Here is a 72,089-nt window from a genome sequence, read left to right as displayed (position 1 = left end):
GAAGCTGGAGACGATATTCAGATGCCAATCAACTAATCAAATAGCTTACATTTAATTACATATGACACGTCTTGACCCTACATGTAACGAGGTACGACCTTAGCCTGTATTCAATTAGCAAGCGTGGCTTTTCTATGAACATAACAATACATAGTTTTGTTTTAATAAAAACAAGTATGTCTTCCCAAAATAGAGAGATTTAAAAGAAAGGTAGGTAAGCGAAATATTATCTAGTAATAAAATACATTAACAGGAGAACTTTTAGTTGTTTCTTATCTATTCTAGTCTATTTTAGTACCTTTTAGTTTTATTTCTTAGCGGACCGAAAACAATTGAATCGAACGTTTGGGGAACATCAATCATTCCGTAATAAATAGCGCCTATTGAGAAAAATGTAAAGGTATTGATAAATACAAAACACTTGAAGAAAAGTGGTTTTATTTAATCAAACATTGCAAATACTAACTGTGAAATTACCATAATGAATACTATCTAAGGGCTGATTTTTCAATCCTTGGTTAAAACTTATTCATCGAGTAACGTATTACACTACCATTTCAAAAATGTATTGTAATTGTCCGTATTTGACAGTTTAAAGGTGACATTTTAATATATTCGTGTAATACTTTCTTGGACGGATAAATTTTAACCAAGGATTGAAAAATCGGCTCTTAAATTACTATTAATTAGAGAAATTCTTTACGTCAAGTAAAGCGAAGTTTTCAACATTTTTTGTGCCGAATATTAGCACTCGGGTGCGCTGGCGTTAATCCAGACTTGAAGTGCTATTCGAAGTCTTAACGTTATCACTAACTTTAGTTTTCAATGAAACTTTCAGTGTTCTTGAAGAATTTTCTACTCGGCTCTTTTCTTGCTGTCCATATTTTCGTGTGAGCGATCAAGAGCTATTATCGAGTTAGTTACATAACACGTTGCAACTTAACGTTTTAGTTTTATAAAAGGAACATTCGAGAATGACGTAAATCAGCTACGGGCTTTTAATTCTTGCATATAATATAATAAATGTTTATAATTAATGTAGATGTAGTAGTTCTATGATTTCTTTTAATATTATTATGGATCGTTGGCCTATTTGATCTGTAGTAAATCATATATACAGTTACATTATTATGGATACGTTCATTTATATTATAACTACCTGTGCCCCGCGTCTTAACCCCCATTGCTCCGCTCCTGTTGGCCTTAGCGTGATGATAATATTATATAGAGCCTATAAGCCTTCCTCGATGAATGGGCTATCTAACACCGAAAGTATTTTTCAAATCGGACCATTAGCTCCTGAGATAAGCGCGTTCAAACAAACAAACAAACTTTTCAGCTCTAAAATATTAGTATAGATAGAGAGGAAGAGTCTGTTGCTCGTTTGAATAACTACAAAGTAAAGATATCCGAAAACCGTAGCAATAAGAATTAAATTTATCATCATTTAACAGCTCTTATTTCGAAGTACTTAATTTTAATCCACGTCAGTACTATATAATCTGTAATTACAGACATTACAAGTAGATTCAAAGCTATTTATTAATCCTACGAATTCTTAACAACATGGTCATGGGTTGGCATTTAAATTATTGTAATAAAACCATAATTATAAGCAACAAAACTTATAAAACGTTCCCGCTGCAATTTTCATTAATCCTGGTATTTAACTGAGGTATTTCATTCGCGTAAAGGAGTAAGTTTGTTATTTGGTGCCGGCTATCAAAGTTAGCTCTGAAAGGACGGGGCGCGCATACACAATTTGATAACGAAATACTGACGGCCATTGTTATTGTAATAAACCTGCAATAAATATATTAAAAATACATGTGAATTGTTTTATTTTTCATTGTTTAGTAGGATGGTATAAGGCTAGTAAGAATCAGTAAAAAAAATTACAACGTTACTTGAACGTTACGGATTAGTTAAAAATTGAAGATTGTAGAGCGAGGTTTTACTGTATTACTCTTCGTGTTGTTTACAAAAGTATAGTACTTTATATTACCAAAAAAAGTCCCATTAACAACCTGGTTTTATATTGCATTCTAATTCTTTTCTATAAATGAAAGTTAAATACAAACAATTAGCTCACAAATTCAACAACAGAAACCAGACGCTACACGGCTACGACAATCAATTTCAGCATGGGTCATATTTATTTACCATTTCCATCGGGTAAGCGATAGGAATTCAAATTTGGGAACAACAGAATTAGCTCCGGCTACCTGGAGATCAAACTGAAGGGTTGATATATCGTTAATCCCCTCATCAGGGAGGACACCCATTTGTAAACTTGACGTTGTAATGTATTTTAAGTGAATACTATTCGTTTGTTCACACTACACATTAGGGGTGCTATTTGTCTATTTTGTAGATGAATGACCTAGTATATCAGATTGTATTAATACTATTTTCTAGTGTTTGATTTTACGCGAAAAGTAAGTGTAAAGTGTTTGAAACGTCGGGAAAATAATCAAATGAATAAATAGCGTTTAAAATCCGTTAAATTTCTAGATTGTAATAAGTTTAGAAAAATGCCTGCCCGTACCGTATTTGGAAGGTTGGTTTCCCAAATAGGAAGATTAAATGGAAAGAATATGAGGAATAGATCACATTATTAAATCATTATAGTGTATTTATTAGGTAATTCAAATATTGTGACGTTCACAATATTTGAAACTATAAATTACTTTGTTGCCGTTGTCGACTTTGTAGTTTCATTGTTACGATTGCGCTTAAATTTATGTAATAAAGGCATTACTTAAATGTTTGAATTACAAAAAAATATCATTTGATCTGAACATAATCAGGTTATTTCATAACACTTATAACTGAAGGACTGGGCAGATGTTCATGGCATTTGGTTGATTACATTTGACTGACTCCAAATAACAGCATAATTAAATCATCGGAAAATTATCGAAAAGAAAATTTTTGTAAAATTTCCTCAGGCGGTGGGAAGTTTGCCGGGTCAATTGAATACAAAATTCTGTTATTAATAGATTCCTTCTTTATTAAAATGTAAAACTGAATATTTCATTTAATCGTAACAAAAACAAGTTGAAAATTGCTGTATATTGATCAATATTTTCTATGAGAAATGTTGAATACTCTATAAACAAAAAATAATCATTTTTAAATACTTGATAAACTGTTCATTTAAAAATTTAACAGAAAGAAGAATCGATGACTTAATCACCACTTTTTATTTAATTCCTTTTAATCCGTACGTGCTTTCAGTGGATTTTTCAGTCCATAGCTTGCAATTAACGATGAAAATCCCCAGCATAATAACGGGGATATTAAGTAAAAATCATGTTTTTCACGTTGTAAATGAGAATCTTGATTGGAGTTATATTTAAAAGCTCTTTAAAGATATCGATATAGGTCATCAGCAAAATAGTGTATGTATTGAACTATAATAATATATTGCTTACCAATTAATAAATCTATACTAATATTATAAAGCTGAGGAGTTTGTTTGTTTGTATGTTTGTTTATTTGAACGCGCTAATCTCAGAAACTACTGGTTCGATTTGAAAAATTCTTTCGGTGTTAGATTTATTTATCGAGGAATGATATGCTATATATCATCACGCTAAAGGTAGCATTCGGATCTGGGCGGTCGCGACCCGGCAGCCGCTGCCCCGCAGCGCAGCCACGACCGTGGTCGCGCCGCACCGCTTCGTAGGGAATTGTATGCGATAGTTTCCGACGCAAGCGACCGAGCCGCGCGGCCGAGGGGCGTGGCCTGCTCGCGACTTTGGCAGCGCCGCCGGGCCGCTCCGGAAGCAGTACGGTCGCGCTGCTCGTACGCGAAGAGTCACAATATGGCAACGTTTACCGATGAAAACGACGAGTTTTTAGTTGAATGAATTGCTAAAAATCTACCACTTTACGATCCTCGACTCAAAACCTATAAGGATAATGTTATGATATAATGAATCGATTTTATTCCTCTTTGATGATAGTAAGACCAACATTATTAAATAATTTTTGATCATCCTCTTCTTCGTCCTCTATCAGTCTCTTCACGAGTTCTCGCTTTCGTATATTTGACTATTATTTTGACTGAGTGCTGTTTGACTACTGCGCGTGGCAGTCGCTGCCCGGGTCGCGGACGCTGTTATCCGTAAGCTTCTGGCAGCGCCGCACAGCAGCGACAATGTTCCCGGCTGCAGGGCCGCGGCTGCCAGGTCGCGACCGCCCAGATCCGAATGCTACCTTAAGACCAATAGGAGCGGATCAATGCGGGTGAAACCGCGGGGAACAGCTAGTACCTTATAATTATACAGAATGCTGTTTATTAGGTCAACTTTTTAACGAAAATTTTTGTCTTACCTACGAATTACAAATTAAAAAAAAATTATTAATTATCTATGCACATTATAAAGGTAGCCAAACCACTAAATAAAATTCATTATACAGGACATTAAACTTTAGTAGAAAATTTCAACTCCCAATATCCCTTCGACTGAGCTGGGCTTCGCTCGGCCTAATTTAATTATACCCTCTGATGACCTCATCATCGCCCTCTCTGACCTTTGTTTTATTTAAAGCCCTAAGTTATCAAACGAATCGTGACGTTGAAAAATTGGCTGACATTATCCGAATTCTCGCTTCCAATAGGCTATTTGACAAGGTTTTGATAACTGTCTCAAATTATTAAGATACGTTTATAGAACACACAAAACACATGTTTCTTAATTTTTTGTAGTTATTCATTGAGAAAATGGAAAATAAAAACATGATATTCAAATATGCCGCCAAAACACAATTTTGAAGAATATGGCGGCTCGCGACCATGGTGACGTCACAGCGGCGTAAACATTAACTTGCTCCTAGTACTTATTGTTCGTATTTGTTTTAATTATAGTATAATTAAGTTAATCTGTTTAAATACCAGAAAATGAGTTCTTATTGGTGTGTAGTTCCTGGATGCAGAATTACAACTATTAAAACCCCTGACAAACTAGGTATTTATATGTGCTCCAAAAGATATAAAAATGCGTAGAAAGTGGTTGCAGTTAGCTCGCAGAAATCCAAGTGATATTAGATATATCAATTAAAACAGTTATATTTTTTTGTGAAGGCCACTTCGATGTAAGTATGGTGTTGAATACCTAGTAGGCAGTTTATTTTATTTGCAATACATAGTATAAATCGTCTTATTACTTAGGTACCTGCTTGAGGTAAGATAATGATAATATATAGTTTATAAATTGATGATGACGTGTTTGTATTGATATTGAAAATAATCAATACAAACACGTCAATCCTATAAACTGGATGGCTGAAATGAAAAACAAAGGACCCTAAAAAATGTATACTTCATAATTATTGTGCTATTGTGATTCATGTTTGTAGGTACATTTAACTAAAAAGGTAATGAATGACGATTGAAATATTAACTTACGTAGCTGTTTTCACATTTTTCAATTATTGAGGAGCGTAAAATTCTGGGTTGTTTTTAAAGAACATGCCAACCATTATAGCGTCCACTTTAGGTAGATTCGACTGCCTGCTTTTTCGAAATTAGGTTCCATGACAAACAAAATTAACACATAAAGAACAAAACTGATTACAGACACCTTGAATCACAAGAAATAAGTTATACAAGAAACAAAACCAAAAGCGAAATTCAGCAACTACGTGAATAAACGTTGGGATCATTTATTATTTACGCCGCTGTGACGTCATAGCAGATGCAGCCAATCATGGATGTTTTCGGTCACGTGGTAATTTTAAAAAATATGATGTTTTTTCTCGACGATTTATAAATAAATAAATTATTATTTATATCATTTATTAATTTAAATCGCTTCAAAAACCTTATATATATATGGATTACACAAAAAAGTAATTTATTTTTTATACTGTCAAATAGCCTATTGTTATGTCGGATTGGATATACTGTAATCTGGCTTTTGAGCATTTTTTCAATTTTTTTCACACATATTTGTGTTTTTTGTTTATATACTATTTGTAGAAATAGTAGAATAGAATTCATATTACGTATAAGTAATTTATTATTGTTTTTGTGAAAATGTACACTTAGAGTATTCGCCTTTTTTGTTACAATCTTAATTGTACTGTATATAAATATCGTGTCACAATGTTTGTCCTCAATGGACTCCTAAACCACTTAAAAGATTATAATAAAATTCGCACACCATGTGCAGTTCGATCCAACTTGAGAGATAGGATAGGTTTTATCCCGGAAATCCCTCGGGAACGGGATCTATGCGGGTTTTTCTTTGAAAACGCGGGCGAAGCCGCGGGCGGAAAGCTAGTATTATAATATAGGTTATTATATGAACAGTATGTTTTATACAGTCTGAAGTATGCTTGCTAGCGATATGACGACAAGTACGTAGTCAACTCTACATGTCCAAAAAGTAAAGAAATGCATCCAGATTGTTCTATTTTTATTCGCAGATATTATATCACTTTAATCTACATACTGTGTCTCATTAATTGATGACTTTTTTCAAACTAATCACAAATTTGAAGGGAGATTAACAATACCTTTATTGCTCTGAATCTTCATTTTAAGTAAAGTTTTAGTACAAAGACTATCTGTATCAAAATGAGTAGCTACTCAGTAAATTTATAATAACTAGTAAGTAAATAAGTTACATATTTATGCACTTTTTCAGGTAAGTATAATATTATCTTCCCATAAAGTAAACAGAATAATAATATAATACCATGTATAATCATGACACGTCGCACACAAACACCGCTAAAGCAGAAACCCCAAATTAAATTTACGTACGTCATTCAGTTTTATTGCCATGAAGTTAAATGTAAGTCATAGTACGACCATTATACTATCACGTAATTGTTACGTGGTTTGACACCGTTTACTGCATTTAATTAATTCATTATTATAGACAAATGACAGAATATTAAATATTAACTATCAATTATAAAATTTGACACGAATGAGCTTTCGCTATAAGCGCGTTGACAGTCAAATTTAAAGATCGCGTCATGTCAAAACCGTCACGTCATGAAGAACGGCGACGATTTTGGTATCTTTGAATCATGCCAAAGAAGTTTCACTTCTGACACGTGTGCTCATCACACACGCTTTCTTATTCCCTTTTCGTACTACTTATCCAATTACAAAACATTTTAAACTGTTTAAAGATAACGGTGCACGGTGTAGTCTCTATTCAATTTGGATCTTCAAAGTTCGATCAGATGGAAATCAGACACGATCGGAAAGAGATCAGCCTTAATGCCCACAGCTTTCCGGATCCTTGGAGGTGAGGTTTTGGAATTGACAACTGGCAGGTAACTCGAAATTTCGCTGTAAATAAATGGAGAAGATGTCTCCTTATTGCAATAAGCGAGGACTTTTAGTGTGTTATTTTCTTAATTGATATTTATTAATGTGTGTGGATAGAACAACATTGCATTTAAGGAACTGACTCTACATTAAAGAGTTAAAAAAAATTGATTAACCTACGTAAAAGTAATTCATGTAAAATAAAATTGAACTTCGTACCAATAAATTCCGTTATTACGAAAAAAACATTTTTCTCTATCTAAATATTTTGTAACATGCTTATCTGCGTAAATATACATCTAAAAACGCAAAAAATACAACACATTCTATCTAACCTACACGTACAAAATTATTCCCACCTCAATAAGCTTCCATCAATCGAGCAACGTGACTGGCGAAAATTTCCATATCAGGTATCCCTTCCTGAATTCACCTCGTGTTATGGTAATGCTTGCATATGACGTAGTTTCTTTAAAAGCGTTCGATCCAGGAAATTAAACGTCGTCTATGAACACAATGAGTGGCAGAAGATCGAAGTGCCTTATAATGGCGTGTGCTTCCTGATGCTATCGTTTACATTCGGATAGCGGTAATTTGTGGTTGAGAATTTTGATTTTTTTTTAATTTTCCTGGAGCTTGTACTGGCTTAATTGAATTCAGGAATTCATTTTGGGAAACAATTATTCGTGGAAAGATTTAATGTGATAAACTGAAATGAAGCCTCTATTTAATCTAACGGTTCGCATACTTTTTACAGCTAGCCATAAGTACGTTAATGGAAAAATAGAATTTTAGATGTATCTATGTAAATCGTGTAGATTAAAATGATATGTAAAGAATCCTTTATTAAATAATAGATACAAAAAGGAATCTTAGAAATACAGAAAATAATAAAATATATAACTTATAGTATATTTTATTTTATTTATTTATTTTATTTATGGATGGATATATGGATTTATATATGGATGATAATGAATTGCAAGTTCAAAATATTGCCTCATTTATGGTTTGGGCATATCAATTAGCAATTTGCAACATCTGCTCACTTGATTACAGAAGCTCATCTTCAGTATGTGCACTATTCACATAATATTATGTAAGTAATATATTGAGTTGTTTTAGATACATTGCAATAAGAGCAGTAGCGTCTAATATTTTTTATTCATTTAGTTAGGTATAGGCTCTGAAAAAAGTCTCGGTTGCAAAAAATGGTCCAAAGTTAAAATGTTGCAAGAATAACAATGAACGTCAGCATAACAATAACAATTTTATTAGCTCAAATTCTACGTAAGAGGAAATAAACAACACCTTCTTATTTTGTATCAAAATCATATTTTGTACCTATGTACCGTTTATGCCCCATAAAATTACTAAGTATTTATTTTTCTACCCAGCGGGAATATTTGAGCGCCAACAATTGTTCTAAAAGTAATCATTTCGTTGAAACAGTATGTAAGAGGCTTTTTGAATGATAATAAAGCGAATAGGCCAACGGGGAAAACTTGTTTTATTACCCAAATTGTCCTAAGTTGAAATCTCGGTCATCTTTTTTAAGTACTGAACGAGAATACGTAAAAGGGAAGTTTGTGAACGTATAATCCTACAAAAATTAATTGCTTTTGCGATTATGATGTTATTTTAAACTGGATTAAAGCGGGTTAATTCCAAATTAGGGACTTTTGACTTGCAGATACGAATATTATTAAATAAATTATGTATGGTAGTTTGCCTTTTGTGAAATGATGAAACGAAAGGATTAAGAAATGAATGAATGAATAGATAAAAATTCAAGATAAAAATAAACATTAGTTGTTCTGCATTAAAAAACAGAACCATTATTATTAAAAGACTGAAGTATGGTGTGATGGGTGTGTCCCACAAAATATTTAACGTTCAGGATTTAATTAAATTGTTACTGTTCTTATTATTGCTTTCTCTGTATGATAAGATTGTTAGATATACCTTATCTTTTATAATTAATATAACATAATGCTATATTACCGCGACTGGGTATTTAATATTGAGATAACACCCAGAATTTTAGTCATATTTCTTTAACATTGGCGCTGATTAAAAATTCCGGAGTAAAGACGACATTATTTGAATAGTTTTTGACGACGCGACAACATTGTTGTCGAACTAATTCTGACGCCGAAATGTGCTCGTTAATTTTTTTTTTTACACTTTATACAGCTGAATATAACTAATATGAAAGCTTTAGACAAAGGTTAAGATTAATGAATTTATAATCTTTGATGTTATTTTAACTTGAACTTTTTACTTTTTTAAACCATAAAAAAGAATATAAAACATTCCTATTTATTTTCGCTTTTCATGGATATAAAAATAATTATCGTCACCATTAGCCATGCCATAGAACAATGAAGATAATATAAATTTCAAATTTAATTATACCCAAAAATACCGGAATAAATCAAATAAAATTTCCGTTTTAGTATGTAGAGACGAAACCGAAATAGCTCTCCTAAAAATAATAAACGGCCGCAATTAGGAGCGACAACGGCAGAGCGCGGGCGTAAAACCGGATGTAATGGTTATACTATTTCTGTTAACTTTGTTACTTACATGATAGATATTATCATAAATGTATTAACTAATAGTTATCTAATTTTGTTAGAACGAAACCTTAAGATTAATTTAAATAAGGAAAAAGATAATATTATACTTACCGGCTACAAGACGAACAGAATGTCGGTGTCGGGGACAGCAAAATTCCTAATTTTTAATTGTTTACTACGTTGTAAAAATAAAATATGTGCACATTTTGGAAAACAATTAGTAGAACCAAAAAAAATATAACTTTAAGTGTGCTGTAATAAGTTGAACCTTTAACGTTGGTTAGCAAAAAAAAGTTAAGTATGTATGATTGCAGGCTCCTGTTACTTCTCTCCTTGCATTGCATCGCATCGTATCACTACAGTCCTAAATATAGATACTCTGAATTACAGTCTTATTCAGATAGTTGACGTACGTTGTTTAATTATAAATATCACAAATAGAATCTAATTCAACACCATGTCAGGGCCTCCGAAATCTAAGTCTAGATTGTGACCTATATCGGTTTTCGGATAATCCGGTTGGGCTGAGCCGGTATCGATTAGAGCGAGTGCAACCAACGCGGATCAAACTTTTTTAAAGATTGCTGCCGAAATTTGCACAAAAAATGTCACATCGCTAACGTTTTTATTGGATTTTCTACTCCGAATTTTAGCCAGCGTTAAGGACTATTCGTTTTGAATTTTTATTATGATTAGGTTTGATCGATATATTGTACTTGTATTATAAGTTTTCTTTGTAACGGTACTTTTGATATAAGAGGTATTGTTAATTACCATTGACATACCTGTCTAATATAGAGCAGGTAAACAGCATAAAATTAAAATAACATTGATATTCTATTCATTAAACAAGCCCTTGGCTATCATTTAGCAGCAAAGTTATCCATACAAGCATTTCATAAACAATTTCATTTTATTTATTACGGGCACTTCATTGCGAATAATATTTACCTTTTATACAGGGTGTTGTAAAAATGTTTTTATTTATTTGTTTCGGTGGAACGGTTTAATTTCGCAAATTGATTAACAAGGCGTAACAGGTCCTAACAGGTCGTGTTATAATATAAATTGCTTGAGCCCAGTGACCTGTTGAACCGTGGGTTCGGCTGGCGATCGGCCAAACGGCGTTCGTGCTTTACATAATTCTCGGAATGCATGTAGAACCACGTTCGAGTCATTATCGAACCTCTTTTGTTCTTTGCGTTGACACCGTGTGAATGATAGCGGCAATTTAATCACCCTGTAGAGCGTAATTACGATTGTATCGAGTGTTAATGATTATGCGATGGTTAGTAGCATTAGCCTGATGATACTGTGGTGAATATTTTATCATTAGAGTTATAAATATAAAACCATGGATATTGAACGAAGTTTGTTTTTAAGAACATACTTTTACTTGGCTGATAGAAAGGTTATCTAATTATTGTTAATCAGTATTTAACTTAATTATGTTGTTTTTAAAACAAGATAGCAGTTATTATTTTTGCTTATAATTTCAGCCCATAACATTAACAATAATCTATATATATAAAACTCAAAGGTGACTGATATAGTGATCTATCAACGCACAGCCCAAACCCCTGGTCGTATCGGGCTGAAATTTGGCATGCAGGTAGATGTCATAACGTAGGCGTCCCCTAAGAAAGGATTTTAGAAAATTCATTCCCTAAAGGGGTAAAATAAGGGATGAAAACTTATACCATGAAAATTTATCTTTTCCACGCAAGCGAAGCTGCGGGCAACAGCTCGTTGTTTAATAAACATTATTACATACAGGATCGTTCCAATATTACGAGAAGGTGTCCGTTTATTTATTTAAACAATACCGTGATTGATGGATTCAATTAAAACAACATAAAGTATGCAAAAATAATGTAAAATTTGAACGGAATATAAATATTTAGCCCGTATTTTCATTCCGCTAGTATTCGGTTCCCGCGGGCGACAGATATTAAATTTTCTTGTTAAGCTCCAAGTACTACCTATTGGATTGAACTCTCTCGCTTTGGAAAATCGTTTGCGTGTATTTATTTTATTAAAATAAGCTTCAACTTCGAACATTTGTCATTTTATATTATTGTTAAAACGTTATAAACATACTTTTTATTCACAAATAGTTCTTTTTCTTGGTCGACAATCAGTCTAGTCAATTTGAAAGAGAAACATTAAGTTACAGTATGATAAAAAAATAGAGTTTTACCACAGCCACAAGGGAATTATAATTCAAGCAAATACCATCAACCCATATTACGTCACAATATCATAGTTTTATAACTTCCTTAAGTTATAACGTTAGAATAAATGTGCATGTAACAGATGGAGTGCCTGCAGCTTCAAGTCTAGAAACGTGACGAGCTGGATAAATTACGCTATAAATCTGAATTTTGAATAATATATAAAATCACAGGAGATTCTTAGACGCTAGAAAAGATTTATGGTTTATTTAAAACATACTTTGGTAAATAAACTTGTTAGGTTTCCGTACCCAAAGGGTAAAACGGGTGCTCTATTACTAAGCCTCCGCTGTCTGTCTGCCTCCAGACTGTATCTCATAAACCGTGATAGCTTGAAAGCTGAAAATTTCACAAAATATGATGTATTTCTGTTATCGCTCTAACAACAAATACAGAAAATTAGGGGGGTCTCCATAGTACGGAACCCTTCTTGCGCGATTGCGACTCGCACTTGGCCGGTTTTTATTTTAATGTAGATCATTTAATGGCTAATGCAGCAGTTTTAGACATATAATAATTAATTTATCTGCGTATTGTTGATGCCGTATCAAACCATCATATCAAATTACATTAAAAGCCACATAACATGAATATATCGTAGTATTATCTTTGTTCAAAATATAAACGAAATATCCATTCTATTGAATACGATAAATACTCTATTTTCCGAATACTTGAAAGGAACTGGTTTTGTTGTGGAAAAATAAGGGTAATAAATTGTTACAGACAGTTTTTTGTACATATATAGAAATTCCTAATCCCAAATCTAGTAATGTATTGTGATATTTCTTACAATTTACTATTGGAATAATTATTATATTATGTTACAATAGTAAATAGTTGTATTTATAGTTGGAAGCTAAATATTAACAAAGACTTTTTAATCTATTAGACTGCAATATTATAATGAATTGATTACAACAGAAAGCTTGAGAAGATAGTTTTGAAATGTATTTTTATAGAGTCAAGCTCTGTCGAGTGTTTATTAATTTGGCACTAGATTCGACATTTTTACCATAATAATTATTTATTTATTTATTTATACTCTTTATTGTGCTGCCAAAATACATACAATACAAACAAAACTTATTCTAAAAGAAAAACAGCACAGAAGGCGGCCTTATCACTCAAGAGTGATCTCTTCCAGGCAACCAACTGATAGAAGGATAAATAATAAACTAGAAATAGGAGGTAGGTAGGTAGAAAGTATACGCAAAGATAAATAAATAATAATGTTATACAAAGATAATAAAAATATTATTTAATAAAGATTATAAACTAAACACTATAAAATAAAAACATACATAAAAAATAAACATATCATATGTAAAATATATATATTTACATACATATTATAAATACATATACAATAATACGTATAAAATAATAAAAGACAAAGAACAAGGAGTCATTAGAGAAATAATATACATATTATATTAGATTACATGTATCGAGCGTAGTTTCATATGAACCACAGTATCTACTATAGCAGTAAATGAATAACACTACCTAATTAGTTCCTTCCACAACTCACCAATCCACCAAAAAAACATGCCAACTGTCAACGTAACTTGAAAAAACAAAGCTTTTAAAAACACAAGTATATTTGTACTGCAGTAAATCAGTGCCGTCATAACTCTTACGGCACTCCTCTAATTCCCGATAGCACCTGAGCCCATTTCACTTGCGTACAAGCTTTACTGAATAATATTTATCAATATTACAAAATGTAAATGTGTTGTGAAGGTAAATGACAAAGTTAAGTTATAGGGAATTTCGATTTTTTTGTATACTAAAGCTACCGAAACTAAAAGATTTTCATTTTGCGCTATCCCACGACCTTCAAACATTTCCTTTTCTACTAGGTTACCTGGTAGAGATTGCTGTTCAGCAATAAGGCCGCCTCTTGTACAAATGATGCCTTTCTATTGTTTTTTTTTCACTTTGTCCATTCATTTTTGTACAATCAAGCGCTGTAAATAAATAAATAAATAGTGCAGGCTATGTTTACTATAAGTAGGTACTAACTATTTATGAATGTGTGGTTTTTGTTTCAAAATATTATGTAGCACTTACAATTAATAATTTAAAAATGTTTGTAAAATGAATTGAAGTTATTCTTTATTGCTTCGATTAGTATGATTAATTAATATCATTGCTATAACTGCTATAATATAATTATATAAGTAGTCTTACAAACTGATATCAAATAAAACTTAGTCGAAGATGTGGCCATTCATCAAAGCCTACAAGAAATGACTAACGTTACACCCAGATCAAGTTTTTGCTAACTGCTGCAAAAGAGGGGTCAGAGGGCGGCTGACAATATAATATTCTACTATGTCAATCCCGTTTTTTTCCAAGTAAGCATAATGTAACATGTTGAATTAATAGATCAAACTAATAACTATTGTGCAAGTGTTAAAAATGAAAGAAATGAAAATGATGAAAGAAAATGCCGTAAATATTTCAAGAAAATTTTCTTCACAACGTTCCATTTTTTTCCCTCGATTCGAAGAATGAAAGCAAAAGCTAATTAATAAAATAAAGTTATTTATAACTGATATATATAATATATCAAACATTGAGTATTTGAATAAAAAAAAATATTGATTTTTTTTAATGTATTTTAAAACCTTATTATTAATAATATTGATATTTAATGCAAAAAAACTCCAAAAAAAATGTTTCTATTAATTATAAGCAATTAAAAATTGATGAAATTTAAATTAAAATCACGTGACTATAAACGCGCCATGACTGGTCACCATAGATGTGACGTCAAAATGTTTTAGTTGTATACGTTTTTGTATCAACTGCAATGTGTGAAAACTTACATTATGACGTCACACGCGTCCGGGTGACGCTTCGGGAGTTGTCGGTGTGTTTTCGGTACTGGATTCAAAGACTAATTTTTATTTTGAAATACCTTTTGAATTATTGCAAAAAAAAAATTAAAAATATAGTTTTGGTATAAAACTAATATAATATAATCTTTCCATTTAGCACAAAAAAAAATTTTATTCAAATACTCAATTCATATAACAAGGCTTCCGTGTCAGCACATATTCTAACAAAGGTCGTACAAAGCTATGAATATAGTTCCACTTAAAACAACAAAGGTATGTATTAAAATATAAACTTTATAGGATGTTAAAACGGTACCTAGAGAATAAATGTCAGTAGGCATAAGCGTTCGGGCGTGTTATAATCACAGTGCCGGTAGCGTTTAGCTACTATTATGTATTCTGTGGTGCTGGTAAAGGCTAACCTGATTAAATCTGTTATAAGTTTTATAAAGTTCTTATTTTACTACGAGACCTTTTGTTCAAGAACTATAGAGTTTTACTTTAATTAATTCGTTGATGAACTGTTTCAATTCGAGCGGAGATTTCGCTTTTTTTCAAATGCACTGAATTATGTTTCTCGAGCATCTTTGTTCTAGGAAATGCCCCCTTTTGATTACAGTCATAGTTTATTATATCAAGCTCTAGCAGATTATCTCCTATAACTGTATTTTACTATAATATTAACCACCCAATTTTAATTCCATATGAAATCAATATCATATTACTTATACTCATTTAATCGATACGTCGTGATTATTTTTACAGGATTGTCAGCAGCATATTAATGCAGTTTCGTTCTTCAGTTTGCGAAATTAAATGGATCATAAATCAAGTTTTATTACGGGGGCGGACTATTGCTTAGTCTAAAATGCCGCTAAATGGAATCAAGGGTTTTTGTGTCTATCATAAATCATTTTAATTGATTAGTAAAGGTCCGGTCTATGGAAAGGGTTAAAATATTGAAGTTTTAACCAAAAATGTACAAGGCGTTACGTTAATTATTACTGTCTATGTCATCAGTTATTTTTAATCATCTTTTACTAATAAACTACTTATGTACTGCCAGATAAACTGTTATTGTAGACACTATAAAGATACTTATTTGAATGTGAATTTCAACATTTAAGAAAATATTCTATTTTTCCGACGTTTTTTTAAACATTTTCTCTATGAAGCGAATAAGTATGGCCCTTACTATGGTCAATGTTTTAAACGAATTTGTTAAAGTAATCTGATATCGTAATTAGTAACCAGGGTCATAAAAATATGCTTTAACTTATTGTGTATCAATAAGCGTCACATAGTAGTATAAACAATTAGATAGCTACATCACCATTCCGTATCTCCGAAATCCACAAACACGGGGCACAAGCTCGTTATGTATCGAAACTCGATTTGGAAACTCGATCGAACAGAACGCTTCAAGGAACAGAAGCTATCTGATACTGATACAGAAGGTTGAACGTATTTACCGACTAACTAGAAGTTCTGCGAAGACTATTGAATACTTGCTTGCATACATGTTGGATGAACAAATTAGAATATAAATTAGTTGTGTAACTAGCGACAAGGTTGGATGTACGTGCATAATGTTTATAGTTGCTCTAATGACAGAGATAGCGTTAACTTTTCGGAATTTTTGAATACAAAAATAAATATTAGGTTATTTTGAGGGAATTTAATGATTAATTTTAGATAATAAATAATAATAATAAATAATAAATATTATAGGACATTATTACACAAATCGACCTAGTCCCACAGTAAGCTCAATTAAGGCTTGTGTTGTGGGTACTAGGCGACGATAAATATAATATTTAATAAATACATATATAGATAATAACACCCAGACCCAAGAACAAATAATTGAGTTTATCACACAAATATTTGCCCTGACCGGGGATCGAACCCGGGACCGTCGGCTCAGTAGGCAGTTACTTTACCACTGCGCCAACCGCGTCGTCAGATAGGTTCTTGCTTAGTTTACTTATTCAAAAGATGTTCTCAAATAAATAAAATTTGATTCTGTTGCATTATAATAATTATTGTAATGACTATATTTGCTATTTTATTATTTTGAGATTTTATTTTTCCATTCACACTATTCGGGCAAAAGTCAGAGTTCTAGACACCACATTCCAAACGAACACCAAAAATTACCTATATATTAAGTAGATATGTATCGTATCCGTTACTATAACCATCTTTATATAAAAAATGTGTGCGTGTACACACGTAAGAAGTGAAACTTCTCAATTACCTTATTTTTAAAAAAAATAATTATGTTTTTAATTATTATATGCAACTTTACAGAAATACGTGGAATCACGCGTGGTAGGGATAAGAAAAACTGGCGAGTAACGGAAAAATGTCACGCGTAACGAAAAAATGTTATGCTAAATTTTTTTTCCACCCCAGTTAAAGAAGTTTCACTTAAAAAAAATACATGCATTTTGAACATCTCAACACAAAAAAGGTGTTATTAATAGGTTTTCTCAACAAGACCTTAACATTAACGTATCTATTAGACAATACAGCGCTGACCTTTCCCACTCTATGGGCGCACTGACCCGAATCGTTCCTGAGGCAATATTAAAATTGCTCATTTATTTTTAATTCCTGCGAAGTATTACGCCTTTGATGTTAATGATTACCAAGTTATTACTGGAAATATTATTTTAAGAGGAACTTTATTAATTTTGATTTGGTGTGGGCAGATTCCCGAATTGTGGGTAATTCTGATTGAAATATTAATGTAACAGATATTACAGTTTCATGAGGTAAATACGATAATATTGAATTTTCGAAATAAGGCAGTCAAATAAGATCTTTGATCACTGGAAAGTCTAATCATAGTCAAACATTCGGTTGTAAAGTTATTTGATATTTAGGTACATTTCATTAACTATGCATATAAAAGGAATCACTATCAAAAACCTAATTCATACTACTTAAAAACTTTATAAATCTTTCCCTTTATATTTTATAGCAATACATAATATGTATTAACACTTGATTTATCCTCTTATAACTATAGTACCCTGTCAAAACCCAAAGAATACGTTCTCAAATTAGTACCACGTAGAATACGTTTCACCAATCACTTGGGATCTCCGAATATTTTTTGCATAGAAGGGATATTTGAATTTTATTTGTGTTACTCCGGCGACCCGCATAAAATCTTGGGGACATCGCTGACTAGTTGGAAGTGGCTCCGTTCCGACTTTATATCCCCCGTGTGCTGCGACCCATATAAATTCTGAAAACAATTGACCAAATAATTTTCGGACTATCAGAATACGTGTGACCTTTCCAGTGGACCCAATATTTATTACTTATATATTCATATGTGCTCCGTCAATCGTGTGTACATCTTTATCGGATCTGTAAGACGATATGGTAGATTTCGATCTGTTATCACTTGATCGTTTTATAAGCTATTCACTTAAATCGCGCAAGGTAGGTACTATCTGTATTATAAGAATATTGTAAGAATATAAAATGAAGAGTAGTCAATTTTGGTAATACGAAACATAAACATATCAACAACAGTCTAAAAATACAGACTTTCATGATTTGCTTGCCGTACAAACATACGACGTGCAATATTTGCAACGGCTGCCTTGCCCTTATTACCCTTCAACATAACCTAATCATTTCTATCGTTATATCCACTGAACAAAAACTCACGTAACACGAGTAAAAATTATATGAAGTAAGTTTAGCGTCCGTCGAAACGTGTGCCATTTATCAAGCTCCTACAGCTCATATCGAGTTATTGCAAGTACTCACGGGCTTCTAGAAGTTGCAACAAGTTGTGACTGTCGCGTGCCAGCTCCTAATGCTAATAGAGCCTGAGAAGTTTTGTACCCTTACCATGAGCAACCGAATCTTGTTTTTTATGTACTACATGCGATAGCGAAGCGAGGATTGAAACAGTATTTCTCTATTGGTGCATTTAGAGCATTTAAAAGTAGAGCTAGAGCAAGAGCATTCTTTTGTGATCTGTAGTGTAAACGAAAACTCGTATTCAGTGTTGTTCAGTATTAAAACATTGTATAGAATTTTTTCAAACGAACTAAGAACAACAAACTAATTGAACAACGAACTAACAACAAATGCTCTACGAATGTTCACACTGAATTTGACACAGTGGGGTTATAATGAGCATTCGCTGGTTTGATGTACGGAACGTAAACGTCAAGTAAGTTTCTCATGGTAACAAGACGTTACACCAGCGGTAAGATTTCGTAAGGTTTTTTAACTCTGAGACTACTGAAATAAGTTTTCTAAATGATCGCTACTGGCGCTGTAGTAATTTTCCATACAATCTTTTCAAGCAGTCGCTAGCAGGTGAGATCACTGTAACGTTCAAAACTCATGGTAGGCGAAATGGTGAATTGCACTGCATTCGACAGAACTGTTATTGCACGTGCATGTTAGTTTAAAAGTGTTTGAGGTTCCTTTGCATTTGAATGGAGTTTGTAGAAATACATGAACTTGTCGGTTTTAGAAGTTCTTACAGTTTAGAAGGAATTATTCCATAACAATTGTTTTGTTCATTTGTTCACTTTAGTAGGTTTGCAAGGTACAGAAGACCTAACCGTTTATCATCCAGCATAGTCAAAAAAAAATCCTATGGAAATGAGCAGTTTAAACGCGAGAAGTAATATGTAGTAGCCCATATTTATCGCTAGCTTCTTAACTATCTCCAGATAAATATCATATCGTAACATTGTTCCGTTGCGTCGTGAAAGAAAGACAAACAATTAACAAACAAACAATTTTTTTTAACTATATCGTTATTAGTAAGGATTAAATCAGCCGAAAAAAATTAGGTCTGTAATTACGAATGTACGTATAATACATAATGAGAGAATGACAACGATAATTAAATAATAGTTAACCCAGATTGCAGAAGCTAACAAAAAGCTTACACTTCAGTTACAGAACTTAAAAATTAAATTTGCGCGAGCTTAAAGAAAGATTAGTTTGTTTAGAGTGAAGCACAACTGTAGTAAGAGAAACTTTGGAATTGCAACCCAGTTACGTGATTCAGTTTACGGTTAGTAACTGTATTGGGTTCATCTTAGTAATAATAAAAATAGTTTGGTGGTTGGAAATGTTTAAATGGTTAGAAAGAGAAACATGCTCGCATTAGACTAGATTATTCTTTCTTCTTAGAATATGTTTCTCGCATCTTAAAGCTGAAACTATACATTTAAACGAATAAAAAATAACATACCTATAACACAAACAATGGTATCTCTTCAATTAAAAGTATTTTTGGGTATTTAATTAAATATAGTATGTTTTTAAATTTATTAAAAACGGGGCAAAACAGTATTTCATGAAAGAATAAGAAAACACTAGAAAGATAAAGAAGGCTTTTTATCTTAGCCGCAAAGAAACATGACGTATAATAACATCCATGTTCCCGATATACACTCAACGTATTCTAATAGGACCAAAAATAGATCTGATATCATTAAATATAATCTTTATTGTATGGCACAATAATGTTCCTTCTTTATTTTTGGAATAAATAATATGAATACTTATGAAAGACAGTGTCCTGTTACAAAAATAAATGAAAACTTTCCGGTAGATAATTATATTATTAACTATTTGATTGTAGTCTTCATTCTCTGTATAACATTTTAAAGTATTTAAAGTCTTATTCCATGGCATTAAAGTTTAGTTTCGTTCATTAAATATTCGGGTGGACTAAATATCAGGAGTCAAACTGATCCATTAATCCGCGCCTCTTAACGATTGTTTCGAAGCCTTAAAAGCCATCTGCGGTCGATAGGCGACGATATTCAGCGGACTTTGGAACTAAACGACTTATCTGGATAAATGGATTCCTGATTGGATCATTGGAGATGAAAGACATCGAGTTTGCTTTCGAAATTACATACGAGCATGCTATATTTACTTTGTTAAGCTACACCTACTGCATAATATACCTAATGTAGTATCTCGTGGGTCTTTGTTGAATTCTTAATGAAAGGGAAGGGTCTAAGGAAAAATACGGTGTATAAAAATGGAAATAAATTATAAAAGGAGTTTGAAGAGCTTTATTTACTCTTTTGGCAGATGCATTTTTATATTTATACCGTTAAAAGTTTAATCTTATAATGTCAACCGGTAATCGAATCTAGGCTTTCTTGTACAGGCACTTAATGCTAAGGTAGTGTATGGTAAAAAATAAGGTAGTGTTGATGGAGAATTATTTCTATGGATAAAAATGTTTTATCAGACACAGACCAAAAACAATGAATTCACTAGTTTCAGTTTCATTGATGTCACGTAAAAACCCTTATTTTTAAAATAAGGGTTTTCGACTTGATATTTCTGCATCTATGAGGTTTTCGATTCCTAATTTTCGGTTGCGTTAAAAGGTTAAGCGTGAATTTAGTTATTAAAACATTAAATTATTACTTTTTAGAGATATTGGCATACCTATATGATTATGCTACAACTAAGAGTGAAGAATTACTATCACTCAATAATTATAAAATATCGGTATTCAATGATTGTGCTGTTTATTTGATTTTATAATAAATAATAAAACCTATATGAGATTTACACTTTATGTGTACGCAATAAAAACGTAATCAAACTAGCGATCCTAAGGACACGACAGACCCTCGTAAAAATGGCAATCGGTTATAAATATCGGAAGGGTGAAAAATAATGTTTCCATTATTTCAATATAGCTGATAAACAGTTTTATTGCTATTATATTGATTTTAGATAAACTTTTAATAGTGGTGCATTCATTGAAATAATTATATTTTAACCAGATCGATATCGTACTAATTATTTATATAATATGTATGTGTATCCTAATATCATAGTTATTATTGCACTACCCATTTATGTATTTTGGTATTTATTCCTCTATTGTACCAAAGGTTGTCTGGAAGAAATCGCTCTAAGCGATAAGACCGCCAATTGTACTTAGTGTAAGTTATATTTAAGTGTTTGTATTTCTTGTTTTGTTATCTTTAAGTGCAATAAAGTATTTATAAATAAATAAATAAATAATATTTATTTATTTATTTATGACACTTTATTGTACAATACCAGTAATAAAAAACATATATAATTTAACATGGATAACATGAATATGGTAAGTGCACAAAGTGCACAAATGCACATATGGTAATTACTAATTACTACCTACCTAATATTAAAAACGCAAGTTTGTAAGTATGGATGAATGTATAGATTTTTGTTACTCTTTAACGTAAAACCTACAGATAATAATAATTAAGGAGCTATAGAAATATGTACTTGTTTTTTCACTCAGGTTGGTCCTTGGGTGTACAACTACCTAGTTGCAAATAATATTTTATAGAGAGCGCCATCTTTTATATGGTGTGGAAACTTCTTCATACTTCATGTATCCGAAAATGTAGCAAAGAAACTTTCATGAACGGAAATTATCAAACTAGTGCCGTGAAAATATTTCGCATGAGAATTTCTAGGACCCTTTAAGCTGATGGTTGATTCTAGTTCTGTAGTAAATGAATAGAGGGCGTTGTAAAAAATAATAAAAGCAACGTTGAAAATAGTTCCAGTGCCGAAAGAATTATTATTTTAATTTAGAAATTGTAATAATATGCACGCTATTGCTATCTATCATATATAGTGATAGTAATATTTTGAAACAAATATAGATTTTGCTTAGCAAACCTATAGGTACATAATCGCCGGTTTCACAGGCTCACAGCCTCCGGATATGTTACATTTAGCATATTAGATACAATTATAGGTATGTCCATTAAATTCAAAAACTATCATATTATGGGCTTTGATTCAAATGACAAATAATGTACCTATGAAAATAGACGTCAAAATATGTTCAAATGATCGAAGTATTTAAAAGTCAAAAAATTTGTCCCTTTATCAAGTTCAAGTGATAACAATAATTGACGCTGGCTTTTGGGTAGAGCGAAGGGAATGCGGATCTGGCGCTATGATGTTAAGTTACCAAACGCATCGCGGGCCTTGAGCGCAGGGACCGAATCGAGAAATTCCGTAACGAAAAAACCTCACGCTCCCCACTCCGACGGGTGGAGGTGTGAAATTTATAGCTATTAAATAAAGCTACCAAATACCTACTACTTGTTGATTGAAATTTGAAAGTAATTTATAGTTGATATCGTTCAAATATTATGTCGGTCAAGAAACATTATAATACTTATACTGTAAAATACATACAATCTCTACTTACTACAATTATTACTTAGAGACAGTACAATCAGAGAAAATATTATAACATTCATTACCTACTCATATAATAACATTTCTAAGTACCTATACATTAACGTAATACCTGTTAGTGTTACGTATATGAGTAATTATTTAAATTGCAAAGCGTAATTAAAATAACATGTAAATTAAAGTATTTTATCTTGTCACACATTGACAACTTTATAATAATTATACACACTCTTTTTACTTTACTTAAGAATATTTCTGGAAAAACTACTTACACTAAGAAAAAGTATATAATTTAAAATAATCAATGTCACTATAATATAGGATAGGATTTTTTGAATTGATTTCGAATGATATACAATATTGGTAGACGTGCAATAAAAGCGTAATTCTCCACCATAGAAATCCTATCTAAATTTATTTTCATTAATCAATTTAATTAGAGTTTATCAAAGACAAAGTAACCCTATAAGCAAAATAATAAGTTTTAAAAACACTAAGTATAACAGATTATTAAATAATAATTTGGACCCGCCACTCAGCGATGAAAGGTAGGTAAATGTAGATGTGTAGTCGGTAGAATGATATCCATTGGACATTTTCTCAGAAGGTCGTGGTTATCCTATACAAGGATTTCCTTTTATAAAAAAAAAAAACTTATAATAGGCAGTATAACTGACGTTATGATGGACCCACTAAACGATTCCACGAATTTGTCAACAGGAATATTATAAAACAAGATTTCATCCAAAATATTTAAAATAATAAATACTCTTTCTTGGAGAATTAGGTGACTGACAATAAATTAAATGCCGTTGTTGAATTTTTTCGAAATTTTTCCTGTGGTGATTACGCCCATTGAACTTTATTGATTATTAGAATTTTATTTATATTTTTTTTATTCATAACAACAATCTATACAAATTATATTATTACCAATTAGATAATTAAAATGAATATATTACAGGATAACAAAAAATTAAATAAACAGTTTATCAGTAGTACCACAGACTAATAATAATATACTACGGTAGTACCTACACGCTTCTACAAATAAGTACCATACAAATGAAAATTTCGTAATATAAAGAAAAATCAGTATGCAATTTGTATTATGCAATATTGTAATAAGTACACACTATATTCAATTTACAAGCCTGTTAGACATACAAACAGGAATACGTGAGACATAAAAACATCACTTTATAAGATAAAGGCTTACGTAAGAAACCGCTTAGTTTACTTAAAACTGTACCTTTAAAAGATTATCTTGCGCAGAGAGTGCATATGCGTTTACAAGTTTATTCTATATCTAAATTAATTTGTTTGATTGTATTAAATAAGATAATGTACTGAACCAATTTCGAAAATGATTTCACAAAATAGGGGCTTATTCCTGATTGAAGTATAATATTATTCAATTTTTTTATTGTATCCCGAATCAACCCATTCCAGGCCTGCTAGTTTTTTTTTGACAATTTTTATGTAAAAATAAAAATCAATCTTAAGACAAGCTAAAAAACTGGATTACACGGCAACAAATGAAAAACGGTACGAATTAAAAACCACCATTCTCCGGGAACGTCAGTTAAAGCGTTTCATCAGAGCTGTGAGAGCACAAAAACACTGGCACCATTACAGCGTTGAATGGCAATATTAACGCGTTGACCGAAATATGTGCCAGTTGGCTTGCCACTACGGACTGTACTATGAACTATATAAGTCAACTGGCTGTCCGTTTTGTTGGTCTAAAATCTAAATTGAACTAAAACTTTTTGAATTTAACTTCTTTGATTATTTTTAAATTGTGATACGTGTAGTTACGTGTGCGTACCACTATAGTAGCGGTACGTACAGTTTTGGTATACACTATGAATTTTTTTCATTTGGGTTTCTCATTGAGTTTATGTTGATATATTCTCTTGTGATAGAATGAAAATAAAATATCAACTGCACTTTCATTTACATTATTATATAAATAGTCATCAATATTTATATAATTCATTTGTATTATTATGCCAGTTCTGCAAACCGCACAATAATCTATAGCGGAAATCAAATCAAAAACTCGTCTCGGTGGTTTTCGCGCCAACTTTCCTCCCCGTATAGGCCCATGTTAACCGACCAACTTTAAATGTATGCAATTTACTCACAACTGTATTTAAATGTCTATTGTATTCATTATGGGCGGGTTACACTAAAGATGTAAGAAGTGTGACTCAGGATATGCAGAAAAGCATTTTCAAATTAAGTCAGATTGTGAGTGTAACCACTTGTTTTAGTTTAGTGTATCAAATAATTTATAAAATGGGAGTTAAGTAAGTGCAGTGTATAATATTATAATATTTGAGGAAAACAACTGTTCAATTTTTAAAAACACTTCTAAGAGAAGAAATATTTATAATGAGGTTTGCTCAACAAAACTAAATTTATTAAAAACGCATGAATTAATTTTTTATAGCAAAGAAAATGCTTTGTTTATTTTAAGAGGGAAAAATATAGAAATTCCCATATAAATTATAAATTTATTCAACACTAGGTTTCCGCCCGCGGCTTCGCCCGCGCAGTCAAAGAAAAACCGCATAGTTCCCGTTCCCGTGGGGTTTCCGGGATTGCGTTATTTTCCCGGGATAGCCTATGTCCTATCTCGGATATCAAAATATCTTCATACCAAATTTCATGAAAATTGGTTCAGTAGTTTAGGCGATTGAGCAACAGACAGACAGACAGACAGAGTTTCTTTCGTATTTATTATATTAGTATGGATTTAAACTGTATTTAAAAAATATTGTTGGATGAACGAAGTCGTTCAGAAGTCCTTTTCCTAGATGTTTATTGTTATAAGAACTTATTTCTAGAAATTTAAATTCATCATTCATAAAATCTTTAGCAGTAAAGTGTTCCCAGGAAAGGTTTGCAAAAAGCCCTTCTTGTTCTACGCTGATTCTTGTAAAAAGCTATAGAAATGTAATTTAAACTCTACATAAATAAAATAACATTCAATTATCTCGTTATCTTCAGTAATTTCTTTTAAAATGATGTTTAGTTTTGGCATATTATTAAATAAAAAGAACAAAAGCATAATATTAATAAATGTGAAATCAATCCTTGAAACTCGCACGTCTTTTTTGTTTGAATACCCGTCATTATTATGACATAGCTACTGTCAGTACCTATCAAATAACTCGATCTCAATATATTATATTTTATTAATACCAAATACGTTTGAACCTAAGCGTTTGAAATATTGGTTTTAATATGTTGAAGTTTGTATGTGATATGTTTTTGTTATTAGGTTAATTAACATTGAGAATTTTTACGTGACTGACAGAAGGCATGCAAATTATGATATGCATCATCATCATCATTGTCAGCCTATACTTGTCCACTGCCATAAGCCTCATATGATATGCCTAGGATATGTATAAAAATGTATACAATGTAAAAAAATGTCGAATGTAGCATACAGATAATCGATTTAAAATTGAAATAATTGTATTGTAATTTATTGAGTGAGTTACTGAATTATACGCATGTCAAGATTATTAAAAAAGAAAATGGCAGTTAAGGACCATGATACACTTTTTCAAATATGTCGTTTGTAACAACCTGATATATTTTAAAAGAAAATAACATTAAATTTTATTTTAATAATATATTTTCACGTAGTTACCTATACTCTTAATAATTTTCAATGTGAATTATAATTTCTCTATTTATAGAGATTTTATTAGTGGATACAATATGAATTACCTACTAGCTGTTCCGATCACCCATGTGGCTCTGATCCTGTTGGTCTTAGCGTGATGATATAAAGCCTATAGATAAATGGGCTATCTAACACCGTAAGAATTTTTCAAATCGGACCAGTAGTTCCTGAAATTAGCGCGTTAAAACAAACAAACAAACTCTTCAGCTTTATAATATTAGTATAGATAGAGAGGAAGGGTGTAAAACTGTAAAATATTATGAAAAAAAAAATGTTATTATTGCTTTTATTTTATTTTACGAAACAAGGATACCTACTTCTCGGGTTGACAAATAAAATGAAAATAGGACGGCGGTACATTAAATTAATTTCAACTTGGCCCTAATCTTAACTTTACAAGTCAAGGTAGAACTTGAGCAATCAATCTTTCTTTAGAAAATATATTTACGAATTCAAAGTCATTTTATAAAAAGAAAATCAATCTACTAATAATTATAGGTATTAAAACATCAGAAATGCATATTATATTTTGTTCACTTATGAAGTAAATATAAGTTTTGATAGCACTTCTTTTAAAAATGGAGATACTTTCGTTCCACAGTTTGAACGCGAAATGAAATAGTTTTCGAGTGTTCTTGAAATATATACTTATATATGAAAATTAAATTTAATATTTATCACTTTTGAATGAGAAGAAACTGAGGAGAAGTAAGATTTTGAATGTAAATTCAAACCTATTTATAATTAAATTGTTAGTTAACTATAATTTGATACGATTTCTCCATTGGATTTTAAGACTAACTGAAACCAAGATGTTTCTACGATAGATTTTATTTCAGCTCTCTGGAAATCTATGTTTTCTTGATGATAATGGTTATTTAGATACTATTTCATCGATAACTATAAAAAATTTAAATTGAATTAAAAAATTAAAATATTTTTTAATTAAGCATGGATACAAAATTTCTTATTATCGAATTATTATAATTGACATAGTAATATTATGAATTTTATAATAAAGTACAGTTATTTTTAGGCTAATTATTCTTCTTGGTCTTCTGATTGGAGTCCTGTACTGCATACATATCCTCGTGAAGGACTACCAAGCCATTACTGCTGCAAGAGTCTTCCGGTTTTTGTTCAAACGGGACCTCAACTCTGTAAAACATGTAAGTATTTATTAAAATACTAGCTTCTCCTGTAGACTATTTCTGCCTTAAGTTGTAGTATTTTCTATCCATCAGAACCTTCCTTGTGCAAACAAAAACAAAAACGTTGAAATTTTGCCGAATTGATCGAGCCGCTATCGACGCACGAAGACTCTTTACGTAACACATTTGGCGATTCATTTTAAGCTATTGCATAGCTTCTATCGAGAAATTCGGTAACGAAAATACCTCACGCTCCCAACTCCGACGGGCTCGGAGGTGTGGCTTGAAGGCATGCTATGCAATAGCTTCACCGCGGCAGTCTTCGAGTGCCACACGTCTTTTTTTTACGAGTTTAATTATATACTTAGATGTATCATATTGTATTGAATTTTCTATACACGGCACTTTGTAAGACAAAATATAGGATCTCCTAGTTCATCTAGTAAGTTATTATTTACTAGCCGCTCGTCCCGGCCCCGCCCAGGCTGACCTGAAAGAAAAACGAAATAAAATGTTGCCTTTGTGACTCAGGAAAAATATAGCTTTCTGCTGGTGAAAGAATTTTTGGAATCGGTCCAGTAGTTTTTGTGTGAAAACATTACAAACATACACACAAACACATAAATGTTTTCTTTTTATAATAGGTATTAGTTTATATTTTATGTCTTTAAATTCTTCATATTACACGTGGAACCTACATTTTAAACAATAGTCTATCATTTTCAACCGTTATGATAACTCGCATTTATACATGAGCGGTGTGATAGTAATGAATTGATTAATGTTGAGGATTTGATCTTTTGAATCTCAAACGATTTAGAAATGCCGTAAATTTTACAAATTTAACACAGACATAATATTTTATTGTAATAACATTAGTTAATGACTTGATCGTAAAACTTTTATTACAAGCGCATAAAAAGAATTCATTCATTTATGAAATGAAAAATACTCGATTAATTTTAACGATTCTTTTATGTTTATAGACATAGAAACACAATAGTAGAAACTACAGAACTTAAGGAGAAAATAGACTCATTAAATGATACATTATATGACCTCAACCAAAAATATTCTGCTGCCCAGTTACAAATTAATGAACACATAAAAGAGGCAGATTATATATTAAAGTTAAGCAATGAAAATATGGAACGCTTCGAGTCTCTGACCAATAACTATGTATGTAAGTGTTCCATAAGTGACAATGAGCAACCGTCGCCCCATAAGACCATTGACTGCACTAACATACATAGTATTCAACCAACGGCAACACTTTCATCTAGTAAAACAAAACATCTTTCCATGCAGGAAATTATTGTGTTGTCAGATAATATAGGTCAGGGTTTTGGCGCTTTGCTTAACAACTTAGGGCATAAAGTTACTAATTTTTGCACTCCTAATAGTTCATTTACATATATCATGAATTCATTAGATAATTTTAGTTTTAATGAAAATAGTATTGTTATTATATTATACGGAGATAGTTTTAATTTAAAAAAACATGACATTGATATAGGATTTCAAAAAATGTTAAAAATTAGTGGTGAGACAAAATGTAAATTTATGTTGTGTACATTACCGTATTTGCCTGGTTTGACACAAAATCAATATAGGTTTATCTATAATATTAACTTGAAATTGTATAATTTAACAAATCATCATAGTGATGCATTTATATATTTTGACTTAAATTCCTGTATAAAATCTTTTTGTATGACAAAGAATACAGTGTATCTGCCATTTAGATATAAGAAAGAACTTGCTATGTTAATAGCATATAAAATTATTAACCAGTCTGGTACATGTTCTGTATCAGACCATCGATCTACTATAATTTTATGTAGTAGTAACTATATACACCAACCTAGGTTAAGTGTTGACAGAAAATTTAGCCCTAAGCTAGATTTAAACTAGTATGTAAGACAACAGCTAAGCAGCCTTTTTCCATTGTACATCAAAATATTCAAGGCTTGGCTAGCAAATTATTAGAAATAGAATTATTCTTAAATCATTATAGTATTAAAGTTTTTTGTGTAACAGAACATTGGCTTAAACAATGTCAGTTGTTAATAAATGTTGATAATTATGAGTTAAAAAGTATATACTTTAGGAAACATGGTATTCATGGAGGTTCTCTCATTTTTGTACACAATAGTGTAAAATGCAAAGAACGAACTGACATTGTTAGTCTATCTGTAGAACGCACCATTGAACTGTCCTGTGTTGAACTTGAGCGTTACATTATTGTTTGCGTTTATAGGCCTCCTTCCAGTGACTATAATATGTTTGAGACAGTCATGGAAGAAATATTAAAGCGTTTGAGCAGAAGTGAAAAGAAGGTTATAGTATGTGGAGACTTTAATATTGATTTACTTTCACACACACAAACGGCAACACGAATAGTTAATTTATTTCAATCATTTAATTTACATAAACTTTTTGATGAACCCACACGAATTACACCTAGTTCTGCAACTTGTATTGATAATGTTTACTGTGATTGTAACTTTTTAGAAAAAAATATTCTCAATACACTGACTTCGGATCACTGTGGCCAGAAAGTAGTTTTTGAATGGGATTGCATACCTACATTTAAAAGAATTAATGTTAGGCCTATAACTAAAAAAGGCATTCATAAATTTAGAGATAATATTAATAATAAATTGCCTGGCCTGAATGATCAATCCTTTCATAATAATCCTTGTGAAATGTTTACAAATCTTTTTAATTTAATTCATAATGAGTTTGAAAAAATCTTTAAAGTTAAATCTTTAAGTATTACCAAGGATTTACCATTTAGCCAATGGGCAACACCTAGTATACACAGATGCTGGAATGTTTTATATGAGTTATATGGCATGAAGCAATATAACAAAGACATGTCATTTCTTAGTTATGTTAGAAATTATTCAAAAACTTTTAAAAAAGTTTGTTTCACTGCCAAGTGCTTGTATGTCAGAGATAAAATACGCAACTCTGATAACAAAGTTAAAACGGTTTGGTCAATTATTAATGGTGAAATGGGCAAAAGCCAATCAAATAGTACCATAAAACTTGTTAATGCTGGTAGGGTCATTGACAAAAGTGCTGATGTTGCGCTTGCTTTTGAAGATTTTTTTAGTAGTGTCCCTGTTAGTATTACCGAAAAATTAAATTCGTCATCAGCGCTTGCGGAGTCCTACTTGAGGGACCATGTTGCTGAGTGTAATGTATTATTTGAATTGCGACATGTGACTGCAGAGGAAATTGTTAAAACTTTTAAAACATTAAACTTAAAAAAAAACATGTGATCTCTGGGGAATGTCTGTAAATTTAGTAAATAATATTATAGAAAACATTGCCAACCACTTAGCGTTTATATTTAATCTATGTTGTGACTGTGGTATATTCCCTGATTTATTAAAGTTAAGTAAAGTAATTCCTTTATTTAAAAGTGGTGACCAGGAAGACTGTAATAACTATAGGACAATTTCCATTTTACCAACTTTGAGCAAAGTCTTCGAGAAATTAATTTTAAACCAATTATGTAGTCATTTTGTATCAAATGGTTTACTGCACGCCAAACAGTTTGGTTTCACAAAGGGGCGCTCTACTACTGATGCTGGAATAGCTCTTTTATCACATATATATAAAGCATGGGAAAATTCAAAGAATGCTTTAGGGATATTCTGTGACCTTTCTAAGGCTTTTGACTGTGTAGAACATACCACTCTATTACGGAAACTAAATTTTTATGGTATTAAAGGTTTATCTCAGGACCTCATAGCTTCATATGTTCAGAACAGGGTACAAACCGTTGTTGTTAATGGAGAGAAATCTCGCGGTGCGCCGATTAACATAGGTGTTCCGCAGGGATCTATCTTAGGACCGTTTTTGTTCTTAGTATATATTAATGACCTACCTTATTATTTGCAGGATATGTGTGAAATAGTACTGTTTGCAGATGATACCTCATTAATATTTAATGTGGATAGACATGACTCAAACGTTGACGAAGTAAACTCTGCTCTTTTACGCATATCCAATTGGTTCACTGCTAATAATTTATTATTAAATGCAAAAAAAACAAATTGTGTAGAATTTATCCTTCCAAATGTAAAAAAGGTAAAAAGGGATATTATTTTAAACGGGGAGGTATTATACCCTGTGGATTCTACTGTTTTTCTTGGATTGACACTAGATGAGAAGTTACAATGGGGGGCCCATGTTGCCGCCACCGCTGCTAAGCTTAGTTCAGCTGCATATGCAGTTCGAAGAATAAGGTATCTCACCGATGTAGACACGGCTAGATTGGTTTATTTTAGCTACTTTCATAGCATTATGTCCTATGGAATTCTTCTATGGGGCAGGGCTGCAGATATTGAAACTATATTTATATTACAGAAAAGAGCCATACGCTCTATATATAATTTACGTGCTAGGGACTCACTAAGAGATCTCTTTAAGAATACTGGTATCCTCACTGTACCATCACAGTATATATTTAATAATATTTTATATGTACACAAAAACGCAGACTTACACACAAGAGTAGGAGATAGACACTGTTATGGCACAAGGAACAGTAATAAAATTGAAATGCCATTTTACCGGTTAGCTAAAGTTAAAAATTCATTTATGGGTCAAGGTATACTTTTTTACAACAAAATTCCTCATAGTATTAAAGAGTTTAGTAGTGCTAAATTTAAGAATTATGTAAAAAACGTCTTAGTTCAGAGAGCCTATTACAGCATTAAGGAATATATGGAAGATAAAAACCCATGGAGGGTTGTCGCGTGAGAACCGCAGGACAGTTCTTTGGCATATTATGATAATATATACGTACGGTTACTTACATATTTTGTAAAATTAAATTGTAATACTGAAATGATTTAAAAGAGCAACTATGGAGTTTCTTGCCGATTCTTCTCCATAGATACTGCTTTCCGAATCGGTGGTAAATGATAAAAATATGTATTGACGTTTCAAAAGTGCTTCTCGAAGAAGTCTAATTGAATAAATAAATGTTTGAGTTTGAGTTTGAGTTTAACATCAAATATATAAGATAGAAATTATTTAAAGAGAGTAAACGTGTTTTTATAGAGTTTTCAAATATTTCCCTAACAAATATTAAAGTGACATTAATTTGTCCACATGAATCCAATAACATAATATTATATTTACTCAGTTTCACGATCGAATGATCCCGGGTCTGTTTGTTCACCGAATTTTCTTGGAACCATTTAAAGGAATAATTCCATGAAGCCAACCTATACACAATATAATATGTGTATTGATTTTAATTACCTATTTGAATTTTCCATAAATTATGTTTCAAGTATTTCATGTTCTTGTAATTAATTAATTTATTCACATCGATTTAAATAATATCGAGAACATTTTCCAAGAATGTAGTATTAACCCTAGAAGCCTAATCTACGCCTGCGAGGCGTATACGATTTCGAATATCGGATGTCTCTTTTTAACGGTTAAAGCTAGTGCGTCATCCTCTTTAGTTATCTCAGTGGTCAACGGGAGCTAGAGGACGGTGCCTGTATCGTTAAGGTAAGTCCCGCCATTTTTTATTTATCGAAGTGTTGCACGCCTGCGAGACGTATGTTTAGGCTTTGTGTAACTTTCAACTAAATGATGATAAAGATTAAGTGATTTTACTTTTGATTGTTTTTCGTGTATTTTATATCTTTTTTCGACATTGTTTCAGTTATAAATATGTTACGGTCAAATATATTCAATAAAGACGACATTATCACAATTTTCAACGGAGAAGACAGTCCTCACGAGGATTCAGATTCCAAAGTTGAGGATGACCAGATTATCGACGACGTTCAAAGTGAAGACGAAAATTATGAGGTGTCTGAATTCGTTGCGTCATTTCAAGAATCTGAGCCCTCTAAAGAAACTAATCCAACCATGAATGTCAAAATTAGAGTGTATATAAATGTAAAAAATCTGTGTATGGCGGGCACAAGGTGTATTTATGTGTAGTCTATTCCTAAAGTTAATCTAGTCCTCTAAAGACTGGTTAGTTGTAATGTTTGATCTAAAAATCTAACTATATAAAAAAAATGTATGTTTTAGTTGATTTTTAGGAAGTTAATATTTTTGTTCCAATTTATGCATATTGATTTTTATGTTGTAACAAGCAACTGTAATTATAGTTATAATTGATAACAGTGTGGTTTTATTTTTAGTTTATTTCCCAAATTCAAATTTCCGCTTTATTAAAACAATAATAATTAAACAATATACCTAAAATAAGGGCTTTTATATGTGTACGCCTCTGAGACGTATATTTAGGCTTTGTGTACGTTCTATATAGATTAGGCTTCTAGGGTTAAATTTCTACGTTCAGATAATAAGAGACGCTAGATCAGATCACTTGCAATATAAAACGAGCGTGCCCGTTTGCCCTTTCTTGCAGTAAAACGATCGTAATAGAGCTCAACTTAATTTATAATTAATGCTCTTGCTACCTGACAATGTACTCGCACGCTATAGAAGTGTCTTTTACTCGGCTTCAGGCGAAAAATAATTGTTCCCGAGTCCCCGAGTCGAGTGCGGCTGGAAATCAGTGCCATAAATACACAGCTCTAGCTAAGCCATGTTCTTTACGCATTTTATGTTCTTTGTTCCTTCTGTCGTGGTTATTTACTTTTGTTTTATAAGCGCCTTGTTAGGGATAAATCAACGCTCGCTAATGATCTATGTATTTTTGTTCGTGAATTAGTTATTAAGCTTAAAGTAAATATGCGTTGAATAATTTTTGAAATTAAACAGTTCTAATCTGTAATTTATGGTCGAGTTATAATAGGTACTCGTGATATGATTTAGTAGTTTGGTTTCGAAACGATGCTTTTTTATTTATATTATTAAATAGCTTTAGAAAAGATTTTAACAAAATTGAAAGGTTATATAAAGAAAATTATCGTCAATATATCCAATAATAACAGTAAACGTGAAACTTTTTAATTTTAATAAATTATAATCGTTGCAAAGGACAAAGGTGAAGAGGTCGGCAATAAATCTTGACTTTTAACGGAACTTTTAATTGAACAGGACTGTTTAATGCTCCGTGTATTTAATGGTAAATAAAATGGCATTAATTTCGAAGCTAAAAATTTTATAGCTCATTTTGCGATAGCTTTTTTTAGAGTATATATTTTATCCCTACCTGAATGGAAATCTGTTTTGACATAGATTATAATGGTTGTTTTGATACTATGGCAATTTTATAAAATCGAGGCAGATGGGTCAATTCGATACATATTACGATAAAATAAATATATACTTACCATTGTATGTTAGGTAGTGTGTCCTATATAGATCAAGATTATGTACAAAGAGAATACAATATAATATGGAAATAAATAATCTTTTCCCTATCCTTCAATACTACGAGATTTATATTAACTTTATACTTATGATGTAATATCGATAAAAATTAAATCATTTACAGAAAGTGAACGTTCGCTGGGGAAGAATACTCCATTACGACACAATACAATGTACTCGGTACATTTTCTGTGATCTCGGAGCGCGTCCGCCGAACAACCAACTGAGAGAGGACTTCATACAAATGCTTACGTAAGTTCATATAAACACGTATGTAATAATACGTATTAACTTCATATTATATACTAGCTGTGCTCCGCAGTTTTACCCTCAGTGCTCGGCTCCTGTTGGTTGTAGCGAGATGATATAATATAGCCTAAAGCCTTCCTCGATGAATGGGCTATCTTACACCAAAATAATTTTGCAAATCGGACCAGTAGTTCCCGCGATTAGTGCGTTAGAACAAACAAACTCATCAGCTTTATAATTTTAGATAGATAAAAATCCATGGAGGGTTGTCGCGTAAGAACCACAGGACAGGCAGTTCTTTGGCATATTATGTAGTTAGATATAAGTTACTATATTATATGTAAAATTGAATTGTAAAATTGATATGATTTTAAAAGAGTAACTATAGAGTTTCTTGCCGTTTCTTCTCCATAGATACTAATTTCCGAATCGGTGGTAAATGTTAAAAATATGTATTGACGTTTCGAAAGTGCTTCTAAAAGAAGTCTAATTGAATAAATAAATGTCTAAGTTTGAGTACCTATAGATAAATTAATGACATACCGACAGACCGGTTAGCATAGTTGTTAGTGACCCTGCCTTCCGAGTCAGAGGTCATGGGTTCGATTCCCACCCAGGGCAAATATTTGTGTGGTGAACATGGAAGTTAGCTGTGTCTGGGTGTTAATTATCTATATATAAGTATTTATTTAAAATTATATATTATGTATGTCTATCAGCCATCTGGTTTCCATAACACAAGCGAAAACTTAGCCTGTAATCAGATTGTTCCGTGTGTGAAAATTTTCCAGAAATATTTATAATAATTAATATTTAAAAATGATCCAATGATTAAATACGATTATCTTCAATAATTAATAACATTGAAATCATTTTCATATAAATCATTTCGTCACTGGTTTTCCACACCACACCTTTTAGTAATTTAATTACTGGCTATATTTAGTTAATATTTAAAATTTTAAAGTATATTTCTAGTCCTTCATAGTTACAACAAAATATATTGTAATCTCATTTGGGAAAATTCTATTGAAAATAATAGACGTCGAAATTATGTTTCTTAACGGAATATTTTACAACGTTCACGTTTATATTGAAACAAAATTAGTTGTCAGACTACAAAATAATAGTATTATAATGTAATTGTTAGGAGAATAAAAGGTAATGTACCGACAAAAATGATAGCAACCTTAGAAATGCTTACGCAAACAATTATGTAAGACAACATCCTCATTTCGCAGGATTTATGCTATATGAATTCTTAAAGTACACATTATTCACGCTTCTTCATGCTTCATTCTAATAAAAATGAATACATTATTAATTTACATGAAATTTATTACAACATACATTTTCATACTGAAATGGGTAGGTACATTAAGACAGGTATGAAACACTATTTGACCAATTTACATATTCTAATGTTTACATTTGGGGAAAAGTTTTCTACCTTTAATACATTGAGTTAATAGGTTTGTACTACGTACTAGAGAGACCATCGCTACTACACTCTCTTTAACACGAGCTAGAGGCAAAAGTCACAAGTCTCATTTAGTCCATCTTTAATATCTAATAACCTGTCCACATTACCCACGCCACTAATTTTCAACGAAAGCGCACATTCATTATTATAACTATTCATAGTTAAAGGCAAAGCAAATAAAATGTTTCCAAATCACATTATTAACTTCGTAAGCTCTTTTTTTAAATTATAAAGGGACCTAAACGTTTTGTAGACGTTTGAGGCAACTCTGTAAACAGTGGGTCCTCTAAAATGTCCAAAGTTAGAATGATCTCATCAGAGTTCTAATTAGATTATTAATGTTAAGGTTTGCCATAATTATCCCGAAACTACGGGTAATAACCCTTGACGTAATGAAACTTGGCTTATGTAGTCTAGTTCTCAACATTTTCCATGGCATTTTAAAGTTTATAGGACAATATTTTTCCCGCCTTTCGTGGCTTACGGATTAGAGCCGTCCGTCAATCTAAAAACAATATATTGATGTAGGTTTTACTGAATATAAAACGTGTTTTTTCAGTCAGCCTGTGCGACCGAGGACGGAATTTTAATCGATTCGCAACAATTTATGTAATCGATCCGGTTTACAAGCATGCATGGCCTTATTTTATGTATACCTAAATTACTAGGAATATAGATGTGTTAGTTGTGCAATTTATAAATTTTATACAGGGTGTCAAGCCGGTGAAGCACAATGCCCAATGCAACTTATAGTTTCATATACACTGATTATGTAAATGCGAAAAAAATAGGACATTCTGTATAGATATTGTAATTTTTGGGAACATTTTCATGTTCTGTTTTTGCAAGTTCGACTTCCATTCTCGTATGCAGATTGAATTATAGGGATAATGAGCATACAATTTCACATTGATCTTTCATTTTTTGTGACTACTGGAATCCGATTATTTTATTGTTCATGCTGTGTTTCGAGATTTGTTATGTTACAAGTGCAGGATGATATTTTTATCAAATAAAATAAAAGAAACGATGCATCTGTTACTACATAATATATAGAAAATACTTCACATTTTTTTATGAATACTAAATGAATAGTTAACTAGAGATAGTTGTACTATTTTAATCTTTACAAAATATGATATCTTAATCCATAAGTAACCGCCAAATATTCGCATAACAAGCCCAACAATGTTTTCGTTTTAACGTTAAATATGGTTACAGTCTAAAGCCGTATCCAGAAAGAAAGCTGGAAACTTATAAGCGCTTACCGGCGCTTGTCAGCGCTTGTTCGTTCTACACAAAGGAAGCAGGTTGAAGCAGATCAAGACAAATATTTATATGGCAGCGCCCAGCGCTGACCAGCACGGGTTGAAGCTTGTCGGCGCCGTTCAGCGCTTCATACACCTATTTTCGGCGCGTGTTCATATATTTTCCAGCGCGGGTTACCAGCGCTGACAAGCGCCGATAAGCGCTTATAAGTTTCCAGCTTTCTTTCTGAATACGCCCTTAAGAAAATATGTTCTTTGTTTCAACAAAGAAAAATCAACAAGAATTGTAAAGACAAAATACCAAAAAATCTCAATGTTATTAAAGTACGATAATAGGACGATAAATCACGTTACGAATTCAAAGAATTTGCGGAACATCTTCCTTGGAATAATTTCACATAATTTGGAAGTAATAATATTATTTTACATAAACAAAGGGAAATGACAATGCACATTAAAAAAAGAAGAAATTTAAAACAATTTTTTTAGTCTTCGCCTTCAATAGCCTGCAAAAGGAAGAACCAATAAATAAAGTATTAAGTTGCCACTTAGAATAAAAACCAAAATAATATCTCTTAATTATAAAATAGCTCAGTTTAAAATCCGATAGCGATTTGTATAAATTACAATATAATATATTTTATCTTCAGACATGTATTAATACGGATAATGATGTGAAGATTTATGTTGCTATTTCACGAAAAAATACATATTAAGTTTGTATTTGTATTTGGCAGAAATTGGGTATGCAAATGGATTATTTATAGGCTGGAATAAAATATACGCATCGGGAAAAAGATACTTTGATTTATTATTTCCTTATATTCAGATATAACTTATAAGATTTCGTTCAATACCTCCATAACATTTAGCCATACTTGACTCATTAATTTTAGATATTTTATTCGGATATTTATTCTTCGATAAACACACTCACACAGAGATTTAATTAAATTCTTACTTTTCTTTTATGTTTTTGCATTGTATTCATTCATATTGTTTTATTTCTGTTTCTGTAATTTAGTGTTAAGGAAGTGCGGAACCTTCTGACACAAGCATTTTAATTGCTTACTAGGGTGTTCCAATCACAAATTAGTTTAAGGCATAATGTAAAAGAAAGAAAAAATAATTTGAATAATTACAATGAAAAAACTAACCAAAAAACTTCAAACCTCTAATTAAAATAATATTATATCTATAATTAATTTTAATCGAATTAAGTTACGACCGACTTTTGAGACTTCATTATTTGAAAAAGGTATAAAGCTTGGAAAGTTGAAGAAAGTTTTGAATAATCTTAGAACTTTATCAAACTTTTGAATATGGCACGTTAAATTATAAAAAAAAACGAATAAGTACTTATGATTCAACAAATCAAAGTCGATAGTATTGCTATTTATAAAAATTTTAATTTTGTATATTGTATACTTAGGTAATTTCTCTCTGTATTTTATTTTATTTATTTATTAGGTCAACCAACATATTTTGTTAACAATGATTCTTAAATATAAATATTACATAACATATTATAGTTCTTGCGATAAAGTAACACATAATTAGAGGTTAACACAGCATGCGCCTGTACAACCGGTTGTCTGGAAGAAATTTAGCGACAAGGCCGCCGTTTGTTACAATGTATCCTAGATTAAGTCTCAATTTGTAATTTTTTCACAGCAATAAAGTATTAATAAATAAATAAACGTTCGAAAGTTCCATTATGTCATTCCATAGTGTCATTGACTCATAAAATGAAAACGCTTCGTTACATTTCAGTCTTAATATAGAATGACAGGCATTCCGTGGAAAATTCTAGAAGTCGCTGGTAAACGGTTTTTCCCGGTAACTCATGAAATATGACATTTAACGGCATCGCGTTTACCTACTTCTTCCAAACTCCAATCATTCGAATGAAATCCTAGACAACTATTATACGATATAAGTTGTAACTTTCTCGAGACAGGTCTTTCTCATACCACTCTTCTTTCAGAGTAATAATTAAATTTTGCCAAGTTTGATTGAAGCTCAGCCAAGTAAAATATTCGAGTGGAGAAATTACATTGAACTGATGGAAATGTTGTCTGGGTTATTTAAAGCACGCTTTCTTCCTACAGAAGTATATACAAACTTGCTATTTTATTACCAACCTATTATTAATAGGTACTATTAGTAATGTACTTTATGCTTGAAGCATTATATAATATTAACATAACATAAAAAGGATATGCTTATAAAAGTAGTTTTATCAATAGTTTATAGTTGTTTCACCATATAACCTGACATTATGGAAAAGAAGCCGAGCGATTTACACCTCTTATTACGCAAGAACGGATGAACGGATGCTTATAATATTTTCTCTGATTCCAATCAGATGATATCGTAGAATGAATAGAATAAGAACCTTGAAAACAACTTAAAACTTTCCAAAACAGTGAGCAAGAAGCATCATTAGCTAAAATCTAATTTTGTATATTATATACTTTTGTGTATTGATAGTTTTGCTTATTTATACGGAAAACGATTGAATAAACACACTTCTAAGTCAAAAAATAAAATTTTAAAATTTAAGAACTTAAAAACTGTTTATTCTTCTACAAAACTGTACGTTTAAAATTTAAAGTTGATTTTTATTTTCAGACTCGAACCAAAAGAAGAAGACGTAGCTGCATTGGACGTTTTCAAGAATGCTTACCACTATGGAAAACAGGCGGGAGGAATAAAAGATTCAGACCAGTGCAGAGCTAAACATCCTATGTGCCCGTTTAAAATTGAATTTTTGTATCAAGTTATACAGTACTTAGTACAGATACATTAGACCCTTTTAGTTAGTGTAAAGGTGCCAAAAATGTAAAGTTAGTTTGGATTTAATGATGAAGATACCATTGCCATAGAGTTAGGAATGTTAGTAATATATTTTTAAAGAGAGATGTGTACTTTTATTTTATGTTGTAGCAATTTTGAAAAATGTTAAAATATGTGCATTTTTGTTTTATTGATTTCAATAATATTTCGTTGTTTTACTGTATATAACTGAAAGAACTTATGAAATAATAATTAAAATATGTCTATTAAGAAGGTATTAATTTGGTTTTACATTTTAGCAGATCAGAAGGTTTAAGCTACATAAATTATTCGCACATAATTAGGTATAGAAAACATTTGTACCTACTTAAATTAGATTTATTTATGTTTACCTATACTAAAGAAAAAACTTAAAAAAAATAGAATTGAAATTAAATCCTTCTTCTATAAATAGTTGAAAAAATACTAGATACTAGATGTACTATTGTTTGGTATTATAATATGTTTAGAGAGTGAACCCATGTAGGCTAACGAGACATAAATTTACAACATAAATTACATGAAAAGTTCACAGAATATTTCTCTCTTTTCATCAACTACAAAGGTGTCACATCATATCAGCCTGAACAAGTCGTAAATACAAAGAAATTTCTGATATAAATAGTAAAACAAGGGTATTTACAAGAATTTGCTGTGAATACGGTAAAATAAATGTCATATATCGACTTCAGCTTCAGTGAAATAAAGCATTAAAATAACTCTACAAGTGGTTTAAAACGGAATTCAAAATTATATGACCATTCATATCAAGGACCCGCGCTCGCTTCGATGTGAACGTAAGAAGAAAAAAGTAAATATTAATCCATACATACGATGATACATAATATACGTATAGATCTTTCTAGAAGAATGAATAAAACAAAGACCATTGAAAGTGTGATGTTGTAGCAGCCGTTTAATATGGGTATGAGTTGAATGGATGGAACAGGAATAGAATTGAAATGCCATTTTTCCGATTAGCTAAAGTTAAAAATTCATTTATGGGTCAAGGTATACGCTTATACAATAGAATTCCTCTCAATATTAAAGAGTTTAGTAGTTCTAAATTTAAAACTTATATAAAAAATGTACTAGTTCAGAGAGCGTACTACAGTATTCAGGAATATATGGACGATAAAGACCCATGGAGGGTTGTCGCGTAAAAACCACAGGACAGTTCTGTGGCATATTATGATATATTATGTATAAGTTAGATATAAGTTACATATTATGTAATATTGACATGATTTTAAAAGAGCAACTATGGAGTTTCTTGCCGATTCTTCTCCATAGATACTGCTTTCCGAATCGGTGGTAAATGTTAAAAATACTTATGTAATGACGATTCGAAAGTGCTACTAAATAGTAGTCTAATTGAATAAATAAATGTTTGAGTTTGAGTTTGAGTTTGAGTTTAGAAATGGAAATACTCATTTAAATTTGTAACTTAATTTATTTTATGATCCTTGTTCAAAGCTTTTTCTACAAAAAGCACAGAACAGATAAATTGAATGCAATTTATTGGGCATATTATGTTGATTTTAGGATGTTATAAATTGACAAACATTATCATAAGTAGGTTCAAACTTCTTTATGACCTTATTTTTCAAAAAATAATTTACTATACAGAAATACGTCGAATCACGCGTGGTAGGGATAAGAAAAAGATGGCGCTTAACGGAAAAATGTCACGCGTAACGAAAAAAAAAGTTACCCTAAATTTTTTCCAACCCCGATAAAGAAGTTTCACTTCAAAAATAGGGGTTTACAACTAAATCGAAATATTCTCACAAATGATTGAATTTTCTATTAAAATTTTAAAAACTTGTTATTAAAAGCAACCAATTCGTATTCCACCAGTTTCCAACAGCTAGTCTCGTAAACGCTTATGCTTGTCAGCACATAAAAGTAACATCGGATTGCGAATTTAAAAGTTCAGTGTAAATTCTCTTATATGCTGACGGAGAATTTACTTTAGTATAGCTAATTTTTCTGTGAATCTGCGTGTAGATACCTAGCTAAAAACCACCTTGATTCGATTGTAATTATGGTACCCAGACCAAACTAATTTCATATAGTTCAGGATACATCGCCCATTTTTGCAAGTGACTACTATCAAGCTGATTTTCCGTTTGTACCTTTATTTTGATGAGACTCCAAATAATTTCGTGTACGAAACTCTCGATTGTGGTAGCTAACAGAGATAACAAGGATAAAATTTTTTGATTTGATGGTTCTCAAATATTTATAACGAAATTTGTAGGACAATATGTCTGTTGAATTAAATAAACATTAACTAAGTGAAAACAAAAAAATCAGCTTGTTAGTTATCATTTATCATGACCTCGTTATCGATACACTTTGGAAAGGGGGACTCTTTAAACCAACCATAGATTTTGTAGGACAAATATTTTTTCGAATAATTTAGGTAATTATCTTGAGATTGAACCAAAAAAAAATTCAGTTAGTAATAAATATTTGAGAACCATCAAATCGAAAATTTTTATCCTTGTTATCTCTGTTAGCTACCACAATGGAGACTTTCGTACACGAAATTATTGGGCGTCTCATCAAAATAAAGCTACAAACGGAAAATTAGCTTGATAGTAGTCACTTGCAAAAATGGGTGATGTATCCTGAACTAATAGCTTAAAAGTGAGTTGAATGTAATTAATTATAATACAATTGTATTTTGAAATCAATTTTTGCAGTTAGTAGCTCTTCATTCTATTCGATTTATTGTATAGAAGATCAAATTTACTAAACAAAAGTTGTATAGGTGCTTAAATCCGAAAAATCAGAACTACCAAGTTCTCTTATAACTGAGTTATAGATATTGTTCCCTATAGTCACACAGTTATCATATAAATTTAATTCATAAGGGCAAAATAATGTATATTATATCTGTATTAATATACCTGTAAAAGTACAAAGATACATAATAATATTTTGAAGGATAATGTGATAGGCATCATTCAAATAATTTATTCTAATAATTCGTTTAAGTAACTGTAGTAACCTTTTACTTACAATAGAATACGGGAACCTTTTGAATTTTATATAGAAATTGGGATATTTGATGATACGTAAGAAGATCACTGATGTAATATTATGTATGATAAACATCTTGTAATAAACTTTATATTTTGCAACATTTTTACCTATTTGTATCAATAAACAGACAATGTGGTATTCGAAGGCTTATGTGTGTAATAAAAAATGTAGTAGGTAACTTATATTAGGTAAATCATAGTTAATCTTCTGCAAAAATAGTATTTAAATTGGCAGTCGAATTGTTACGGTCTACTGTTTATTATATTATATTATTATTTAGTGTTTTTACAATTTCGTAGTCAACTACGACGAACAATGAATATGTACAATTTAATTTATTTTATAGATAGGTACAGCGCTGCCCTCGCCTTTTAGCCACTCCCAAAAACCTAATTCGAAGTGATTTTCATTTTATTTTGTATAGTGCACCAAGCTGACGTTGATGACTAAAAGAACATTATTTACTTATGAGAACTTCGACATTGCCCTATAAAGTACGGCAATTTTTAATATCCTTTCTCTGAGTTTTATTAGCTTTTCTTTATCAAATAAACCGTAGCATATTGATTTATTAGTTTTTGCTTTATTATAATAAAATAATCGTACTTACACTTTGTATTCTTAAAATGTATTTTTAATCAAAATATACATGAAAATGTTAAAATGAAGTAATACAATATTATGCTTCTTAAAATACATTTCTTGATAATAATTAATTACATGAAAGCGCTCCGAGAAAATTCCCTTTTATAATAAAACAACGAACGTAGCTCGGTTAACAAGCTAATATTAATTATATTACTCACTCATCAATATTGCATAAACAACAAACAATAAAATTACAGGAAGCTCATGCATACTGCATCGATAAGATAATAAAATTTTTACAACGCTTTTAAATTTACTGCTGTGTTCGACATTTCATACCTAAGCTAGCGAAAAAGAAAATATTTTTTATTACTTCCTTACGTACCTATTTAGTACGAAATTAAATTTCAAATCGGCGTTTTATGGTGTTTACGATTTCTGTATTACTTGCTGAGGTAAGGTAAGAAAAGTTGAAATTGTAATGTATGCATTTATAGGTACTTTTTACTAATTAATACGCGAATTCACTCACTATAAGCAATTAAATAAATATACATCAACAAAATAACAACAAAAATAAAAGTTTTTTCGAAATTATTATCTCACCTCTGCTAATTACTTGTTTTATACCAAAAAACTCTTAAAACATTAATAAAAAGAAATAAGCCTCAATTCTCAACTACAAAACACATCGTTGTTTCATTTCACAGCAATGAGTTTTAAGCACCTCTCACGTCTCAGTCGGTTAAACTGTAATCACAACTAACGCTCGTTAAACTACAACTTTGAAAAATATTGTATTAGTTACCTTAAATATTTGGTTAGAACTTCTTTGTGTTTTAAACTAAACTACCTATATATGCATCGTATACTTATTTGTATTTATATGTATTTTATACGAATTAAAGGGCCTTTGAACAATCTAAGTCGTAAGTGAACCGCTATTAATAATTTATAATATTATTTAGTATGAGAATACATTATAATTTACTTCTTTTTCGGAATATAATATGTAAGTCCATGAAAGTGCTCATAAGGTTTTATAGCTTTCACAATAATCAATAATATAATACAATACAAAAAGATTTATTGAGCCAAACAACACAATGATATGACATTCAAGACACCATTAAAAATAAAATACAAAAATAAATAAATAAAAAGATTACAAAATTACAAAAATAAAATAACATGATAACAATCGAAATTACATGAGACATATCAAAATTGCATTGTAGCTACAAAAAGGCCCTGGCTCAGCATAAATGTTGCAGAGGCAAACTCCACAACGCTGGTAATTCTGCCAGATACCCACATGGCTAGTTTGCGCCTCTAAGATAGAAGGAGTATGCAATTAGATAAATAATAATAAGTACATAATATATTCAATAAATATATAATGAATAAGTTATATAATATATATAGGAGATAATATTTTTGGTCAAGTTTATGGGTAGTTTAGTATGTGTTAATTATGAAATGAATAAGCAAGCAATAAGAAATAACAATATAATAGAATATAATTTTGGATACGTATAATAGGTATTGGGTATTGTTGAAGAATATTAAATTACTAATGTTGGAATTTTAGCAGGAACGATTTGTAAGTGCGACGAAAGTTGGACTTACACTTAAGATTTTTTATTGGAGGGGGGATATTATTCCAACATTTCGTCGCGCACCTGATAGTAAATACACATTAAATAGCTTGTATTGTTGTTCATCATTAATTTTATTAGGTAATCTATTACAAGATTAATTGTGTACAGAATCGCAATGCTAATCATGGAATTAATTAGAATGTATAATTACAGATAAGGTATGTTACTTAGCGAAAAATTATCATGAGGTGTCATAATATACCTAATAATATAAATTAAAAAGGTCAAACTTATCATTACGGGCTCCAATACACGCTGAGATCCAATATTATCACATCAGAATATACGGATCAACTGTTTTTTTTTTTTTCACTTAACAAAAGTAGTAAAAAACCTTATTATTACCAACAGATTTAACTATTTAAGAATCCCATTGAAACCAATAGCACAAAATATAATATAATAGTAATGTACCAATAGAACCGTTTGGCAACTACGTCAAGGATACAAACAAAAACCTATTCTTAAAGGCATTTTAATTTATTTTGAATTTTCTCAAACATTTTTCAACAATTTACCTCATTCCACTTTCCCAACAATAAACGCGGGAAAACAGCCAACTAAACAAAACATTGCGAAATAATTGGAAAACAATAACGTCTAGCTGAAATTATCTAAGATTTATTTACGACTTGGTTGCTCTAAGTAAACAGTCTATCAATTTCAATAGATTTTTGTACAATAAAACATTTAAGTGAAGGAATAAAATATCATTGTGTATGAACTTTGATAAACGTATAAACAGGGTGGGGACAGGGGAACGTCTTGGCTCCTTTTCATATGTTATATTATTCATAGAAGGTAAAGACGCGAATGTAGGTCGTACGGCGAGCACTTTTACGAGATACAGGTCCCATTTGTAGGCCCTTCCCGGAACGTGGACTGTAGGGAAACCGTAATGACTACGTAATTAGAGAACGATCATATTTTACTTTTTCTTCATGATACTGCCCTCATTAGCTGGTGCTCGTCAGTTTTATTTACTAAGCTGAACGTAGAAACATTAAGTATCTAAGTATGTTGATCTTAAAATATTGTTCTTATAGTTTTTTTAAACGTATTCAGATGTACAATAAGTGTGACGCCGGTACATGTTTCTGAATTGTTTTTTTTTAAGCTATTGCATAGCTTCTATCGCGGGCCTTGAGCGCGGGGACCGAATCGAGAAATTCCGTAACGAAAAAAACCTCACGCTCCCCACTCCGACGGGCGCAGGTGTGGCTTGAAGGCATAGCATGCATTAGCTTTACCGTGGCAGTCCCCGAGTGCCACACGTCGTTTTTTTTATTGAGTTGTCAGTGTCTCTAACAAAAAAGTAAAAAGTAATAAACATTAATTCAAACCCTTATCCTGCCCATAATTAGCCAACTAGACCATACACAAATTTAGCCAAGGAATTGCTGTATAGAAATAGAATTTATATGAAATACCGTATTTTCTGATATAGCTACATATTAATCCTAAATTATATTATCTAATAATATCCGTGTGACGCACAGGCCCACGCTCCATATCGAATATCAATAACAATAATATTAGAATATGCTCTCCGTGTTTATTGATAAAAACTATGTCCCTAATCATATGCTCGTACAATATAAAGTCATATTTTGTTAATTAACAAATAATAATAAAAATAAATCGTTTCTTTTGTTTGTGAGAATGCGAGGGCGGGTCGTTGGAGTGACATAAATTATTATAATTATAATGAAAGCCTACACAGAGCTTATAATATGACGTGCCTAAAATATATTATAATATGATTTTATTTTAGAATAAAATATACCAAAGGGTATACAAAGGCTTATCTACCTACATGTGTACTAGTTAAGTGGTCTTGACTTTTTAGGCACATAATAACTAAATCTTCCCTTATAAATATATTAATAACTAAATCTTGGGAAAAATATCTTGTTTACAATATACAATGTCAGTTCTTTGTTTTAATAGAAGCTGAGGCTAAGTCTTTGCTGCATACAGATTGAAGCAAATATTAGCAAGGTTATTTTGCAACTGTTGCCTGTCGTTATTTTTGTTGTTTTATACTGCAATAATTACTTACTAAGGGGCAATTTTTTATTATTTTTATATCTCTGCGAGTTTATTTGTTGCTAGGAACCTCCGAAACTAATAAACCGAATATTTGAACGAAATTTCTATGATATTATGTAGAAATAACCCAAGAGCCTACGACAGCCAGACCTTCGTTATTTTATAAATTGAAAGTTTATCTGTATTATGTCTCCTATACAGACAAGAATGAAGCAGCCTGCAGCGACTATCAAGTTTGGGTTGTGGTTACAAGTATCGTATAAAAATCTAAAATTATTGTTATTGTATGTATAATGTAAGTATATGCCAACTTAACATTTATTTCGTAATAAATTACAAGCCAATTATTATATTTTTTTAATAATTGTAATTCAAATAAACCCCTTATTCTTATTCCCACAAAATAAAATTCTAATTTCTATAGTCTGTGAACCGACAGATGATTTTCCGTCCAGTAAAATTCCACAATAAAATAGAAGACTATTCTAGAATTTCCAGGAAATTTAAACTTCTTTGTTCTAACACTAAAACAATATTTATACTTGATAGAAAATTTTAGCGAATATCCTAAAAACAAGTAAGTATTAATTATTTCTATCATTTTCAACCGAATGTATAATTTATCTGTACTTAAAACACACACGGTCTTCGTTATTTTAGAATTTTGGCGGCAATTTTAATGGTACATTGTAATCGTTACATACACGAACTAAATAATAAGAACAATTTTCATAATGAAGAAACTTATTAATATTATATTGAATGAATTGAATGTTCGGATTAGTTAGTTATGTTGAAAGTCATATATGCGTATAAGCAATCTTGAAGCACGTGTACAATTTCATGTCTATAACTTATTATTATAGTATTATTATTAGTTTATGTAGGAACAATTTCCAAAATAATAAATACATAAATAAGTATACAGTGCGTCCTGGAACTAGTTAGTAATCTACTTTAAAGTTTAAGATTATTTGATTTAGAAGTAAATGGGCATGATAATCTGATAATAGGACGTAAATAAACGATGTAACCAAATATTCGTGTAATTTTTGGTGTATAAGCAATTGCTTTATAAGAATGTAATAATTTTTCCGTCATACGCTTTGGTGAACGCTGACACGTGTAAACATTTTGGTCGGATGGCTATTTTATTATATTTTCCTTTCTTTGTTTCTTCTTTCCTATGATAATATTATTATAACGCTTCCTTCTATTCTTCCACCTCGGTGATAGAAGTGTACGAGAATGGCGTTTAAACTACACATACTTTTAAATTGCGACTTTAATTCGCAATAAAGGATGAAAATGGATGTTCCGTCTACAGTCCCATAAACAAGGCAGGGTGGATAAGAGAAATAGAACTTTAGAAAAAAGCTGGATACTCACGTAGCTATAAATCGTTAAGACTTAGCCGTACAAACAAATCGTAACATTTTATTGAACGCTCGGATTAAAGAGCTCAGATTGCTACGAACATTTCTCCAAGTTTGTCACATGGCAGCGATACTGCGATAGTTTTCGATTAATGGCAGAACTTTTTAAACCCACTTTTCATACGAACATTGAATCATATTAAATTTTTACAGATTTAATGTTAAATTCTTTTTGAAAGTCCTTTTTGATCTCAAGTTTTCTGTACTCCTATTATTATATTTTCTTGGAAGTTGTTCAATATTTTATTATTGTTTCGGAGTAATCTTAACCATCTATTTATAAGCTTTCTAAGCTAACATAGATACCTATAAAACGTCTTTATACTCGTAGTATGAATGTCACAATTTTTTTATGTGGGCGTCGAGCACGCTTCGTCATAAATTAGGTCATCCCGGGCAGCTGCCATACGCCCACAGAAGATCAGCGACAAATAGCAGCATACGAAGGTTACTATGTTTCGTGCTACGAGTGGGGCTACGAGAGGCCTGTTTCAGTATCTTCACCCTTCAGGACATTTCGTTATTGTGATTGTCAATCCCTTCTCTATCTGTTGTACCTTAGGAGAGGCCGACACAATTACAGAGGACCTACTTCTACACGTATGAAAGCGGTACTACGAGCTGCCCACTGTAAGATAAAAAATTGCAACACCAAATACAAATAAGCTAAACAGCAACTGCAACAAAAAAAATGGTCACACATCCTATATAATTATGTCAGGCGGACGAAGGCTCAGTAAAAAGACCATAAAAATGAGAAAACAGATCAAAATAAGTACTTGACATTGATTTAACAAATGTTGTGACCAGTGTTGAACCTGGGCCAACTCAATTTCAAATACACTTTCTCCGACCTTTAGAAATAATCTCTTGACAGTCAGTAAATCAAATTAGAGTAGCCAACCCAATAGCCTCGAGGGATTGTGACAGTCACCGATAGATTGTGATACTTATTTATGTGGTTAAAATAGAGACCGGGAAAATAACAAAACTTTCTTTAATAGTTCGCTTTTTACGAGCGCTTAAGTATGCTCATTCTATTTTATAAGTTTGACTTTATACACTCGATCAACATTTGCATCGAACGATGTATTTCATTTATTTCGCAAATACTTCTTTTTATTACCATGCATTTACATCAAACGAACATAGAATTAGAGCTAGAGCAAGAGCATTCTATCGTGATCGCTTATTGTAAACGAAATCTCGTTGTTTTACTGAAGTGTAAAACTTGTTACAGTCAAATAGATTGCAAAAAGAAACACAAAAAGTTTGTGAATTTATAATGATATCTGACATGACTGCGGAAAAAAATGTGCAGCACCTGGTTTTTCGCACAGAGTATTATAAACGGATAAGTTTTCAAAAACTCCGTTTTACATTCATTGGCAAAAAACAATTCCCTTGTAGTTTATTGCGACATTCTCTTCAATTTATTATTCATTTATAGATAGGGAGGCGAAGAGGGGAATTTTCTGCAATACTCGAGCGTGGCAGTTTAAGATATGAGAGATACCTTAGACCTAATAGAACAACCTTGTTAACTATTTAGCTCTTTAAGTAGTGACGCGCGCCCAGGATAGACGATCAGATTAGTAAAAAAAAATCGATAGTCTGAAATACTCGAGCGCGTCAGATTAAGATATTGGGGGTTGATTTTAGTGTTTTAAGACTAAATTTAACTAATCTGACGATAAGTCCTTGACGCCGCCAAGTTATAGGGTCGCGAACTTGTAAAAAAAAAACGTTAATCCGGCATTCTCGAGCGCGATTGTTTTTATTTTTATTTTGAAGAATATAATCTAAAACTTACTAAAAATACAAAATCTGCCGGTTTCCGCGTGACCGGAAGTCTGGAGGAGCCATTTCGTCTTCCGAAAAACGCGTTGCAGTATATAAGTCGCGAACGATACATTTTACAAAAAAAAAAGTTTGAATAAACAAAAAAGGTAATTTTATTTTACACAAAAAAGGTCTCTTTACGTTTTTGTCCAAAGTTAAAACTTTTTGACTTGAAGCATCATAAAAACTCAAACTCCCGGTTTTTTGAGTATATCTCGAAAACTGAGGGTGTTAAGAAAAATTGATATGAAATAACGATGATTAAAAAAAAAGAAACTCTCAAACCTTTTTCGGTCAGATTAAGAGAACCCACCAACATTTTTGTCAGATTAAGAAAATATGCTTTCAGGAGACCGAGATAAACCTCCCCTATGAAAATCAGACGCGCTCGAGTATTTCAAAAGGACTTTTTTTTTCTGCATTTTCAAAAATTCATCGTAACTTATCGTCACGCCGAAATCGTCAGTTTTTTTAAGGGGAGCTTCCTTGGGGCCTACTTAACACCCCTTCCGAAAATCTGACGCGCTCGAGTAAATTTTTTTTTGTGCATTTTTGACGAATTAATATGCCTAGCCCCACCACGCAAACCGGCAGATTAGTATACCGTTGTTATCAGAGGCACTTGGGGCATACGTAGTATGAATATCTGACGCGCTCGAGAATGCCCAAGTAACTATTTTTTTTTACATTTTTGAAAATCCGTACACGCCAAACCCACCGCTAAAATGGTTTTTACCATAGAAGCTTTTCTTTTCGAAATTATTTTATCTATCGATTTTGATAAGTCTCGACGGCGCCGTTTAATTACGCCATTTAGCTACCTCGCCTCCCTATCTATTACAATTTTAGATATTATGTTCGCAATATTTTTATTTCAAGTTTGCAAAAATCCAACCTCGGCAATAGACAGATAATCTTAACCATTACAACAATTAACATGCAAAAATGAAGAAAATAGCGACAAAGGTATCTACAAACAGAGAATATAATAATTGGAAAAGTTGGTTTGTCTGTTAACAAAACAACAGCATTAACTGTATAAACTGTTACACTGCAGCCAAATACAACCTGACTTGTATGTTATCTAATTGTTGTTAACAAACGAAATTTAATAAACTAATATTAATACATAACACCAATGAAAAATGGAATCATCATCATTAGCCTTTATTAGTTATTACCCATTAATCTACATCGTTAAGTTAAATTTACTTAAAAATAAATTTTCAAAATCACTTAAGTATTTTTAAATATCTACCAAAAAATACTAAATCATTCAGTGTACATCTTACGTGTACATGTGTGTAGACATAATCTTCATATTATAATATCTATGCATCAATGAACATGTTATTATTATGTAATGTGCCATCTGTTTCAACCTCTGTTTCACTTACATGACTTTATTAAGGTGTCGAAAGTAAAACAACAACATAATAAATTAATTTACAATTATATTTTTAAAAGAATACAGTAGCAAATAGTACTAATAACATAATATTATACTTATTTTCTGAGAAACGTGTATATTTTCTGCTGCAAAAATGTTATTTTCACCATATAATATGTAACATTTTCTCGTGGAACAATATTAGCTATGAAAAGACTTACTACAAAGTGTTCACTAGAACGTGAGGCATACATGCACTTTGTGTATTTTATACAATTATACTTAAATGTGACTGATTATTACGTTTTTTCGAAGTTTTAATAACTTATAACACGTTTATGGTAATTTATAACACGCTTATTACTCTATACAAATAATTATACAATCAAATCTATAAAGACTTCTTACATAAATTATTATGAAAAAAAATCTTGTAGGTAAACCTTAGCAAAACACTCTATGTAAACGAAAACGAAGCAAATTATAATAGTCAGAGTCAATAATCATAATTAGTTAGTTGTATAATGTATATATATGTCGTGGTCATATCGTAGATTTGATCATTTCATGATATGAGTGGCCATTTCACGAAATGGTCGCATATCGTGAAATGGCCAATTTAGTTTGGCCACATCATGATGTGGTTTGGGCAGATCAATGATAAGAAATCGTTTCACGATATGGCCAATTAACGCACGGTTTTTTCATGAAATGACCAAAATTATTTGATCATATCGTAAAATAGTTACATTAATCGTTGGTAGAGGCGCTGCAAGCTCTGTGTTTATGTGATAAGATGGCGGCCGCTGGCGAAAATTAAATTATTCGCAGTTAAAAACTTCATAATTCGTTTAATAACAATATTATGAAGAAAGTCATAGCAAAGAATTTACGACGAAGAGGTACGAGTACTATGGAAAATGTGGATATCTTATATGTATTTAAGAAAAAATGCGACTTAAATAAAATAATTTAAGAAACTACTACTATATAATTATAATTGTTTGTTTTTTAAAAAGCGATCCGCTTCTGCGCGTTGTTTATCAAAGTCTAACCTAACCTAACCTAAATGTTTTCTATTGCAAAAACGATTCGCTTCTGGCATTCGCCGGCCGCTGCCGAGTGCCGCGGCACTAACTGAAATTTTTTAATATTTTATGGACTCTTTATATTTTATACGATCTGGCCAAATGTGGATGACCAAATCGTGAAACGTTGACGATTTAACGATCTGATCAAACTATGTTGGCCATTTCACGATATGCGACCATTTCGTGAAATGGCCACTCATATCATGAAATGATCAAATCTACGATATGACCACGACATATATACAAAATATATAGCTTGATGTTAAATATTATTTTTTATAATGGGTATATTATGTACCTACATATTTAAACAGCTGTGTATTGTGTGATGCTGTTAGTGAATACTAATTAAAATTCGAGATGCATTTCATTTGTGTTTTTATTTTCTAATTTAATTACATAATCAACATTTTGTTTTGTAATTTTACATTTATTTGTTTTATCTTTTAATAGCATATTTTTATTACGAATTGTATTTACTTACAGAATTTATATTTTAATTAAATTTATTTTTGATTTTTTTTTTCCAAAACTTAACTCTCTCTAAGATCTACAGCTTATTCATAACATAATTATAGCGCAACCTTAACACAGAAGAGCAACAAAAAAAAAAAGATTTTTACCTCCTTCTGCCTCACAAATTAGACACAAGTTCCGAGTTTAAAATTCAACTTTGACCAAGTATTAATTAGTATGCAGTATACACTGCTAAAATTGTACCATCGCAGAATTTTGATTAACTTAAAAAAACTTTTCTATGGTCACAAATACTCACTCAAAGATGAAACAATAAGATAAATTTGATTTTAATGACTCAGTTCTACTTTATACGAAATTGTATTTTTCAACTGAGCTGCGATGGCTAATTTGACGCTCCATTTTGTTCAGTTTTGGTAATCATGACTAAAGAATATATTTTTATTGTATGATACGTATCGAAAATACAGTTTAGCGAAACTTTTATAAAACAGATGAATAATTAAAACTAACAATAAAGTTTGGAAATTTTTACGAAATTTAAGTTACAAGTAGTAACTTTTTAAATTGATACCAAAATTTAATTGAATATAAATCCATTAAAAACATTTATTTTCAACAATCAGGTGCCTTTTTTGGCGCTCTTATGGTTCTTTAAAAGCACGTGACTACGCACAATGATGCATGCAAAAACAGCACATCCATGCGTCACAGACTAAAAATAATCTTGCCAGATATAGACTTCAATTTACCATTGCAACCTAAACAAAGTAATGACGATTTATCTAAAAATTTACAAGTATTGCACCAAACTTCATCAGATAGATTAATTAAAATTCCAGGAGCAAAACAAATGAATCAAATGTGTTCCCCTAAAAGTTATTTCCTAGCATAGACAATTTCCAGCGAGCATCTTTTAATTTAGGGCACAATGAAATCTAATTACTGGTCGCAAAATTTCCGGAACCCCCCGGATTTCCCGGCCATCTGGCAACTCCATTCAACGACTGACGCAAAGACCGGGGTGACTAATTCCACTTTGAGTAATTGAGTGCTTATAAGAATGACGTCAGTACTCAAAGGACCTTTGTCGATGCATGCTTTAGTAGTCTGTAACGCTGTAGTTGTGTCAAAAGTACATGATGCGTGTTTTGAGTTCTGTGAAAGCATTTCTGTTTTGCATAGAGCAAGGTAGTGATGTTATATAGTTCGTAGTAACTATGTAAAAATTGACTATGTAAATGAAACGGAAATTTGATCCCTGCATTCATTGTTATTTTATATACTACTGGCTGTTCCCCGCAGTTTCACCCGCATTGGTCCGCTCCTGTTTGTTCTTAGCGTGATGATATAATATTATAGCCTATAGCCTTCCTCGATAAATGGGCTATCTAACACTGAAAGAATTTTTCAAATCGGACCAGTATTTCCCGAGGTTAGTGCGTTCAAACAAATAAACAAACTCTTCAGCTTCATAATATTAGTATCTAATTTTAAATCTAATTTTTTGTTAGTTAGTTGGCCAACTTTTACGATTTGTTCTGTCCTTGTCCATTTTTCAGTTACTTGCATGAAAAGCAGTGAGAATTCAATATACGATTAATTAGTTATACTTAATATAATATGATATGCTTAATGCTTATTTACGCTTTAATGTCCCATAAATAATCATACAGATTTTCCACTTTACCCATAATATAACCAGCTGTCCCCGACTCGGAGCGATGGATTGCGAACATTCCAACTTATCGCATGTCATTTATTATCCTTACAAACTACACCGTTTTAACCTTTCGGGAATTGAATTTCAAGAAATACATCTTTAAACTTTTACATCTACATTTGTATAATAAAAATAGGTATTTATGTTAGTCTATGCAAGTCTGATTGCAAGCTTGTTATCTGCAGCAATCGTTTTTTGTAGAAAACTTTCGACTTTCCTGCTTTTGCTTTTTTATTTATTGAATGTCTGGACTGAGCACTTAAATAATGAAAAACAAAATTGGTTCTGTATATTTTAGGTTTTTGCTTTGCCCTAATAACTATAACGTAGTTTAGTATTTTTAACCCAAACTCACAAATTATCCAATAGTTCGAAACTTATTAAAATATTCCCAACTTTTCATAAATAAAGAGGAAATATATTTTGTGAACATGCAAAGCAACAAATTTGCATAGAAAACATTTACTTTAAAACAACACTATTGTGTTAATATTTTAATTAAAAATGCTTGTAACAAGCCGTACTGTTTACTTACACAGTGAAAAAGTGTGCTTACAAAATAAATTAAATATAGTATTATAACCAGTGACAAAAGAATAATAAAAAACAGGGACACAAAAAAAAAATCCCATGTCATCACCATTGAAGTCTAGATATTTATAGTATTTTAGTATAGAAACAAAAAAAAATAAAGCCACAACATTAGGTTAAAAACCACTTAAAAATCTTTGACAAAAAAATAGTTAACATAAAAAATGTTTGTTAAAAATTACTTAAAAATGTTTTACATTTTTTTAGTCTTTCGCTAAAGTATAACGTATTGTAACACCAGTATAACGTTCAGTATTAAAGGTAAATATAAAAACCATTCTGTGACACTGAAATATTCAAAACCACGAATAGCAGAATATTACATTTGAAGTCGGGACCATTCTAATACACCTCTACAGCGAAAGGTATTTTTAATTAAAACATTCCGATTCGATGATATAACTTTCTATTACAAATTTTATCAATATCGAAGCAAGGGAAAGAACTTTTTATCAACTTAATATTATTATACAGGTTTAGTCGGGTATAAATCTGCTTGGATTTTATTAAATACATATTTTCGGAGAATATTTGAACATCAAAGCTGATAAGTTTTGTTAGAATATATTAATTTAGATAACAGATAAAGTACAATAGTTATATAATAGGCAACCACTTTTTTCATAGGTACCGTTGCTAAGTTATTTTTTTCATTTCTATTTTAAAAGATTTTAATTGACACATATTATTCTGAAGAATACCTACTGAGAGTAGAGTTCCCAGAAATGAGTGCAAGAAATCCTTCATTTAGTTAATTTATGTAATAAGACAAAATAGCTTATAACTTTGACACTTTTTTATTCAATACATAATATTATAGTATTGAATATCCAACCTATTTTTATAAGCATTACATTGTCTTACTAAAATTATTCCTTATTAACTTCTAACATTCTTGTTATCTACCAGATAAGGCCAGGCTATATTTTATGTAGATTATGAATTTATAAGAACCATTTATGCTTTGCTAAATCCTATATACGGAATTAAATTGGATCAAACTTTGGCTTATATATTCCTATATCTACAATGAACTCAGCCGTAACATTACATCGTATCGGAAGGTAATCTCAATAATTATAGAGATATTGTTCTGATAGCTTTGGTTTTGCGGTGAGATTCACGTCGTATTGGGTATGTTGGCAATTTAGAACTTTGTCAAGTATATTATAATCCCACCAAAAACATTTTCATGTAAAATGTTGCCAAGACGAGCCCATATGACTCGCACTGTCAAAAAGTTATCAGATCTCATGTAGAGCGAAGCTTCTAAACTCTACCCGCCCTAACTCTACAAGGCCTAACTTCACAAACTCTACACCTTAGTCAAAATATGTGGCTTGGCCATTTCGCTACATTCACATCGGCGTAAGGTGAAAAATTAATTCACTGTGCATTACTTTTGTGTTATACAATAGTTCTTGTAGTAACGAACGGCCAAGCCACATATTTTGACTAAGGTGTAGAGTTTGTGAAGTTAGGCCTTGTAGAGTTAGGGCGTGTAGTGTTAGAAGCTTCGCTCTACATGAGATCTGATAACTTTTTGACAGTGCGAGTCATATGGGCTCGTCTTGGCAACATTTTACATGAAAATGTTTTTGGTGGGATTTCATTTCTTTTTGTAAGTTGTTTGTAACAAAATTTTATAAGTATGTCGATTAAAGTTTTAATTTTTTTTTAACAAGGAGTACCTATACATATATATATCTAGGGGAACCAAGTTTTAGATTATTAGATTAGACCTCTAGCGTCATCAAAATTTAATTTAAAATTACAGGTCTCATACAAACTCGCATCCCCTATTTTAAGGGGTTGGGGGATGAAAGTTACAAGTTTTATAATTTTTTTGTTGTTTGTGTGCTAATACTAGCTTACATACAAAATTTCAGCTTTCTAGGACATTAGGAAATACCTTAAGAATTTTGATGATCATCAGTGAGTCAGTGACGAAATTAGCGTTTTTTAGATATAAATAAAATCTGAAGTATAAAAGCTAATGTAATTAAAACTTAATATTATGTTCAATAAGTCCGCTATTGACAATATATCCCGAAAATTTTGTTGATCTAGCATAATCCAAACCCAAATTATGAGGGTTCAAAAAAACGTCGATGTGTGTCTGTGTCGGTGTCTGTGTCTGTGTCGGTGTCTGTGTCGGTGTCTGTGTCGGTGTCTGTGTCGGTGTCTGTGTCGGTGTCTGTGTCGGTGTCTGTGTCGGTGTCTGTGTCGGTGTCTGTGTCAGTGTCAGTGTCAGTGTCAGTGTCTGTGTCAGTGTCAGTGTCAGTGTCAGTGTCAGTGTCAGTGTCTGTGTCTGTGTCTGTGTCTGTGTCTGTGTCGGTGTCTGTGTCTGTGTCGGTGTCTGTGTCTGTGTCTGTGTCTGTGTCTGTGTCGGTGTGTCTGTTTTTGTGTCTGTGTCTGTGTCTGTGTCTGTGTCTGTTTTTGTGTCTGTGTCTGTGTCTGTGTCGGTGTCTGTGTCTGTGTCTGTGTTGGTGTCTGTGTCGGTGTTTGTGTCTGTTTCGGTGTCGGTGTCGGTGTCTGTGTCTGTGTCTGTGTCTGTGTCTGTGTCGGTGTCTGTGTCTGTGTCGGTGTCTGTGTCTGTGTCTGTGTCTGTGTCGGTGTCTGTGTCTGTGTCGGTGTCAGTGTCAGTGTCTGTGTCGGTGTCTGTGTCGGTGTCTGTGTCTGTGTCTGTGTCTGTGTCTGTGTCTGTGTCTGTGTCTGTGTCGGTGTCGGTGTGGGTGTCGGTGTCGGTGTCGGTGTCGGTGTCTGTGTCGGTGTCTGTGTCTGTGTCTGTGTCTGTGTCTGTGTCTGTGTCTGTGTCTGTGTCTGTGTCTGTGTCTGTGTCTGTGTCTGTGTCTGTGTCTGTGTCTGTGTCTGTGTCTGTGTCTGTGTCTGTGTCTGTGTCTGTGTCTGTGTCGGTGTCGGTGTCTGTGTCGGTGTCTGTGTCGGTGGTCGGTCAGCCACATATTTTGACTAAGGTGTAGAGTTTGTGAAGTTAGGCCTTGTAGAGTTAGGGCGTGTAGTGTTTAGAAGCTTGGCTCTACATTAGATCTGATAACTTTTTGACAGTGCGAGTCATATGGGCTCGGGTTGGCAACATTTTACATGAAAATGTTTTTGGTGGGATTTCATTTCTTTTTGTAAGTTGTTTGTAACAAAAAATTTTTATATTTTTTCTTCTTTTTTTGGGGTGTATTTCTTGCACATCAGAGACGCCTTTTTTTATAGCCCACTCTCTTATTTTTTCTTATTCTTATTTTTTTTTTTATTTTTAGCTTCTGTGTGGACGTAAGAGGCAGGAGACGTTCGCAACACTTCTATTCATATTTATATGATCTGATCTGAAGTATATGTCTCGATATATTATGTCGATTAAATTTTTAAATATTTTTTTTTAACAAGGAGTACCTATACATATTATAATATATATCTAGGGGAACCAAGTTTTAGATTACCTCTAGCGTCATCAAAATTTAATTTAAAATAACAGGTCTCATACAAACTCCCATCCCCTAGTTTAAGGGGTTGGGGGATGAAAGTTACAAGTTTTATAATTTTTTTGTTGTTTGTGTGCTAATATTAGACATTAGGAAATACTTACCATAAGAATTTTGATGATCATCAGTGAGTCAGTGACGAAATTAGCGTTTTTTAGATATAAATAAAATCTGAAATATAAAAGCTAATGTAATTAAAACTTAATATTATTATGTTCAATAAGTCCGCTATTGACAATATATCCCGAAAATTTTGTTGATCTAGCATAATCCAAACCCAAGTTATGACTTATGAGGGTTCAAAAAAACGTCGAAGCGCTTCGAGAAAAGATAGGTAGTGCCCGTGCGCTTCGCTTTCTTCTTTGGCTAGTCTTGGCGGGGGCACTACCGTGCCCCCAGATATAGTAAAAAAGACAAAAATTAATATTGATTTTACTTCGTGAAAGATGACGAGAAAATGAAATTAAAGATACGGTATTAGTCGATGAAGATGCTTTGCTCAAGTATAGTGAAATAATCAAATAAAAAAGAACACTCGAAAAGTCTCGAAATAATCTAAAACAGTACATCTCTAGATACATTTTTATATAATATATAAAACGCAAGTAAAACCTAATAATAACTAAACTTAACATTGACACTAACTCAATTAGAGTGAGGTCAGATTGCAATAGAAGCAAATCCAGAACTCAGAACTTTTCAAAGGAATTGCAGGCGCATAACTTTGGGCTTCAGATACCAAAGTGGTTTTTGGAGTTCGCAGAATAAGTTACATTCTTTAAATACGGCTTGAGTAAACTTGCTAATTTGATTCCAAGTTGGTTCCACGATTGCATTGCTGTGCCAACAATTTCAGCACGATGAAGTGTACTTATGAATTAGTACCAAGAATGTAGTGTTGGTGTGGATTAACCATGTGAGTGTTAGCAGTTGCTTTGCAATGCTAATATAAATAAGTATAATTAGTAGGTACTCATATACTAAAATAATGTCCTGCATTTAGTATATGAGTCATTTCTGAATAATCAAGTCATTTTTGAATAATCAAGAAAGATTTTAATTTCAATTATTGTGAATTAAGTTGTGAATTTACAAACATCTCAACAGATATCTTATAATGCCAAAAAACAGAGATGTCGACATCATATCAATAGATATAGAAGTTGAATATTAAAGAAATATGGGTCAATTTATGGTAAACTAGCTGCGCTTCGCGGTTTCACCCGCCTGGCTCAGCTCCTGTTGGTCTAAGCGTACCTAATGATATTATAGCCTTCCTCAATAAATGGGCTATCTAACACCGTTAGAATTTTTCAATTATTTATCGGACAGGTAGTTCCTGAGATTAGCGCGTTCAAACAAACAAACTCTTCAGATTTATAATATTAGTATAGATATAGCGATGGTATGTCATTGTTTATGCAGTATAGTAGAATGCATGTTTCATCGCGATATATGCAGTTATGTAGCTGAGAGTAGATAGTATGTATTCAACTTAATAATGTTGGTAATAGGCTCCTTCATTCATCCTACCTGTGATCCTACCTATACCAATATATACCTAAATTTATATTGAACTAGCGGTCCGCCCCGGCTTCGCCCGTGGTACTTTTCTCTCCATAAGAACCATCCTCGTACATCAAGGAACGTAATAAAAAAAGAATTAAAGAAATCGGTTCAGCTGTTCTAAAGTTATATGCGCTTACCAACACATTTTGGGATTCATTTTTATATTATGAGATAATTGCGGATTTATTAGATAATAGATGGAACGATTTACGATGAAAAACGTGTAATGAAAATACGTATAGTTTTACATATTTGGAATTACCCATCCATTATTACCCCCAATAATTATTCTATATTTAGGCATATTACCTATAAGTCGCGTCAAGTAAAAAGAACGCTGACGGTTAAGCTGCGCATTGGCGATTTATCGGTCTATTTGATGTTATGAGATGGTATAAGAATAACAAATAGGTAGTTGAGAAGCCACGATTCGCGAGCCTAGTTCAAAAATAAAATAATCGGCACATAGCTTACGTGCAAAACTCGATCCATGCGCAAACACACCCCATCACTTTCATCCAGCTATCTTTTTACGTGACGCGTACTGTACTTGATAAACAACAGCTGTTATTATTATTGCTTCCGCCCGCGACTCCGTCCGCGCGGATGTCGGTCTTCGCGTGGATGGTTAATTTCTCCATTTTGAACTCTGACAATGACATCTTATAAATATCTATTGGACCCAAATACGGCTAGGCTTATAATAATACGCAACATGTGTTCGCGGTTCTAGAGAACAACGTCTATGGATAAAACTGAAAAATTAAGATAAATTTTTTTCTACGTATTTTTCCAGGATAAAAAGTATCCTATTTTACGCCCAAGATAATAAGGTATAATTATACCAAGTTTCATCGAAATCGAACCGTTAGTTTTCACGTGATGCCTTCACATACAGACAGACAGACAGACAGACAGACAAAAATTTTTTAATCACATATTTGGGTTTGGTATCGATCCAGTAACACCCCCTGGTATTTATTTTTTCAATATTTTCAATGTACAGAATTGACCCTTCTACAGATTTATTATATGTATATGTTACAGGAAATGTATGTAATCCGTCATTGTATACAATTTCTAGGAAATGTATACAATTCCTAAAATCGTACGGAAATGTGTGAAATAAATTATTTTATACACATTTCCTAGGAAATCTATACATTTCCTAAATAGCTATCGGAAATGTAAAACATTTAAGATATTGATATGTCGCAGGCAAGGGTTGGACTAAAGCAAAGGGGGCGCAGGACTTAAAATTTTTTTGATGGAGTTGGTGTGATTATAACACCTATTTATTATTGTTTTATCGTAAAGATTACGCTTATATAAGCATGTTTTATAGGAACAACTTTTCTCTAAAATCAAAAATAGCCGAGATATTCGCCCTCAAAGTTAGGTTAGGTTTAGGTTAGGTTAGCCGTTAGGTTAGGTTAGGTTAGGTTTGTTAAAAAAAAACTACACAGAAATAGGAGCCCCGCGAAGCGGGGCTCCGTCGACGAAGATCGAACGATCGAAGATAATAATATGAACATAATATTATTACAATTTTACGGTATGACTGTTACCCGATTGTATCAATAAGAGCTATAATAAAAAAAAATAACAACGTGTTTTATTACAGAAAGCATTTACTTTACACATTTCCTAATACGATATAGGAATTGTATACAATTCCTAGGAAGATTATACATTTCCTAGGATATGCATGCAAATAGTTTTTTAAACAATATTTTATACATTTCCTAAATGGTATCGGAATTGTATACATTTCCTAGGAATTGTATACAATTCCTTGATTTCATACATTTCCGGTAACATATAGATATAGATGAAATACTTGACTTGAAAATCCAATGAACACTTGATTTTTGTAAGATAAAGACCAAAAAAAAATTCCAAATCCCTTTGAGGATAGCAACACATCCACTTCAAATCCGAAATATGTAGGTACTTTCCCTTCTGACGAATTTCTGTAGATACAAAATACATAAATACGTTACCATTACCATCCTTCTCATTTAATTCACACAATAATAATTATTCATAGATTATTTTAAATCAAGTAAGATATTAAATCCATACTAAATGAAACGCTTATAAAGGCACTCATTGCCTGAATTCATAGACGATTTTAACGTACGCTTTAAGCTACCTGCCTAATTAATATGGGACACAGTAGTTAACACAATTTACTAGGGACCGTATTTACTAACAGTTCTAGTTAGAGGATCAGTCAAATTACGGGGGCCTTTATTCATTGTCCCGTTTTTAGTTAAATCGCTTTAGGTATGAGTCAAAATTGGATAACATATTATGAAATTGTTGGTGTTAACAGATTCAACTTTATCAGTCAAGCAGTCAGTTAATTGTTTTATTTATTTTTATGATAATTACAACATTAATTGAAATAAATAAATCATTTTCAATTTACACTAAGTCCTCAGCGGTCGTGGTTCATTGTCCTAATAGTTGGATGAAATAAAGTATTGAACAAACGTTTAACCTATTTTTAGTTCTCTGTTTTATTATTTTTATATATTTTATAAAACTATTTCCGAATATTTTTGAAAGTGGCAATGAAAAGAAAATAATTGATTGTAAGGGTCGAATCGAGGCCACTTCCGAACCCACCTCTGTGATTGAATTTTCTCTTTTCTATAATATGTATTTCTCTATCATTTTTCTGTTTCCTTATACTGAGATTTGCCAAAACATTTTCACCTGTATGATACATTATTTTAACGTACAAATAACGATACTGATTTTTAAAACTTTTCGACCCAAGTAAAAAATTTGTATTTTTTAAATTATTGGCTTCATAAGAAAATAATTAAAACAAATTAAAAGCTTTTGCACACAAATATAATATAATATAATACTATAGTTTACCAAATCTGATGTGAATTACTATAATATTATGTGTGAATGAAAGATAGCATAGTTTCAGTGAGTTAAAGTCCTTATTAATTGGCTATTTGGGATTCCAAACGTATCGGAACCGAAAAAATTCTAGATCCTATCAAAAACATACCGAGTTTTTTCGATGGAAATTGGAGAATAACAAATGAATAACAAGCCGAAGGATGAGAGCTTAAATTTTGTAACAGGATATTTTTTATGAAAAAACTTTTCAATGGTTTTCTGTCGTTTTATTAATTAAACCTTAACGCGAACGTTTCTAAAACCATTATTCATGTTTTATATTATAATTTATTATAAAAAAACAGTCTCATCGTTTATTTATTCACAACTGAAAATGTAAAAGCTAATAAATTTATGTTGGATTCAATTTGGGTAAGCCAATGTTTAATTAATTATAATATCTTTAAAATTCATAGGAAAGTTACAATAATAATCAGGTTTAAGAGGCCTACACCACCGAAACTAGCGCCACCGAACATTTTATTTTTTTACTCCTTAACCAGATCAAATTTAAAAAATCTAGCTCGGTACTTTGCTAGTATATTACTTGTAGTATTTTTGGTATTACTTTTCACTATTCTAACTGTTCATTATTCTAGAGAACTTTTGATTACCGCCAAAAGTGGCCACTTTTGGCGGTAATCAAAAGTTCTCCTAATTTACCGAATGCAAAATAATGAAAAGTAATACCAAAAATACTACAAGTAATATACTAGCAAAGTACCGAGCTAGATTTTTTAAATTTGATCTGGTTTAGGAGTAAAAAAATAAAATGTTGGGGGGGGCGCTAGTTTCGGTGGTGTAGTCGCCTTAAAAGTTTAAATTTATACATCATGTATTTTCCTTGTTGATTAAAATCTACTCTTTTCCATGCAATTAATTTGTCCGCAAGCCCATAATCACCGTCTTACCATAACGCCCTATTTCCATTGTTAGGATTAAATAATCAAGCATGAATTCTAAATAACTTCATTTAATAATGTTAGCGTAATTTCAGCTGTGTGTTCTCTAATAAGCGACAGATTGAAGGCATGTTGGAAAACATGTACATAACATAAGATTATGTTTGTTTAGGCACGTTTACTCTCCTTATCAAATCTGAGAACGCCTGATAAAACATTAATAAGCTACATGGTAATAAATATGCTTACTTTGAAACTGGCAACATTGACGCCGAAATTAACTTTATGGAGCCCAGAAATCGGTCATAAAACAACTAACTCATGCGTTTGCGTCTATAATAACTTGGTTGGTTTGTTTGATTACAAAGGCCTGTTGTAATGAGATTTTGGCGTCTTACAAATTATATTCTGGTAGCATAAGCCGTCGACTATAATGAAATGAAATAACATTAAAACCTTATTAAAACAGTCTGTAGATATTCGAGTGTTCACCTGTTAAATTTATATTGCGTTTCGAATGTTTTACCAGTAGATATTAGCATACGTAAATATAAACATAGGTGATAAACAATAGACGTGTCGATTGAACTCTGATTATACAATAACAAACGTTGTATAAAAACCTTTTTAAATGGGTGCTACGAACCTTAAAAAAATTTACTTAACCATTGTGATAACAAACAAACACTACGAGTACTGGTTCACCATGTCATTTGAATTTAATAATAAAAGACGAATGTAAGCATACCTACGATTTTAAGCATACTTATTCCCAAAACACACTTAGATTTATTGTTATTATACCTATTTTATACTTATCTTACTTTAACGCTATTCAATTTTGGTTAAAATATTTTATAACAAAATCAATTGAGTAAAAGACGATAACGAGACACGGTGTAAGTAAAAAAACTGAGAAAAGCGATATGTTTGATCCCTTATAAAAGTAATAGATCAAGGAGGGTCACAGTGACTTACGAAGTCACTGGGGGATTCACTAAATTTACGTGGCTCATTGATTCGGGGTTATAATCCGTATTACCTAACAGTAAGGTGGAAAATAACTTGTATTGGCGTTATAAATAACCGTAATGCACATGTCTTCAGTCATACTATAGATAGAATAAAAGCTGGAAATAAAGACGTGAGAAAGGTATTATATCGACATGTTGATAGCATTATAGTTTGACGTTCACAAATAAATTCAATAATCCTCGGTGTGTTTGAGTTAGCATCGGATGGTATTTTCTGTATGGAAAAAAAATGTTTGTTTTAGAAAACCACATCGTTAGCGGCGTCAGCAGTTTTGCTGTTCATACTAAATCTACTCATTAGCGACTGTGGTTTACAAACTAAACTGGATGAGTGGTTAAAACTATATGTGAAAGGACAATAGTAGGTAATTTATTTTTGAACAAATGTCACGGATATATTTGTGAAATCAGCTAAAGTTTTGAAAATATAATTAAATAATATGTATTCTTTAGTTTATAATTGGTATAAAAGGAAGAGTGAATACTTCATTACTACATTAATATAGTGCTAACTCATCATAATACAGGGGATATTCAGATATCACCATTCAGACAGCGTAATTTAGTGTAGGCTTTGCTATTTATTGATACGTTTCAATTCGTCTGCCTCTAATGTAATAGATATTTATCGCATCTGTAAAATTACAAAGCTTCATAGTAAATAACTAAATTATCTAATTATCTATACCACTTAATTCGTTTCGTCAATGTACTTTTAAGCTATGTTCATTGTAAACTATGGCGCGTACTGTTCAGTATTTCTTGGGTAAATTTAAGCGTCCTGCTAAAGAATTACTGTCAAACAGTCTGATAAAGGTCTACAAAATTAAAGCCCAAGCTTCGGTCTAACTTTGCAAATGAACTCTTGATAGAACTCTTTAGTAGATTCCCGAGACTATTACATAATCTCTAAACAATGAAAATGGATCTCTATTTCCTTTGGTCGCGGCATCGGCAACGGAACGGCTGGGCCGATATTGATAATTATTATTTTGATTTGTAAAAAAAAAATAAGAAAATGCGAAAACTTAACGGCTACTTCAACTTCACTGGTTTGACAATATGCGCGACGGTCAGACAACGTCTGTCGGCTCAGCTAGTTCATTATAAAACAAATATTAATGACTTCATGTTAATTATGACAATATAATATCATTAACTGCTTAATTAATTTCCATTTGACGAATGATACGAATTTTGATGTCATGAGATTCGTACATAATAAATTAATTACACGTTTGTCCGAAATACGGTATGTTATTAATTCTTGGATAGATTTACTGGCCTCCTCGAGATCCAATTACGTACTGGTAGTGTATCAAACTATTGAGTTATTACGACTCTATTATAATATAAACAGTAATATTATGTTCGCTATGGTCCTGTGAGATAAGGATGGAAATGCATATAAAGAAAATAACTGAAAGATTACGTATGGAGAAACCTCAAAAACGTAAGGTCGTGTAAGATTTCGTATCCAGATAAGGTGTTTTTGCTACTTTGTTTTCAATACAGATCCGTCTCGGGCCGTCAAGACTTCAATTCTGAAAAACTAGCTACTGTTAGCAACGTACTAAGAGGTAATAATATGTATACTGTTCTATTTTTTTAATAAATATTTTTATTTTGTTACGATAATTAATAATAAACTTACAGTAAATAAACATATTGCAATCTCTTTTCGAGAAGCCTTACACAAAGAACATGTTATCTTTTAACGGCAACGAATATCGCCCTATCATCATACTGATTGTTTTTAAATTCAAATCAAGATTCCCAGTTTAAAATGGAATCATATTTTATAGCAAATTCATATGAAATGGTCCACAGCAGTTCTCCGAATATTGTGGCCGGGTATTGCGCTAGAACAAGGGCAGTGTTGCGGTCGTGTATCCAACGAAGCGCGTTTGCGGTTCCGTATATACGTACCGTGCTGTTTAGAATATCATTAATTTCTATCTCTTCTTTACCGTCGCGTCGTGTTACTAAGCGATCAATTTTATAGTAGATACTAGCTGCGCTTCGTGGTTTCACCCGCGTGGCTCCGCTCCTGTTGGTCTTAGCGAGATGATAATATCATCTATCGAAGTTAGGAAGGCTATATATAGGCTGTATATTATATAACCTTCCTCGATAAATGGGCTATCTAACACCGAAAGAATTTTTCAAATCGGACCAGTAGTTCCTGAGATTAGCGCGTTCAAACGTAGTACGTAAGTAACGTTTTTAAGTAACTAAGTAAGTACCTACCAATATAGTTTAATCCAAAAACGATGTAAATACCAATGCATACAAACAAATAAACAAGACTTAAAGTTCAGGCGTTAAAAAGTACCTATCTACTATTATTTGTTTATTGAGTACTAGCTTCCGCCCGCGACTCCGTCCGCGCGGAAAAATTAAGAAAAATTAAGATTTTTTTATACGTATTTTTCCGGGATAAAAAGTATCCTATTTTATGCCCAGGATAATAAGGTATAATTATTATACCAAGTTTCATGGAAATCGAACCTTTAGTTTTCACGTGATGCCTGAACATACAGACAGACAGACAAAAATTTTTTTAATCACATATTTGGGCTTGGTATCGATCCAGTAACACCCCCTGCTATTTATTTTTTCAATATTTTCAATGTACAGAATTGACCCTTCTACAGATTTATTATAATATGTATAGATAATCAATTATGAAGTACAAAAATGAAGTAGTTACTCTTTTTATTATAAGTAATACAATAATATCATTTTATCGTACCTAATAAAAAAAATGTATAAAGGACGTTAATGTAAAACGTGTCATTTTATCTATTCACGATATTAATTCAGTAATAATGTATTTATACCTTATATATTAGCATTATATTCTGACATGTGCCAGTCTCTTTGAAGGCAATTCGCCGTAATGTATCAATATTAACTCTAAACTATAGAAGCATTTAATTATATGGAGAATGCAATATCAAAATACGTTTAATTTTAGACAGATGAGAATAAATTAACGACTATAATTATTAATATCCAATCGTGAAAAAAAGGGCGTGTGTGCCGAGCCGAGCACACATGTCAGAAGTGAAAATTCTTTGGCAAGATTCAAAAATCAAAATCGTAGCCTTACTCCATGACATGACGGTATTGCCATGACGCGACCTTGAAACTTTACACTTAACGCGACTAAAGAAGTTTCACTTCTAAAATACCGTCTTATTGAGAACTTCATCTTTTTTAGAAGTCGGTTAAGGAACCAGTGTGAAAATTTAATTATTAACACTTGCACTTGTACAACAAAAGGTAAGAGAGGGTCTAATCATTTCCTTAAAACCTCTCTTGTGGTCAGCGGTACTCAAGTTTAAGGGCTCTCTGTAACGGAGTCTTCCGATTTCCTAACCAATTATATTTAAGCCCTGTTTAAGTCCTAAATATTGTAGCTTTATTTATTATTATAATATTAAGAAAGTCGCGATAATTACAATTTTTATAGGTTACAAAGGTAGAGCTACAATACAATAATTATGCAAGAACTCTTGTTAAGCTATTGCATAGCTTCTATCGCGGGCCTTGAGCGTGGAACCCAAATCCAGAAATTCCGTAACGAAAAAACCTCACGCTCCCCACTCCTACGGGCACGGAGGTGTGGCTTGAAGGCATGCTATGCAATAGCTTTACCGCGGCAGTCCCCGAGTGCCACACGTATTTTTTGTTGTATTTGTCCCCACAAAACTATGAAAATTAAAACCTCACAAAAAAATAAATATACAAACAGCAAGTTACTTATGGTAGGTACCTACAAATACTTTATCTAGTTTTATTATTGTATTGTATTAAAACAAACAAGTAACAGATGCTTTATAAAACACATTCCCTTGAGTTTCAGTACTGCAGGAAACATGACAATAAAATATTTGAATACCAAGTTAAACTACAACTGCACCAAAGCGCGTGAATCGTACAGACCCATGTAACTATTTACATGTCCGATTTTATTTTAATTTACACAACTAACTGGTGTTTAATTTATTACGATAATAATGCAGTTGCACAGGTTTTAAGAGGTATAACAGAAATAAGTAGGTTTGGAGTCATTCAAACATTTAAACATACCTAGAAATTAAACAAAATAATAACTACTTATTTTGATACAAATTGATATAGAGATTTATACAGCCCCTACACCCACAGAAACCACTTAAAACCTTGCAACCTACAAAACATCAAAGTATAAAAAAATAACGTGACACGGAACAAATTGTGTTTTCTGAAAGAAAAATTACTAATACTCAATTTCATTTTGCGGAAAGTCGAAACAACTTTTATTCGTGAATACGTACATTAAATGTACTGTATAACATAATGGTGTATCAAATGGTAAGTGCTTTTATTCGTGCTCTATTCCCTTTCAGGAATATACTGTTTATTAGGCATAAAAATTAAGCTAGGGTCACGGATAATAAGATTATGAAAACTGTAGTAATTTGAGTAGAAGGCGTTATGGATGAGATTACAGGAGTAGCTGACCTTACACATGGTAAATTATTCTTATTTTTTTTTGAGCAACATTCTTGATAATTTCCTTTTTTTTTAAGGAGTTTATAAACCCAGTTCACATAATACCACAAAACATTATATGCACCATATAACGATTGTAAAACGGATGCAAATTAAGATGTCAACAATTACAATCACGCACACCGCTACAACATGCTTTACGACGCCAATCTTAAAAGATTATAATTTCAGGGCCGCTCTGACCCAATTTGAGCGAAGGGCAGCAGTGTATTATAGTTTCCTCGACCACCGTTATAGAAATGGATATAAATCGTGTTCTATTACTAGACCTCGGGCCTACACTGTATAAAAATACAGTAATATTCATATAACCTGTAGGTGAATTGAATCACGTAAAAGAGGAAATTACTAGTTCAGCTACTCTCACGAATGCAATTTTATAGTTTCATTTCAGTCGCACTATGTATATTGCTGAGATCAGCTGTTCGATTCACAGATTAAAAGTTATATTTTCCATTGCGTTCACGTTCCCA

The 72,089-nt window shown here is 31.7% G+C and overlaps 1 protein-coding gene across 1 annotated transcript; it reads left to right on the top strand.

The window, feature by feature from the left end:
- The first annotated feature begins 25,446 nt into the window (after positions 1-25,446).
- LOC123693931 lies at positions 25,447-41,329 on the top strand. Its single transcript, XM_045639203.1, has 4 exons — positions 25,447-25,512; positions 27,940-28,072; positions 35,511-35,638; positions 41,021-41,329. Exons 1-4 carry the CDS (start codon positions 25,502-25,504, stop codon positions 41,196-41,198), a joined length of 450 nt encoding a protein of 149 aa, XP_045495159.1. The 5' UTR covers positions 25,447-25,501; the 3' UTR covers positions 41,199-41,329.
- Positions 41,330-72,089: the final 30,760 nt, after the last annotated feature.

The sequence above is a fragment of the Colias croceus genome, chromosome 8 (assembly GCF_905220415.1).
Source record: "Colias croceus chromosome 8, ilColCroc2.1".
Lineage (NCBI taxonomy): Eukaryota > Metazoa > Arthropoda > Insecta > Lepidoptera > Pieridae > Colias > Colias croceus.
Note: the sequence above shows the minus strand (reverse complement) of the source record. Positions and strands in the feature narration are given on the sequence as shown.

Excerpts from the sequence above, each read along its gene's own strand:
- LOC123693931 (XM_045639203.1), top strand. Across the intron at positions 28,073-35,510 it reads ACCTCAACTCTGTAAAACAT|AAAGTGAACGTTCGCTGGGG; the intron begins GTAAGTATTTAT and ends AATCATTTACAG. Across the intron at positions 35,639-41,020 it reads GACTTCATACAAATGCTTAC|ACTCGAACCAAAAGAAGAAG; the intron begins GTAAGTTCATAT and ends TTTTATTTTCAG.